The sequence below is a fragment of the Sorghum bicolor genome, chromosome 5 (genome assembly GCF_000003195.3).
Source record: "Sorghum bicolor cultivar BTx623 chromosome 5, Sorghum_bicolor_NCBIv3, whole genome shotgun sequence".
NCBI classification, from domain to species: Eukaryota; Viridiplantae; Streptophyta; class Magnoliopsida; order Poales; family Poaceae; genus Sorghum; species Sorghum bicolor.
Window position 1 is genome coordinate 5087181 of NC_012874.2, and position 72089 is coordinate 5159269.

The following is a 72089-nucleotide window of genomic DNA, read 5'->3' on the forward strand; positions in this document are numbered from 1 at the left end:
GCTAAGGATAGACCAATTCATGTAGCCAAATGCACACCATCCATGCATTTCCGACAACAGATCACTGGCCACTAATAAGAAACCGTACTCCGGAAAGCTGCCACCACTGCTCCACGCTGGTATTCATTAGCCACTCATGTGTCAGCAGGATGCATTATCGTGTTCTCCGTGGTTGCTCAGGTGCAGCATCGACCAGCCCACGGTGGCCGGCACAATGCTTGGCCTCCTTCACCTTGGCAGAGCTCCAATCTATCCTCGCCGATCTCGTTGGTTCTAGGAACAGATGCAAAGCTGAAGCACACATTATGTATATCTGTTGTATCCTGTGATACAAGTCTGGCTTCCATCATGCTATAAATATATACATGGAGCCTCTCCAAGCATTCCAGATGTGTCCATAGTCTGCACTTAGTTACAGCTGTTCAACACCGTGATCTACCGGTGTCAGTTCATTCATCGTGCTCGTGACTGATGAGCTGCCTTCAGAGAGCAAGATAAGATTGCCTTGAACAGTGAATGCATACAAAATGAAGCTGTTAGCATTAATACACCAGGCTATACTGGCTAGGAAATATTGTCACATACAGAACATTCATAACCGTGTATATTTGTTGGGAAGATGCTCTCCGCACTCCCCAGCAGTACGGTGAATAGTGAACCTTCTCACTCGGTGCCGTGAGAGGTCTGAGCTCCAACGGACAGCATGCTCATTAGTAGGTGAAAACAGTGAATGCTCTCTCCCCCTCTCTCTATTAATGGCGGTATCGCGCCCCTTATATAGGGCCTGGAAACCGACCTAATGACATTTACATAAATGCCCCATGACGGTGGGGGAATATTCCAGTATATTCTTTCATCGCAGTCTACTGACCCTAATACACCTGTGTAATTTCACATTGCAAGCCCTTCGTTCATCCTCTGACTGGGGCCTCAGCTGGTCGGAGGCTTGGATCCTCCGCCCAGTTGCGGATCCTCCGACGCTTTGGTGTCGGAGGTTCCTCAGCCCGGCTGGGCCGGAGGTTGCTCGACCCGGCCACCCCGGGAGCTCCTCCTTGGCCTGGTCCAGTCGGAGGTCCCTCGGCCTGGCTGCGTTCTCGCCATCCTCGGACCCGGGAAGGTTCCCCGGGGGTTCCTCCTTAGCCTAAGTGAGTCGGAGGTCTTCGGCCTGGCCGCGTTCTCGCCATCCTCGGACCCGGGAAGGTCGGAGGTTCCCCCCTTTCCTTGTTCGTGGGCCTCCGCCGGTGTCTCAGTCCCTGCACACACTTAGCACGACCAGACGAGTCGTCAACATTAGTATTTTCCAGTGAAGGATATCCTTCGACGCTTCAGGCGTCGGAGGTTCCTTGGGTGAAGGATAACCTTCGACGCTACCAGGGGGAAGGATGCAGCTGTTCCCCAACAGTTCCCCCCTTTTTGGGCTAATGGCACTCCTGCGGTCCATGTGCTCAAAAACATGCCGCGCTGCGGAGGCTACGAGCACGGTTGCTGCCTTCCCCCCTGGTGCGCAGGATGTGCTTGTTAGCATTGCTGGAAAAATGTTTCTTTTACTTAGTCATAACTTCCTTGGTTTGTTTGTTTTGCAAGGATACTATGGTCATTACTGTTCTGATACCTTGTTATCCTTCGCGATTTATATTTCGGAGGTTATTATAGTCGTTGGAGTTAGCCGTTGGTGATGGAGAATCGCAACGGTCGGGCCGAATCCTCCGCTTTTAGCCGTTGGGCGCGGGGAATCGCAACGGTCGCGTGGTCGCAGGCCCCCCCCCTGTAAAAGGGGATGCTGGGGAGCTTTGAGCTCTCACCCCTGCCTCGCTTTGACTGCACACTTTCCTTCGCCACATATTGCTCTCTGAGCTGCTTGCGCGCCTTTTGGTTGTGTTCAGTTCCCAAGTGTTGTCGGAGGTTTTAAGGTGGCTCAACTTCCTCCGCCGCGTCCTTCGAGGTCAGATTTTTCTGGTCCTTTGCGCAATTTTCTTAGTGTGAGGTCTGGAGGTTGGCTGCGGAGGTTTGAGGAGTGGATGCTTGAGGTGGCCGCAGCTCAAGATCTGGAGGAGACGTTATCTGACGTCGAAGCTTCTGTTGGTGACTTGGTCAGTGCGAAGGAGTTTGAGGAGATGGCGGCGATTACCTTTGAGTTTGGGCAGTCGACTGTGAGGACGGAGGATATTGCCGATATGGTTGAGGCTAGATTTTTCAAGGATGGTCGGGCGGAGGCTCCTCCTGCGGGTCAAACGGTGCCTGCGCCCGGGGAAGGTTATGCGGTGGTTTTTAGGGATTTCTTCACCTGCGGGCTTCGGATGCCTCCGTATCATTTCCTTCGCGAAGTGATGGAGAGTTTCAACGTGGAGCTACAGCATTTCAGCCCCAATGGGATACTAACCCTTAGCAAATTTGCCTGGGCGTGTGAATCCTACGGAGCCATGCCCCATATTGATACTTTCTGCTCGTATTTTGAACTTCAGCGTCAACCTAAGAAGGTGAAGGATGCTGAAGGTGTTGAGTGCATTGCGCAGTTTGGAAGCTGCGCGTTCATGCCGCGCCGCACAATGCCTGGGCCAAGGTGCGAGATCTCCTACTGCCAAAAGGGCAAGTGGGAGAAGGATTGGATGAGAGCCTGGTTCTACGTGAAGACCCCCGCTGCGTCGAAGACTTTAGATGACGGCAGCGTTGATAAAGTTTATCCTTACGCGTCGTTGATGAAGGAGCTGAAGCCTTTCTCGAAGGTTGATCCTTCGCAGGAAATGTCGGAGGAGCGTCTGGCCTGTGATAAGGCATTTGCGCTGGCATGCCGATATTCCGGAGGCCGGGATTTGGTTGAGGAGATGGTCGCTGCTGACTACTGGCCCCTTGGCCGCAGGACCGATGAGTTCACCATTGAGATGGTGCAAGTCCCTGTGTTTGGTCCTCCGGAGGGGTTACCGTTTCCCCGGTTTGGCTCGGGTATTCCGGAGGATGAGACCAAGGAGTCCTTCCTTGATCGAGTGGAGGTTTCCACTCGGAGGATCGTCGGGAAGATCTCGGAGAAGGAGTATCTCCAGCGGAGGTCTGCACTGGGCACGATGCCCCGCTTTAACCGAGTGTTTGAGGAATTGGGGATTGAATATGAGGATTACGTTGTTCCTCCGGATGTTTTGTTGGGGTTGGAGAAGAAGAAGGATTCCTCCAAGGCCGTTGCTGCGGCGGAGGCTAGGAAGAGGAAGGGTGGCGGCGCTGTGAAGCAACTTGCTAAGAAGCGCAAGGCGGAGGTTGTGTTGGAGACTCCTGTGGAGTCTTCCTCCGCTCGCTCTTCTGCTGCCGAGTCTAACTCGGTGGCTTCTGTTCCTGCGGAGGCTGCTCCTGCTGGTGGAGTTCCTGAGGTTGAGGCCTCACGCGCGGTCTCTTCTATACGCGCGCCTTTCGCGTCCCTTCTTGGGGAGGAGTCTTCCGATGCGGAGGCTCCTGAGGCGAGTCCTGCGCGGGAGGCGAATCCTGCGGTGGCCGAGAGTCCTGCGCGGGAGGCTTTGGCTGGAGGAGGATCTCCGCCGAAGGATGGGCAAGGGGAATCCAGTGATGAGGCAGAGTCAATCTCTGTTCGGAGGATTAAGAGGGCGGAGGCTCTCCCGCGTCCGGCTGGAGATGGTATAAACTCGTTGTACATGGGTAAATTTTTTGTTGATTCTTGTTTTTCTTTATGTAATTTTTTTATTGACTTGGTCTCATGTTGTTTATATTTCTTTCAGAGGATGTTTTTGCTGGGTTGGCTACTGCGGAGGAATTGGCCAAAGGCGCCAGCGTTGCGCAGGAAGGACTTGCTGTTCCTCCGCGGCGTGAGCCTGCGCCTTCTGCGTTGGCAAGTAGGCCTTCGCCTGCTGATGTTCTTGGTCCCGGTGAGTTTCTTCTTTTTTATTCAACAGATTGGTTTGTTTTTTGGCATTTTATTCTAAGGTTTGTTTTTGTTTTGCGCAGGTGCTTCTGATCCTTCGATCACAGGTTGGACTGATGCCTTGCGCGAGGTTCATTCCTTGGTCGGAGGTTCGTTTTCTGGCCTCCGCCAAAGGTTTTTTGTTTCTTACGATGTTTTTTCTTACTTGTTTTTGCTTTACAGATCGTTTTCGTCAGAAGCTCCGCGGCATGGTCTTTGACACGCTCCTTCGCGTGCAATATGAGCACCATAGCCTTGTACGTTTGCGATTTGTTATATCTTCCTTCGCGGTTTTTCACTCGGAGTTTTGTTGTAACTATTTATTTTGAGCAGGGTCATCACATGGCTGCCGCCTTGGAGGAGCGTTGCTCCCGGGAGGTTATCTGCCGTGATGAGGCGATTGGTGCTCTGAAGAAGGAGAACGAGACCTTGGAAGCTAAGAAGGCTCGTCTGTCGGAGGAGGTTAAGGAGTTTTCCTCCGTCAGGAGGGAGATTGATTCCCTGAGAAAGGAGAGGGATGACTATAAGGCTGGGTCGGAGGTTCTGAAGAAGGAGAAAGAGGATGCCGAAGCTTCGGCGGCGGTCCTCCGCACAAGTGTCGCTGAGGCGGGGAGAGTTAGGGACTTAGCCCTGCAGCGAGCCGAGAAGGCGGAGGACATTGCTGAACGCCTTCGCAAAGAGCTTGACGCTGAGCGGACGTCTGCGGCTGAGCTGCAGACTCGCATACAGAAGGCGGAAGCGGAGGCTGCAGCTATTGTTGGGCTCTATGCCGACTCGCTTGCGAAGTTTGGGGGAAGCACCTCTGCTCCTCCGCCCGGCGGCGATGTTGGGGCTGCCCTCGCATGGCTGAAGTCTCATATCCGCATGCTCCCCGACTTTGTCGGAGGTGCTGTTGATTTTGGGGCTTTGGCCGCGGTTAGCTCCTTCGCTAGGCTTTTACGCCGCGGAGGTTGCTCTCACGCGGAGGGAGTCGCCAAGGAGGAATTTGCTGCAGCGGAGGACGTTGGCGAAGGCACCCCTAGCCTGCGCAAATCTGTCCGGAACTTTATCAGTTCGTTCTGGATTAGGTTTGGGCGGGCTGAGGCGAAGAAGATGGCGGAGGCTCGTCGCGCTGAGGTATTGTTGATTTGTTTTTTTTTTCTTTTTGTATTTTGCTTTGCTGCTTTGCAATGTTACTTAAGATGGGTATTTTGTAGGAGATTGCGAAGAAGGAGGCTAAGGTTGACAAGGCCGGTCCTTCGCGTACACCGAGGGAGGCGCGTCCTCCGACCTAGACTGAAGCGGAGGCTCGTGATGCTGGTGCCAAGGCTCCGGAGGGATCTGGTGCCAAGGTTTCAGAGCTGCCCGAGACTTCTGCTCCTCCTCCGCCTCAGGTGTGAGGCTTGTTAGTTTTTAGGTTTTTCTTAGTCTATTTTTGCGTCCAAGCATGTGACGCTTTTTTGTAAATAAGGTCGGAGGTTTTGCTTATTTTGTACAGAATGTTGTGGATGTAATATATCAAGTTGTTTTCAGATAAGCCTTTGTTTTACACTTTGATCCTGCGCAGGTCTCTGGCGGAGGACCTGCGCAGGATCATTACATTACTCCCCTTTCAATTTTTTACAAAGGGATTTATGTTTCTGGCGAATTGTGGGAGTACTGGCGAATTGCCTTCCCTAACATGAGATTGGTGGATATGTTCGAGTTTGTTGGATATGATATTGATGGCGAAGGATCTGAATTTGTCCAGTCGCTTGCGCGCCGAGGTTCATGGCCTCCGGCTTAGGTGGTGGTTTTTGTTTTTTTTTTTACCTTGCCGTAGGCTATTTGTGTTTTTCTCCTCTCTTTTTTTATGACTTGGTTTGATGTGTTTATGCAGCCGCCATATCCTATCCTTCACATCTTTGGTGAGAAGGATAGGGTACGCTGGCTGTCGGAGGTTTCCGAGGATTTTGCTGAGCCTTTTCTCCATGGATATCCGGAGGTTCGAAAACTTCGTAATATGTTTTGGTTTTATCCTTCGTGATACGTTTTGGTTTTGAAGTTGTTATTTTGTGCGCAGGTTGTGAGGTCTGCTCCGTTGGAAGATCTTCCTTCGAATTTTGTCGAAGGAAGTTACGTTACCCCGGTGACGTTCAAGCGTGGAGATCTGTATGCGAGGGGTTATCTAGTTGACTGGTGGCGCCATAAGTATCCTACGCGTAGTATTGATGACTTAGTTGATTTCCTTGTTCTTGATTACTGCGATGATCTTAGGCTTTTTCCAGATTCGTATGTTAGAATTGTGCGAGGGTCTTAGAACCTTCGACGTTTTACGGTCGGAGGATGTTTCTCGTTTTTTGTTGTAAGCTTCTGTTATGTACATTGTATATGGTTAATAAAGATCAGACATTTTTACCACATGGTCTCAGCTACCTATAACCTTCGACTTTTTATGGGTCGAAGGATGATTTTATTCTTTCCTTGTAAACGTTCTTTTGTAATGATTTCTTCATCAATAATAAAGTTTTTAAGTTTGCTACAACCTTCGATCTCATTTTTATTACAACCTTCGCGCTACAGCATTTATATATTGCAACGTCACGGTGGTGTTGATCCTAAGGATCTTTGTGTTGCTGTGGCTTGCTTGTTCTTGATGCTTGATGTTGCGAAGGTGTTGTTGATTTTTTCTTGCGCGGAGGATCGCTGCTTCTTGGCCTTAGAACCTTCGACTTTTTTGGCGCGAAGGATCCTTCGCTGAATTGTGCTATTTTTTTTCCTTTGCTCGACTCCCGTGGAGTGTTGTCGAGGAGAACCTTCAGCTATCTGAGTCGGAGGTTCTGAAGGGATGTTACAAGACTTCGTGCGATACCCTTCAGAGACCTCTGAGTCTGACTTCCATTGTTTCTGTTGTGGCTGTACACGACTTTGTGGTCGATGTTCATCACAACGCCGCGGTTCTAGTATTACGAAGCTTCGTGCGATACAAACTTTTGTTGCTGTTGTGAGGCTAACTCCTGCTTCCATGGTGTTCTAGGATTTTTGCTTTTTGACTGCTTGGTTTGCACTCGATGCTCGGGTCTTTGTATACTGATCCTGATTGAGGGTGGGGGCAGGGTGAGCCTGGTTTTATAGGCTTTCATGCATTTATTTTATGTACTTAGTTAGGTTAAAATTTATTGTCGGGTTGTTGATGGTTGTTGTGGTAGTTGGTTTTGCTGTACCTGACTGAGGGTTATTGTAGTTTCGTTTTGATTTCACACTTTGTTTGTTTGGGGTCTGCTTAGAGTAGCAGGATACCTTCGACCTTATTTTGGTGAAGGTTATGTGAATTTTGTTGAGGTCTGTCTTGTGAATGTTAAACCTCCGCCGCCTTTTGGCGAAAATAATATAGTTCCTGATGCCTGATTCTCCTCAGGTCTTTGTCAGGTTTGAAGGTTTTGTTCCTTCTGGCCATGTTGTGATGCCTGAGGAGGACAGGACTTTTTCACTTTTTGGCCATGTTATCCTTGCTGCCCGGCTCTTGGCTAGGTCTTTTGCTAAGGATTTGGTGTTTTTTCACCTTTGAGGACATTCCGAGCTTTGTTAGCTTTTGGATGAAAGCTGCGGAGGGTCCTTGTGATCACGTGATGTTTTGTCGAATGCTACAGCCTCGTTGCTGGCTGTTTTTTGACTTTTGGGCTTTGGTTCTGGGGTGGATTCCTCTTTATATTTCAGAGGTTTTTACATAGGTTCTGCCTCGTTAAAAACCTCACCTCCTGGTAGGAGTACCCCTGTGAGGAAAAGAGTGCAGACCTTGGAGTGCGAATAAGTAGAGAGAAAAAGAAAACAAGCGTATTTAGGGACGTGAATGCCGCCGCTTATTTTGCGGGGGTCATCCTTACACTCAAATGTAAAATCTTCGTAGATTGTCGACATTCCACGTGTGGGTGGAGGTTCTACCTTCGAGGTCTTTCAGGTAGAAGGATCCCGACCTTCCCGCTTGTATTGCTGTGTAAGGTCCTTCCCACTTGGGTTGCAGTTTACCAGCGTTTGGGTGATCTCCTTTTTTCCTGAGCACCAGGTTCCCATTTTGTATGTCTTTTCGTACTACCTTGCTGTCTCTCCATTTCTTGGTCTCTTGTTGATATCTGGTAATGTTCTCCACTGCCTCAAGTCTTATTGATTCTAAGGTTTCTTTGCAGTACTCTTCATCTTCAGCCAACTGCTGCTTCATGGAACGCAAGCTTTGGTGTTTGATTTCTTCGGGCAACATTGCCTCTTCCCCATACAAGAGCTTGAATGGGGTGAACCCAGTTGTTCTTGAAACTGTTGTGTTATGTGACCATACAACTCTGGGTAATTCTTCAACCCATTTGCCCTTGCGTAGGTTGAGCAAGATCTTGGAGATTGCGGAGAATATTGTTCTGTTTGCTCTCTCGACGGCCCCGTTTGACTCTGGGTGATAAACAGACGCGAAAGCAATTTTGGTTCCTATGTGATGGCAGAATTCCTTGAAACTGTCTGAATCAAACTGCTTCCCGTTGTCAACTGTGAGCAAGCTTGGAACTCCGAATCTGCAGACTATGTTCTGCCAGAAAAATTTTCTGATTGTTTCAGAGGTTATGGTTGCCAGTGGCTTAGCTTCGATCCATCTTGTGAAGTATTCGATGGCCACAACGGCGAATTTGTTTCCCCCCTGAGCAGTTGGCATTGGTCCTACCAGGTCCATTCCCCATCTCTGCAACGGCCATGATGCTGGTATGAGCTGGGTTAGTGCTGAAGGTCCTGACTGAATTGGTGAGAAGGTCTGGCAGGCTTTGCATGTCTTCACTATTTCTTCAGCATCTTTAATGTGAGTTGGCCAGTAGAAGCCTTGTCTTAATGCTTTAGCAGACAACGCGCGAGGTCCAATGTGAGACCCGCACATCCCGGAGTGTATCTCTTGTAGGAGTTCTCTGCCCTCGCTTTGTGATATGCATCTCAGCAAAGGTTGGACTACGCCTTTCTTGTACAGGATCCCGTCAATGGAGGTGTAATTCCTTGCTCTTGCCTCCATCCTCTTGGCTGTTGCTTCGTCATCTACAGCTGTCTCGCCTTTGAGGCAATCAGCTATTGCCTGCCTCCAATCTTCGCTTTCTGTCAGCAGGACTGAGCGAAAGGCTTTTGGCAACGATTCGGTTGCGGGTGTTGCAACAATCTGGTGGAAGGTTCCTTCTGGCAAGGGGGTGTTGTTGGCTGCTGCTTTCGCTAGCTCGTCTGCCTCGTAGTTTTCGGCTATTGGAATGTACTGCAGGGTGAATCCCTTGAACCTTCTCTCCAGGCCTCTTACGACGGCCAGATACCTTGCCAGCTCCGGGTTGTGTGCTAGCTATTCCTTCTCCACTTGCCCTGCCACCACCTGGGAGTCTGTTTTGATGAGTAAGGTTTTTGCTCCCGAAGCCTTAGCTTTGTTCAGCCCGAGGATGAGACCTTCATACTCGGCTATGTTGTTTGTTGCTTTGAATTCGAGTCGTATAGCAAACTTTAGTTTGAGTCCAGATGGTGCGATTAGGACGGCTGCTGCTCCTGCTCCCGCTTGGCCCCAGGCGCCATCTGTATACAGCGTCCACGGCTGATCGATTACCTTCTCCTCGTTTTTGTTCGAAGGTGTCCAATCTGCCATGAAGTCAGCCAGGGCTTGAGATTTGATGGAGGTTCTGGGGACATAGGTGATATCAAACTGTGATAGTTCGGCCGCCCATTTTCCTATACGTCCGGAAGCCTCTTTGTTCCTAAGGATATCACCCAATGGCTGTGAAGTGGGCACTTTAATCTCATGGCTTTGGAAGTAATGCTTGAGCTTCCTCGATGCACACAGGACCGCGTACGCGATTTTTTCTATCTCCGTATAGTTCAGCTTTGCTCCTGACAGAGCTTCAGATACGTAGTAAACGGGTCTTTGCACCGTTCCCTTACTGTCGCTTGTCTCGTGCACCAGGACACCACTGACAGCGTGATCGGAGGCAGCCACATACAGTAGTAGTGGGGTGTCTGGCTCAGGCACTGTCACAACCAGGTTGGTTGCAATGTAATTTTTGAGATGCCTGAAGGCCTCTGATTGTTCCGGACCCCATTCTGTTTTACCTTCTCCTCTCAACACTTTGAAGAATGGGAGGCTCCGTTCTGCCGATCTTGAGATGAATCTGTTGAGGGCTGCTATTCGGCCAGTCAGCCTTTGCACTTCTTTCTTGTTTGAAGGTTCTGCCATTGACATGATTGCTTTTGTTTTGTCTGGGTTAGCTCTAATTCCTTCGGAGCTGATGATATATCCCAGCATTTTCCCCTTGCTGACCCCGAACACACACTTCTCCGGGTTAAGTTTCAGCCCGGCAGATCTAAGATTGACGAAGGTTTCCTGCAGGTCCTTGATATGATCTTCCTTGCGCTTGCTCATGACGACAACATCGTCGACGTAGGCTATGATGTTTCTCTGTAGCTGACTTCCTAGAACCTTCCCCATCATTCTGGAGAAGGTTGCTCCAGCGTTTTTGAGACCTTCTGGCATTCTGGTGTAGCAATACGTGCCGAATGGGGTCGTGAAGCTTGCCTTTCCTTCGTCTTCTTTTTTGAGCCAAATTTGGTGGTAACCAGAGAAACAGTCCAGCAGTGAGAATCTCTGACAACCAGCTGCTTTGTCCATAGAGGTATCTATCCTTGGCAAGGGGAAGGAGTCTTTGACACAAGCCTTGTTGAGATCCGTAAAATCTATGCACATTCTCATTTTGCCATTTTTCTTGGGGACCAAGACCACATTTGCCAACCATTCCGGGTATATGACTTCTCTGATGACCTTTGCGTCCAGGAGTCTTTGTACCTCTGCCTTCGCGGCTAAGGTTCTTTCTTCGGACATTTTTCTCTGTCTCTGCTTCTTCGGCCTCATTCTCGGATCAATGTCCAGCGAATGCTCTATTATGTCTCTGCTGACTCCTTGTAGGTCAGCGGCACTCCAAGCGAAGATATCTTGGTTCTTTTGCAACACGTCTAGCAATTCGAGTTCCTCCTCTCTACCAAGGGTGGCGGAGATGGTGACCTTCTTATCTGGAACAGCTTCCTGCAGAGGGACACACTTCGTTTCCTCCTGATCAGCCAGGTCTGTTTTCCCCCTTGGCATGTCTGGTGGCTGGGAAGCTTCATGCTGCGTAGAGTCTACGGAGTTTATGTTCCGGAAGGACTTGTAGATTGCTTTCTCTATGTTCCTTGCCTCCTTTTGACTTCCGTGAACCGTTATCACTCCGTGCAGAGCCGGGATTTTCATGCACAGGTATCCCATATGAGCGGCCGCATTGAACTTGTTCAAGAATCCTCGCCCGAATATGGCATTATATGGGTAGTGCAAGTCTACCACATCGAAGGTGACGTACTCTGTTCTTGCGTTCTCCGTTGTGCCGAAGGATACGGGCAAGGCGACCTTCCCCAGAGCATGTATCTGCTTTCCTCCGAACCCGATCAAAGGTGACTCCGAAGGTTGGAGCTGGCTTCTGCTGAGCTTCATTTGGTCGAAGGTCCCGGCAAATATTATGTCTGCGGAACTTCCTGAGTCCACTAAGATCCTGCTTACTCCCCAACCCGCGACATTCGTTGTTATGACCAGGGCATCTGTGTGAGGGTAGCTTTCCAACCTTAGATCTTCCTCAGTGAAGGTTATTGGGGTTCTGGACCAATCAGTGCATCTCACTGGTCCTTGAACTGCAACGTTGTTAACGAGCCGGAGGTGATCCTTCTTCTGTTTCTTTGTCTGGAACTCCATTGAGGACCCTCCAGCTATTGGTAAGATCATTCCAATCGTGGGCAGGGGTGTATGAGGGCCGATCTGATTATCAGGGTGGGGTTCGGTTTTTGGTGGTGGTGGGGCTTGGAGTAGCTGTAGCTGGTTTGGGGGAGGAGGTAGTGACTGCTGGTGGGGTTGCGGGGTTTCGATGTACGTAATGTGTGGAGGTCGTGGAGGAACATAGTTTGGTGGAAGGTTGTGGTCCGCGGTTTGCTGGGCTGGGCGCCAAGCTGGTAGGAAGCTGGGATAGTAAGCGGAGGCTAGCGCGCTGGGCTGAAGTGGAGCTGGGTGCTGCTGGCTCGAACCTCCGACGTATGAATGGTAGAAGGTTTGAGGGAATGTGTGATTTACTTCCCGAGGTTGAGCAACTGGTATCGGAGGTTGCGGAGCTGACCTGCTCTTGATCCTCTCCTGAGTTTCTTTTGCATCTGGGCAATCTCTGGTGGAGTGACCCTTCTCCTCTCCATGGAAGAAACAATACTGTTTCCGTGGTCGCTGACTTTGATTTTTTCGCCATCCCGCATTTCGACCCCCTCTTCCAGCTTGATTGGGTATGCGTTCCGAGCTTCGCGCTTCCGCTGGTGGATGGTTATTTTCCGGCCTGTCATTTTTCGGTTGCTCGATATTCATCATCTGTCCACCAGCCTCTCGCTGTGGCCGGCGTTCATCCTGGCTGAGGTTCTTCTTCTGAGAGTTTCTATCATTGCTCTGCCTCTTCTGAGAGTTTTGGTCTTCCAACCTTTTGCGGTAGTCGTTGTCTGACCTGCAATACTTCTCAAACTCGTGGTACAGCTCATGCATGGATGCTGGCTTTTCTCTGGCCAAATGAGCCGCGAAGGGCCCTATGCGAAGACCCTTGATGGCCGCTTCAATGGCAACCTCCTCCGGCACGCCGGGTGCTCTCGCCTTAGTCTGCACGAACCTTTGGAAGTACTCCCGCAGTGCCTCTCCCTGACTCTGGCGACACTGGAACAGGTCCGTGGAGGTTAGTGATTCAACTGCGAATCCCTGGAAATTCGCTAAAATCTTGTCTCGAAGGTTCTCCCATGAATAGATTGATCCGGGTCTCAGCATCGAGTACCATGCCAAGGCATCTCCCTCGGCTGCGATCACGAAGGATTTTGCCATCACGGTCTCGTTCCCTCCAGCTGAGGCCACGGCTGCCTCGAAACTCATCAGGAATTGGCGCGGATCGGCCTTTCCGCTGAATTTAGGGAGCGTGATAGGTTTGTAGGTCGTTGGCCAAGGCGAGGTCTGCAATCCTTCGGACAAAGGGGAACGAAGGTCCAACGTGCCCCGCAGCATGCCACCGTAGTTCGCCGGTTGCACATCTGATGTTGGGCCGGCGCCGGTCAGAGCAGCGGGCTGGATTGTCGGCTGAGGTGGAGGTTGCATGCTAAGGATTTCTGCCTGCAGGAGTGAAAGCTGCTGCCTGATCTCGGCCGCTTGCGTCGCGGCCACCGCTGCCTCTTGGCTGGCGGCGTAGGCAGCAGCGATCCGGTCTCGCTCTTGCTGAAGGTTCTGCAATTGCGTTTGCAGCTACTGGAGCTCATGCGCGGCCGTGGGTTGCGCCGGGCCTGCGGCGGGAGGAGGTTCCTGGCGTGTTTCCGGCTCCTCGTTCTCTGGCTGCTCGCCCTCAGAACCTTCTCCCTCCACGGTCGCGTACGTGCTCCGCACGGCCCTCCTCGGCCTTCCTGCCCGAGGTCCTGTGGTGCTTGCTCTCTTTCCAGCCATCGCAGGTTATACTTCGGCCCCACGGTGGGCGCCAATGTTGGGAAGATGCTCTCCGCACTCCCCAGCAGTACGGTGAATAGTGAACCTTCTCACTCGGTGCCGCGAGAGGTCTGAGCTCCAACGGACAGCAGGCTCATTAGTAGGTGAAAACAGTGAATGCTCTCTCCCCCTCTCTCTATTAATGGCGGTATCGCGCCCCTTATATAGGGCCTGGAAACCGACCTAATGACATTTACATAAATGCCCCGTGACGGTGGGGGAATATTCCAGTATATTCTTTCATCGCAGTCTACTGACCCTAATACACCTGTGTAATTTCACATTGCAAGCCCTTCGTTCATCCTCTGACTGGGGCCTCAGCTGGTCGGAGGCTTGGATCCTCCGCCCAGTTGCGGATCCTCCGACGCTTTGGTGTCGGAGGTTCCTCAGCCCGGCTGGGCCGGAGGTTGCTCGACCCGGCCACCCCGGGAGCTCCTCCTTGGCCTGGTCCAGTCGGAGGTCCCTCGGCCTGGCTGCGTTCTCGCCATCCTCGGACCCGGGAAGGTTCCCCGGGGGTTCCTCCTTAGCCTAAGTGAGTCGGAGGTCTTCGGCCTGGCCGCGTTCTCGCCATCCTCGGACCCGGGAAGGTCGGAGGTTCCCCCCTTTCCTTGTTCGTGGGCCTCCGCCGGTGTCTCAGTCCCTGCACACACTTAGCACGACCAGACGAGTCGTCAACATTAGTATTTTCCAGTGAAGGATATCCTTCGACGCTTCAGGCGTCGGAGGTTCCTTGGGTGAAGGATAACCTTCGACGCTACCAGGGGGAAGGATGCAGCTGTTCCCCAACAATATTTAGCTAGTGTTTCATGTTCTACAAATACTCAACACAGCAGAGGGTAGAGCAGTAGAGGGGAACCAGAAGATCAAAAGAGTTGTTGGCAAGAAGCCACTATTATGTATTAGGAACAGGAAGCAACACGGAAATGGCTTGCAAGTGTTCATGGAAATGCTCCAGATTGGATGAATGACGTTCAGAGGGAAGGGGTTTTGTTGCCATGGCGATGGTGCTGGCTACTGCTGAGCCATGGCAGATGACTTCCTTTGTGCCATGACCTTGCTGCATTCATGTTCCTGGCCTCAGCTAGCTGCAGATAATGGTACCAGGAGCTAGAGCATCATATGGTGAATAAGGACAAGTGCTAGCTACAGATAGGGTACTGCATCGCATTTCCATGGATGTCAGGACAAGTGCTGCTTCCATGGAGGTCAGGACAAATGCTGCTTCCATATGGAAGTCACGACAAGTGCTGCTTGGTACAGCGACCATATAATACTAAAAATGTAGCAAGTAACGTGGTATTTACAGGTAGAAAACAAGACCCTACGGGTGCATATAAGTGACGTATATTTATTTATTGAAATTACAGTGTAACAACCGTATCAAAACTGCTAAACTGTCGATCTGGAAATGGGGGTAAAAACAAATATCAAAATAAAACAAGGGTAAAAACGCATGGGCAAACTTGTTCTTTTGTATAAAAGTTGACACCATGAGTTGGACTTCACAGAGTTGCAATGCGACTGAAAGAGGAATTCAAGGTAGAGGGGAAGTATGAACGGTTTTAGTGGTTGTGTGCACGACTGCCTCTAAAATTCCACATTTACATAGTTGTCATCACCTTATAAGTCCACTGGCCCCATCTCTAAAGTAGGAGTCTGCTCTGGGACACCTGCTATATTAACTACACCCTATCCCTGGGCCCATATATATGTGATGATGGTTTCATTTTGCAGAACTCAAAAGTCTTGTAGTAGTACAGAGTATAGAACACAGGAGAAAACGTACAAAGATACAAGAATATGAAAAAGTCGCAAGGTACTTTTATTCAGAATGCAAGAGGAATTGGAGGCAGACGGAAAGTTGATTTTAGCAGAACAATGCAGAATGTTTCCAGTTATCTTGACCAGGCATTATGCTTCCATCTAAGCACAATGTCTGCAATCATGTGACTCACCATGTGGTCAAATGCCTGTGGAGTAGACTCGTGCAATCTGGCCAGATGCCAGAGTGTCTTTGAGTTCTTCTCGTCCTCCGCCTGGCCACCTTTTGAGTTTACTGTATTCCTCTCCTGTTTGCTCCCTCCTCTGGCATCTCCTTCAAGTCTGCACCATCTGACACTGTTGTCTCCAGAAAATCAGATGGTTATTTGTGACATGTTTATCTTCATGTAATGGATGAAAAAGGTGTGGAATGGATCGATGAATATTAACGTCTGTATTGTACACTACTAGCAAGTATTTAATTTGTCAGCTGCAAGAGGTGATGTGTTTATGTACACAATTTCTGCACACTATTGAACAGAAAATATGACTTATCTCAACATGAGCACATCATGTAACCAAAGAAAGCGATTCGTTTTATATTTACTTCACATCTATCTTCTGCAATATTTATATATTTTTGCAGTGCTGCAGCCTACTAGCTTCAACTAATCAGAAAATGCAGCACAAGAAATTGTAGCAGAACTGTGAACCTACCACCATTGACGGGCTATTAACCAATAAAAGATATGGACCCATGAGTGAATATGTTAAATAAATCTTGTTGTGTCCCTTTGTAATTTTCTGTATGGAGGCTCGATATTTCTGTCCCAGGAGCAGCACACACTATGTATTCTACTAGTTACCCATAGTCTGGACTTAATGACAGTGCTGATGAGCATATCTTCCGTGCAAGACAATGCTTTTATTAAAAAAAATTCAATGAGCAGCAACAACATAAGACACCTTAGCTACCCCAGCCAACTTTTTTCCTGACAGCTTATTCCGTCAGGGAAAGTGCTGAAATCCATCAGGAAAAAAATGTCACGGAAAGTCAAGTTTCCCTGAATGTTCCCTGACGGTTGCTACCGTCGGCAGAGATTTTCCCGTTGGTTTTCCTTTTCCGTTAGGGGAGAGTTTCCCTGTCAGTTACATACTGTCAGGGAAGATTCAAACTTCCCCTATCAGCAACAGCACCATCAGAAAAGGTCAAAAGTTTCCCTGTCAGCCAACAAGCGTTAGGGAAACCTTATTTATAATATCCATAAAACCTCATTGAACTATTCATATAATTGATTAGCATATGCTTTTTAACCACACACCAGCCAGCATTAAATGTGTGACACTCAATTGTTTGATACATAACTCAATTGCCTGATACACATAATCATCATTCATGTTGTGCATACATAGTTCAGTGGTCAACAGATCTTAAACTACATTCTAAAGGCCTTGCAAAATAAAGTAAGCAAACCCAAGTTACAATACTATTGTTCATGTAACTAACATATAGGAAATAGAAATTGAGTAACTGCTAATTCCTACAAGCTGCTACATATCCACTCATCTCCATATCCTGCAGTCAAAACAAGTTAAACATAACAATTCATGAAAAAATATCACTAAATATGCTGTAAAACAATAAGCCAATTGCTTGTCCAACGTCTTTGAATTAAAAGAGTGACCTTAGAGAGGACTACAATATATTGGCAAAGCACTATGATGTTCTTACAGATTATTGTTGGAGTTGGCAAGCTTCTGTGCTTCTTGTCCTCTGCTAACATCTTTGTATGTCCAATTGCCAATGCAGTACTTTGCCTTCAGCCAAGACAACATGTCAAAAAATATTTAAATGTTGAAAATATCACATTAGAAGGAGCCAGGCAGGGATGCATACTCAGGAAAGGAAAAAAAAACAGCAGCAAAATAAAAATTACACTGCATTTAAATGTTTAAAAATCTGAACAGAGACAGAATAAATGCACTAGGACAAATGATTAGTTCCATAAGAAATGCACACTGAAAGAAATAACTGGTTAGTGGTTCCCTAAGGCCTAATAGGAAATAAAAATTTAACATTACAGAACTGGTTGGCCAAATTAATAGATACCAGTAGCCGGATTATTAAGATTGTGTAAGTTATGTCCTACGCCAGACAAATGAGGTATTATGAGGGCAGTATGAAGCACTCCCACACCTGCTCAAAGGACTGTGCCTACAAGGAGCAGCTCTTCCGAATAGATCTAGCCATGTGCAGCCAATAGGAATCGAGGTAGCCAGCCAATAAGAACAAATTAAAATGTTGGGCCGATCACTCAAATCATCTGCTGCTCTCTTGATGTAATCTACCTGCAAGAAGAAGATACGGACTGAATTTTGATGGGAAAGGAAGGGGAAGCAAATAAGACTGAGCACCACTACCCTAAACACTCATGTAATGCAGATCTAGAAGCTTTGTTTTAGAGAGAGACGGGGTGATTTGGTAAGATGAGGAGAGACAATCTTGCCAGCTTACTGCTTGTGAGTACCAGCGACGGCGCCACGGTCCTGGTGCATCGAGAAGCGAGAGCGGCGATTTTGGCGGCAGCCGCCCAAGGAGTAGGGAATGGGGGACGATGGTGGCTGGGATTAACCCATCGATTGCGGAGGCCTCGGCGCCGGCACTCGGCGCGCGGTGAGGAACGAACGGCGACCGGCAATTTTGCGAGGACAGAGGTAGGTGGAGACGAACAGATTTGGGGGAGAACGAGAGAAGTCACGGCCTCTTAGGAGGAGGAGAGGATAAGGTTGCCAAAATTTTTTTACCTCACGTGCTTCGCACCTGAACTGTCAGCGACTTTTTTTTTTGGCCCTTCTCTCTTATACCTGGGCAATTGGAGCACGCGCTGAGTTCTCAGAAGCTTTGTTTTGGGCGCACCTTGGGTCGGTGATGGTGTCAAAAGCTTTTCGCATCGGTATGCTGGCAACGTAGGGAAAGGCGGGCGCTCTCACGATCGTGGGTTGCCAACTGACGGAAGTGCTCAACACTCATAAGCACCTATATACTGTGTTTCCTATCACTACACCAGAACCCTTAAACAGCGACTAACTTGGAGTTGCTAAAAGAGGTGTACAGCGATAGACACTCAGTTACTAAATGTTATAGCGACGCATATATACAGCGACTGACACATTAGTTGCCCATTTTGCCTTGTACTTACATGAGGAAGAAATATTGCATTTAATTAGGGTTGGCGTATTTTATTTTCAATTAAAACTAATAATTCAAAGGCCTACATTAAATAGTAGTGAATAGCAGATTCGCCTTGCTGAAACAATGATGGCCTGGCCAGTGTTGTACGCTCGAGTCAGAAAATGGTAGGTTTTCTGTTTTATGATGCAGCACGAGAAATTGTAGCAGAACTGTGCCTCACCATTGATGGGCTGTTAACCATGAAAGTATGGACCCATGAGTCAACATGTTAAATCTCATTGTGTACCTTTGTAATTTTCTCTATGGAAGCTCCATATTTCTGTCACCAGGGCGCACACTATGTATTCTACTGGTTACCCATAGTCTGCACTTAATAACAGTATTGATCAACAGATCTTCCAAGTAAGATATTGGTTTTATTAAAAAGTCAATGAGCAGCAGCAACATGATACACCCACGACTGGCACAACACACAACTGCCTATATATTGTGTTTCCTATTCGTCGAATACTCAAGAGAATGAGAGCCAGTAACCTAGCAGCATAGGGAAGCAGTATATTCAAATGAGCTGCCGAGAAGCTTCTTCTATAGTTTATTTATTAGGAATAGGAGGCCAATGGGAAACGTTCCAGGAAGCGGTATTGCCTGTACAGAAGTGATGGCGACATCGCTAGCATGCAGAGACACACATGAGAGGACTGATTCAACATGATTGCTCGTGGTGACCATGGTAACTATGGGCGCTGGATCCAAGGTTGTCGTGGTGCTGTGGAGAATGGCAGTGGCTTGTCATGGAGATTAGGCGAAGCAAAGGGTCTTGTGTCAGTTCACACTCAGATTGGCAATACTTGCAGAAAAGGCAACACTCTGAAAAATGATAAGCACCAGACTGTTTATCCAGTAGCAATCTCAAAAGGAACAAGTGCAATGCTGCGGTATATATCCATAAAAAATGTGATTCAAAACCTCAAGGGCAAAAAGGAATAAAGTACAACATCTAGCAAGTAAAGTCTTTAGGCCCTGGTTAGCAGTCTTGTACTTTTATTCACCAGTAATTTGCTTCCAGAGTAACATGTTGTGCACAAGAATACGACCATTTTTTTCCGTGAGGTATTTGTGCAAATGGAGTTAGCCGAAAAGATCGGTGACTCGATCAGAAACTGGAACTTGCCGGCCCGCCGCATGGCATCCACGGGCTTCAGTGCCACGCCGACGACCTTAATGATCACCTGGTACATGGACATGTTGGGCACAGCCGCATCCTCATCCAGCTTGAGCACACTGGCTTCCCCATATGCGTCGTACACCCAGGCCTTCATCACCCCTGGTAGGCTGGTACCTCCATCGCCACCGTGGTTCTGGCCGGGGACGAGGACGCAGATGCTGCCATGCACGGCGTCGACCGGCCAGCCTTCTGAAGCTGTTCTCCTAGCAGTTGTCGATGGCTAGGCACCACCTGTCAGCGCCGACGATGGGAGGACGAGCTTCACGGGAGCCTGAGGTGGCTGCGGCAGGAAGGACAATCCGATTGATCGATTTCCACATCCAGGCATGGCGGGGTCGGCGCCCAACAGTCTCGATCCCCCGCCACCATGGGAGGAGTGTCGTCGACGATGATCGAGGCGTGGTGTCACAGATGGTAGCTCGGATGGGCTGAGGGGGAGGCCAAGGCCACGATGCTAGCAGCACGGCAGTGCCTCTTGATGACGTAGAGACAAAGCGAGCCGGAGGAACATGGGCATGATAGTTGTCTTGTTTTTTTTCCAGACCTGATGAGAAGATTATTTTTATCCGATGGTTTTGTCTCAAACCAAGTGTAATATTATTAGGCTCTCCAACCATCCAAACAGCGAATTCTTGATTGGGTCAGAAAAATATTAGGAGCTGTAATTTACAAGTGTTTTAAATGGAATACTGGACCTCCAACATACCCTTAGGCCTTGTTTGGATGTTGTCGGATTTACTTCAATCCATGTGTGTTGGTGTGGATTGGGGTGGAATTTAGTTCAAGTTCTACTCCAATCCACCTCAACACATGTGGATTGATGTAAATCCGACTACATCCAAACAAGGCCCTTACATATGATGTATAAATGTATTAGGGTGATTAGCTACAAGGAGCAACATATTATACTTGTCTTTCTTCGCGAACTACAGATGATCCTGATCCTTGAAGAACTGCAGCTGGTTACGCACTTACTACTCATGTCTACTCATAATACAAAAGCACCATTCAATCTCCGAATACAAGTACAAAAGGTTTGGAACCACAGACCAGACATCCAAAATAGATATTAGAAATTCTATAAAACTCATCTACGTGTTAATACGAACACATATGCACAAGAATCAAAACTAATCAGAGCTAAAATGCAAAGGTTATGCTGAAAACCTTTCCTTGCAGTAGTGTTTGCTCTATTCCTGATTGGACGTGCTACAGGCAGCAGCACAAGTTTCCCAATTTTCCATGCAGCATGCAGTTAACCATTATAATTTCCTTGCTTCCCTTGGTCCTCAGTCTCACATACTCAGAGTGCCATGCAACATCAGGGAGCCTTGAGATTTATATTCGATTTCATTTTCAAATATGTTGGAAAGTTTTGATTGTTTTTTCACAATGGATTCAATAAATTGGGTTGGCCATCACTTTAAAATGGCTTCATCACGACAGTGAGCTCCACAAGGTTCCAGCATCCACCGAAGTGTAGACGAGAGAATGTCCATCTAATAATAGATGAGAAAAGCAGCTACGGTGTGGTTGTTGGGAATATGAGGCACGAGGGAAGTACACAGATCATACCACCTACAGAAGTTAAGGACAGACAGACACGGCAGCAACTGTTAAGTCGATATTTTTATGAAAAAAGTACTCACTTCACAGTATAGGATGGCCGTGGTCATACACAAATGAGAGCACTACAGCAGTAGTGGTAGACTAGTATTAATGCAATCTCACTATACACGAAACATCACCATTAAGAAATCATTGTGAAAGCGGATCTCATCCATGCCCACTAGCTTGCTACACCCCCCTACTGGCATCGGCACGCTGCTGCTTTGTGCACTTGATCCACCGTGGAAAGAGATGTTTCTGTAATATCTTTCCCTGGTGATCCTAGCTACGCAATTTTAAGTGTTTTGGAGTATGTGGGATGACAAACTCTTCAGCTGTTGACAATCAGAGATGACAGCGAGAAACCAAAGCAGATTAACTAGACATGAAACTGCTCCCTTGGGGAGACGGGGTTGATCATGACAAAAATCTTCAAGCATATTGAATAAAATATTATTGAAGAAGAAGGGAAATTTTAGATTCCAGGCATAGTAAAGAGATGTTAGAAATAAAACGCTGTGAAACCAAGGTATTGGCATTTTAAAGTAGAAGTAGTAAACAATAAATAAAACTAATAAGAACAAATTAAAAATGTAGATAATGAAAAAGGGAAATAGAAAAGGAAAATGAAAATGAAGCAAGCAAACTGCAAGCAGAATGGAAATCTAGATCTCATTGATCAGCGTTTCATATTGGGTTAGGGAAAGTAAATAATTAATGAAGGGTGACCAGCTCTTATCTTCAAGATGACACATTCACTTGTCGGTTCTTTTCAATGATCGGCCATACAATTAAACCAGAGTTTTGCAGTAAACTCGTGATGAGTTCAATATTTCAAGCTTATGTACATTATAATTTTGGATTTACATTGTTACTGATTTATTTTTACAGTACAAAACATAAAAATTTTCTGTTTATATTGGTATCTAGAAAAAACTTTACATGAGAGAAAATGAATTTTGTGTATTCAGCTTGATGATCAAGTTATAATTATATAAAAGATATAAATAAATAAAATGCACACACACAGCAGTCAATATATGTCGCTCTTATTGTTACCAATTAACTAATAAGTTTTTGTTTTTTCGGGCCGTTTCATTTTCAGTTCTGCGAGCAGATGCCAACATGCAGCGTGAACCACATGTCTCTATATACAGTACTACTATCCTCCCTCGGGCTACAAATATATATCTGGAGCGAGTTCCATGGATTCTAATTTGTGCCATTAGTCTACATTTAATCAATTGTCTGTCCATATTTTTGAATCAACTTCCCTGGCCTATTCTTCTGGTTCAGGGTGTAAATGAGCTGATCTCATCCGTGCGGTTGTCATGCAGAGTGAGTGCATAATGACGAAGTGAAATCGATGCACCTGTGTATATATAAGCTGATTAAGAAACAAGTTTCACTTCCACTGGCACAATATACATAACGAACTGCCTATACATATAGTGCCTGCTATTCCACAAATATATACTTAACTGAATACAAGCCAGCTAGCTGTCATGGCTGAGAGGAGCATGCCGGATGTTGAATAGAGTTCGGAAGAAGCTGTCATTTTTTATTGGGAATAGGAGGCAAAAGGGAAATATAAATGACAGAGATCTTGGAGGGTTGGGGACACTTCGCTAGATCTGGACATCACTTGCGGTTCAAAACCCCCCTTCACCGCTGGATATTGAACCGACAGTGGCAAACTAGCACTAATGTGGGCTTCATATCACTGCCGGATACCAGAACTGCCAGTGACGTACTGCAAGACTGTCGGTTCATAACTTAACCTGGCATTGTCAGTTGAGGCAACCCTGCCGGGTTGTGCCATGACCCGAGAGTGAAGCTTGAGCCAACACTGCCAGCTTGTAGTTCCAGCCGACAGTGATACTCTTGAGTGTCACTGCTGACTTGTGGCTCTAGCCGACATCATTGCCGGCTTGGCGCTCGAGCCGGCAGTGATGCCATCAAAACATCGCTGTCGGCTTGATTTCTAAACCGGCATTGACTGTTTCAGCAACACAGCTCCTTGTTCAAGCCGATAGTGTTGTTGAAGCCATCGCTGCCGCCTTGGATCTCATTTTCGTATTTATTGTTTTATATGAACTTTTTAATTTTTTGTGGAATCGGGTTTTGCTTTATATTCGCTACGTAGAAGACCATTCCATAAACATTAAACATTCCAAATGTTATGATTACTCAAAGCCATTCAAGTGAAATTTTAAATTCAATCCTTAAATATCTGTAATATATATTTGTGTTTGTAAAATCATAGGTTTAAACTTTGCCTAACTTAAATTTTCGAAATATTGTCAAAATATTCTGAAGACATTTTTGGAAAGAAAACATCTGTATGTTTACGAAAAGATTGGATTCATGTTTGTCGGATATATATGGGCTACGTGTACCCGCACCACGCTTATATTTGACCATGTCCAAACTATTGGGTTAGAAGCCATGACAAAAGTGAACCACAATGGCTGAAGTAAGCAAGTGACTTAAAGATCAAGCCACGGCGAGCCTATCTAGAGTCAGCATATTTGGACAATAGGATAGGATTAATCTGTCCCGCATGCCATGTAACAAACTAGAAAATCAATTTGTTAAGCTGATTGCTCTCAATGTAACCCTACCCATAGCCTAAATAAAGGATGGTAGGGACCCCGCGATTGGGATCCATCTCATTCCTTCTCATCTACCATATAGCTAGGAGCAATAGCCTTATTATAGCCCCTGTAACCGAGCATACAAATATAAGAAGAGCAGTAGCACCAACTGGATAGGGTATCAAGCTACACAACGACCTGAACCAGTATAAATCTTGTGTTTCGTGTGCTACCATCTGATTCCTCTTACGCGAATCAATTGCTAGGCATTGAGGGAACTAAATCATCAGACAAAGTTCTTTTGACGTAGACCAAAATAACTTGGATCAAAAATACTTTTAAATTAATTTTAGTAAAAAATAGTTATTTGCCTACAAACAAGATTTTTATCTACTATTACATTTTTTTCTTATATTTGTAACAAAAGTTTTGTTTGAGCTTCGTTGAGCAACAACCCTAGTAACTGAGCATAGCAATACAAGAAGAGCAGCAGCTCCAACTGGACTAGGGTATTGAGCTATGCAGCAGCCTCACTATAAATCTTGTGTTTTGTGTGCTACCATCTTATTACTGTTACGTGAATCAGTTGCTCGGCATTGCAGGAACTAAATCATCTGACGAAGATCTTTCGAAGTAGACCAAAACAACCTGGCTCAAAAAGAGTTATAAATTAATTTTAGTAAAAAATGGTATTTCCTTGAAAACAAGATTACTACTACTACATTTTTTCTTACATTCGTAACAAAAGTTTTATTTGAGCTTTGGTGAGTAACAGCCCCTGTAACCGAGCATAGAAGTATAAGAAGAGCAGCAGCACCAACTTTTTTTTTAGATAAAGAAGAGCAGCAGCACCAACCAGCACCATCTAGACTAGGGTATTAAGCTAAGCAACGGCCTAACATGCATAAATCTTGTGTTTTTTGTGCTACCATCTGATTCCTCTTAGGTAAATCAGTTGCTAGGCATTGCGGGTACTAAATCGTCTGACAAACATCTTTTGACGTGGACCAAAATAACTTGGCTCAAAAATTATTTTCAATTAATTTTAGGAAAGAATAGGTATTTGCTTGAAAACAAGATTTTTGCGTACTACTACATTTTTCTTACATTTGTAACAAAAGTTTTGTTCGAGCTTTAGTGTAGCAGATCAGCAGTGTTTGTTCTATTGCCGATGTGGACGTGCTGCACAAGTGACCCATCTTTTCTCGCTCTGCATGCAGTTAACCAGTATAATAACTTTTTTTACTTGGTCACTCCTCACTTTCTTACTGAGCCTTGACATTTACAGTTTATTTAATTTTCAAATATATTGAATAGTTTTAAATTATATTTCACAATCATAACTATGGTACATTGGATTTCAATAAATTGAGCACCACTTTAAAAAGGCCTCATCACAGCAATGACACATCCACAAAGTTCCAGCATTCAGCACAGACAAAAGGGAGAACAGAGAATGTCCATCCAAAAAGGCCACTTTGGTGTGGCTGGGAATATGAGGCAAATGGGAAATACACACATGAAACCACATACCTAATTGAAAGGCAGCCAAGTTATAGTGGAAAGTGAAGAACCAAAGGAAGTTGGTGCCAACTAAGACGATATTTGTATGAGTATAATCTGGTAGTAACATACTTCACACTTGGATTGCCGTATGGTCGTACACAAATGATAGCTCCACCCATAGCAGACTAGTAGTTTTGGATCCAATCTGATGATACACACAACCATCTTGAAATACGGTTGTGTCTCTGCCAAAGAAAACTGGGGCAACTAGAGGCATTTGTAGAGACAGAGCAGTACAAGTGATTGGAGCAACAGTATGCAGCCATCTTGAAATGACAGGCATTTGTATGAGCATTGGAGCAACAGACCATTAGTATTTGTTCTATGGCCGATGTGGATGTCACTACCGGAATCCGGCTCTTTGCTAAGTGTTAAACGGTCTGGCGAGTGTTTTTTTCGGCCACTCTTTGCCGAGTGCCAAAAAACACTCAGCAAAAAAAACTCGGCAAAGAGACCTCTTTGCTGAGTGTTTTTTTCTTTGCTGAGTATAAAAAACAGTCTGCAAAGAAAATTTAAAATCAAATTTCGAAGCCATGAATTCAAATCAAAAGTTTTAAACTACGAATTCAAATCGAATGTGAAATCTACAATCTTTATTTGGGTTTCATTTGACAACGTGAAAATAAATTTGTTCACGAATTTCACATCTCCCTCTAATAGTTTATTTAAACTACAAGACATATATAAGTTTCGTGAAAAATATTAGAATCACCATGTCGGATGAACAAATGACCGAACAACCAAAATAAACATTGTAGATATTGAAAAGTTATGAAATTTTGTAGTTCCCAACTTTTCATTTGAGTTCATCTTGTCATGCAAAACTACGTCTTTATTTGAAAATTTTAAAATTTGAATTTTTTTCAAACGACCTTAGATGGAAAAACTTCCTAAATAAACTTTGTAGATCTTTAAAAGTTATGAAATTTTGTATTTGACAACTTTTTGATTTGAAATAATCTTGTCATGCAAAATTTAAAATTTAGATTTTATAAATGACCTCTGATGGAGAAACTCCCTCAATGAAAATTTTTAGCTCTCAATGAAAATTTTAGCTCTCGAAAAGTTATGAAACTTTGTAGTTGACAAAGTTTTGATTTAAAATCGTTACGGCCTCAAACAATCAATTTATACTTGGTTTGGTATAATATTTGAGGAACCGAAATGCAACATTGACACAAGTTGTGGTGCAGTGGTCACTGGTTCGAATCCCACTGGCCGTGTAGCCGCGAATTTTACGACGAAAAATGCCGTGACTTTGCGACTTCGATGGAAACATGTGTACACTCGGCAAACACTTTGCCGAATGCCCGGAAAATAGCACTCAGCAAAGACTTTTTTGCCGACGAAAAATTTACCGTATATTATGTGCCGAGTGCAAAGAGGCCAAATAAGCTGTCTTCGGTAGTGAGCTAAGAGCACTAGGGTCTTTTTATTCTCTTAGTCTACCGTGCAAAACAGTTTTTTTTTTTTGCAACACGGGTCACCAAAGCAACTTCTAGTTTCTCTATCTATGAAACCTCCTCGTGAACCTGAAAATTATAAAAATAACAGCTTCACTAATAAAACTCACAAAACCAAAACATCTTTTAATTAGGATTCGGGAGAATAATTCAGATAATAAATATATCTTGACGTGAAATACAAAACGCGTACCTGTGGGATCTTTGTGGACGTACGTCGAAATAATGGTCATCTTTTAAAAAGATAGAATTCTAAAAGGAGGACGTGGAAAAAAGAAGCGATAATGTGGAACCTTGACTCCACTAGCAGTCATCAGTCCAAGTCATCATCCAGGTCCGCAGTCGCCATCCATGGCGACGCCGACGTCGCCGCGCGCGTCGAAGTCAACCGCTGCCCGCGGCCGGCCACCACAGTTGACTCCATCGACGACTTGGTTCTCCACCACTCCCTCTCCGTCTTCCACTTCCACCCAAAGCAGCGTCCACAAGATCTCCACGCACGCTGCCGCCGGCCACGCGACGATGGACACCCCGCTCGTCGCGCTGATCGTCGTCGCCGGGACCTCACTCGCCGTCGCGGTGCCCTGCCTCCTCCTCGCCTTCCTCTGCCGCCGCCGTGACAGCAGCAAGAGCCAGCTCAAGCCACGCTGCTGCTCGGCAGCGGGGGCGGCGGCAGCGTCAAGGCTCCCGGTCTCCGCGACGGCCGGGACGACGACGGCGGACTGCGCGTCGTGGTCCTTCTACGGCACGCCCGCGGACGCCACGCTGCTGAAGCTCTCGCTCGCCGACCTCGCCGCGGCCACGGGGGGATTCTCCCCGGACAACATCATCGGCGACGGCGGCTACGGGTTCGTGTACCGCGCCGTGCTCCCCAACGGCGTCGCGGTCGCCGTGAAGCGTCTATCCGGCGACGGCGACGCGGCCGCCGGCAACCGCGAGTTCCGCGCCGAGCTCGAGGTGCTCGGCAGCCTCAGCCACCCGAACCTCGCGCGCCTGCTGGGCTACTGCGCCGCCGGCCGCGACCGCATCCTCGTCTACGAGCTCCTGGAGCGCGGAAGCCTCGACGCCTGGCTCCACGGCACCGACGCCGAGGACGGCGGCGGCACCGATTCGCTCCCCTGGTCCGCGCGGCTCCGCGTCGCGCGCGGCGCTGCCGCCGCGCTCGAGTTCCTCCACCACGGCCGGCACCCGCCCGTGCTCCACCGCGACGTCAAGTCCAGCAACGTCCTCCTCGGCGAAGGCTTCGAGGCCAAGCTCGCCGACTTCGGCCTCGCCAGGATTGTCAGAGGAAGCCCTGCAAAATCGCACGTCAGCACGCAAGCCGCCGGAACCGCCGGGTAATACTAAATACACCTATATATATATATATATAAACAGTACATGAACAAATTTGTTTTATACAATGGAACAAATGCATGAGTAATGACAAATTTGCTTTCATAAAGATTGATTGGCCATGATGTTTGTGGGATACCAATCAGGTATGTGGCGCCGGAGATATGGGACGGCGTGGGCGCAACTGCGAAGGCCGATGTGTACAGCTTTGGCGTGCTGTTGATTGAGATAGTAACAGGGCACCGGCCAAGTTGGCCGATGAAGGCCAGCATGGGCGACAAGGAGGTGAATCTGGTGGACTGGGCAAGGGAGAAGATAGGTGCAGACGAGGCATCGGGGATCCTGGACCGCCGGATGGGCATTGAAGCACAAGGGAAGGAGATGGAGGAGGCCAAGGCACTCTTGGAGATTGCGCGGAGGTGTATCGACAACGCTGCCAAGAACAGGCCCACCATGGAGGAGGCTGTGGCCATGCTCAGCAAGATTTGAGGATGTGGAAATTGAAATCAAGATCTTGATTGGTGCTCGAATAACTGTATGGTCATTGCGTAGGATGTTCAGGCTTGAGAAGAAGCTGAACACAGAAAAAAAAGTGAACTGTTTGTGAGATGTCTTTGCTTGGTTTTTGCACAAAGGAAAGGGTACTGCTTGCAAAAGGCCAAGCTGTCCTGATGTGCTTAACAGAGGTTGCCACAAGGCATGGATATTTTTCTCCACAAATAAATCCACATAGTGCTGCAGAAGTTTGGAGATAGCTAGATTAATGTACCACTCTGTTGATACTAAAGTTCAGATCTCTGGGACTTTCTCTTTTTGGGAATGAACACTTCTGCGCCGGTTGTCGTTAGTATTGATAGGTATGTAATGATTACTCCATTCATTGCAAATGCGGACACGACACCTAAGACAAGCTTGTTCCTAAATCTGCACAATGACATAAGTAACAATTTGTTGCTATCTAACATTGCTGCTTTAGAAATACATTTCCTATAGCCTCTACAAGGCATGGGACATGGGTACATGCGCAAGATCGATCTTGCAGTGCACACTCGTTGAAGCCCAACATTCGGTTCGCCATTGTGCTTCATTAGAAAGGCCATATCTTATCTATCCTGGGGGCAATTCTGGTCAATGAGAACTTGGTGGAAAACATGTTTGTTAAGCTCTCAAACGGATCTAGTCCCACATTTTTTTGAAAAAAATCTAGTCCCACATGTTATTTACTTAGCTTGATTTCTTTTTTCCTGAAGCAGTAGTTGTTGACTTCACTGCTGATTTCTCTCTCTAGTCCTTACATATGAGAAAATAACATTACAGTTTTCATGTTACAAGCTAACTATACGTAGTTGTTGACTTCACTGTTGCTTTCTCTCTACCTTGTTTCGTAAACTATCAAGGGGGAGCACCATTGGAATAGTGTTTATGTATCATTAACAACCATGTTTTGGAAAACTAGACAACTCGTACAACAGCCCCAACATAAGTCGACCTTGTGGCATATCCACCAATAAGAAAAAAACAACAACAAATGATCACAAGAGTGTACAGTGGCACAAGCAACAAAAACGCTAGTAAGAAGAGATAACTACAAGACCACAATGATAGGGAGGTGAATGAAGTGGTAGCATAATCATCATCAGCCAAACAGGCGTTTAGCAAGGCTTAGCCTTGTGCGGAGGACGACCATAGTTTGCTACGAGGCATAAAGTGGTCCTTCATTGATGCAGCTTCAAGAAGGAAGACATGCACAAAGTTGTCCCTTGTCTAGGCCAAGCATAGAGCTAACCTGAACTTTTGCCTAGAACCCTCGCAAGTGCTCTTACAAAATGAGGCAAAAAATGGCATTGTCACCTTGTCCGGACTCAAGGGCTGACACCCCAATGCTGCCACCGCGCTTTCACCGCCACGACAAGCACAAACATGGTCGATACCATCTTACTATTGAGTCGGCGCTCTACCCTTCCTGATAGGAGGCATCAGAGGAGGTCCCACACACGTGGAGCCCCGCTGCTGGCTTGGCCATGGCCAAAGCACGTGCACCACACATGCTATAGCACCTCACAGCCAAAAACTACTTATACGGCGCAGTTTTGAACGTGGAATGGGCCTGTATACGAGTACCACCTCTCTTACACATCTGTCCTTGCTTCGTGTAAAAGGGTTAACTCGGAGATGCTATGTTTGGAACGACAATACTTATGATTAAGTTGGGTCTCCCCTCTTAGACTTCCAAGCTGGTACTAAACCCAACAACCATAACCATAAGTGTGCCACTTAGGCCATATGGCTAACATCACAACTACTGTAGTCTACTAATGGCTTGGGGTATTACAGTCACCCCTGGGTCCTTTCAGGGGGATGCCCTCGGCGACTCACCACATATATGTGGCTTATGTCCAGCACCGCACCTTGGTATACGCCTCTATGGGCACAAGAAAACAAGGGTTGATGCTCTGAATACCATCTGCAACAACCTACATCAAAAGAGCTCATATGGCCCAGCTTTGCACATCGAACAGGCCATGCATAGCACCCCATTTACACTTTCGCCCTCACTTCATATAAGAGGGTTAACCTAGAGGTGCTTTGTTAGTGTGCCACTTGGGCCATGTGGGCCAAATTCACGACTACTATAGGCTACTAATGGTCTTGTGTGTTACACACGCATATGAAGAAAAACACCATACTATTTCTAGAGCACCATATGTGTCATGATTTCAAGAAGATAGTAGTGGTTCAAGCTAAGGGGATACCTATGGTCACATAGCCCCACCACCAAGAAGCACCATCTGTGTCATGATTTCAAGAGGATAATAGTGGTTCAAGCTTAGGGGATGCCCACAATCACACAGCCCCGCCACCAACAAGGCGTGGCCAAACCTTGTGGCCAGCCCCCTGCATAAGCACATGAAGAAGAGACACTGCACCACAAAGCAGCACCACCAAAGCATGTGTCCGTGCCTTGTGTTGTGGAGCTCTATGATTGGGAGTCCTCTGGCTAGGGAGCTAGCCGCCCTTGGGGAGGTCTGCAATATTAGGAGTTGGAGAGAGATGATGAGCGAGGCCCATAGGCAGGTAGCTAGCGGGTCTTTGCATCAGTGCCCTGCTACATGGGGGCACACAAGTAAATGTTCATTCTAGGGTAGAGTGTGGGGGATGGGTGATGGAATGTGTGGAAACCAGGCATCGATGGGTCGATGCACACCATCCTGTCGCCCCAGCCGCTGTGGTCGGGAAATGAGTGTAGGGGCTTCACTATTGGAACCAGCGGCTTTGCCGAGTGTAATAACGCTCGTTAAAAACCACTTTCCCACTCGGCAAAGTCTTTGCCGAGTGTAACACTCGGCAAAATCTTACTCGGCGAAGAAGGTTTGCCGAGTGCATACCTCGACACTCGGCAAAGTTTGCCGTCACGTTGTCTGCCGTCAACGCAAATTTTGCTGAGTGCTTGGCTCCACACTCGGCAATTTTATTTTTATTTTTTTCCCGAATACTTTGCCAAGTGCTTCCTTTGCACTCGGCAAAGTTTTGGCAGAGAATTCCAAAAATTTATTTTGTATAAACTTTGCTGAGTGTCGTGGTTACAATACTCGGCAAAGTAATTTTGAATATTAAATCATGACAAAACTTTGCCGAGTGTCTTGGTCATGGCACTCAGCAAAGTCTCCGAAATTTGCTATTTTTTTACATTCCATTGCAACAGAATATATATACATATTTCATCAATCCATCAAAAATCCATTAAAGCTGAACATCACAAGTTCGATATTACAAGTCCCGCACAAATGCATCAAAGTTCAACATGGTTAGTGTGACCATCACAAATGCATCAAAGTTTAACATGACAAGTCTATTATTAAAAGGTCAACATAGCTACGGTGGCAAAGACTCAAAGGGTGGCCTCCTAGACGTCGGTGAAGGATTGACGGGATCAACCGCCGGTGATGTCTGATGAGTGTTTGAACCCACCAACGGAGGCTGCACAAAATAGAGAAGATGGCATGCGTTAGACTCAACCAAAATTGAAAATTTTGGCAGTACCTCCCCTGTACGGGGAGGGGAGGTTTCCAACCTGCAAGAAAATAACGGCTCGAAGGCCAACAATACCAACGGCACGATGGCCAAAAATCACAACGGCACGAAGGCCAGCTATCCCAATGGCACGAAGGCCAATATAATTCAACTTTCATACTCACAGGAGTGCAGCGTGCAGCCGCTGGCACAACTTGTCCTTGCCCGATGGTTTGAATGAGCTGGGTCACCAAAGCGGTCAGCTGCGCCACCAGAGTGGTCAGCTGCCGTGCTGAGCGGTCAACTGTGCGTGCGACTCCTTTGTTTCTAACAGCTCGGCCTGCAGTGTTTCAATCACATGTGTCATAGTGTACAAATTTTATTAATAGAGAAGAGTTACAGGCCCCTAGACACAGGTACATGTGTTATTAGCACAAGTATGACAATTTTAATAGAATCTGTACATGTACATGTACTTCAGATTTTTTCCCACTCCATTCAGTTCTGCACTATTTCAGTACAATCAGTAATAGATAATCAGCAATAGACAAATGTACGCTGCTGCCAAGACAAATGTACACTCTAATACAAGCAGCCATAGGCACAAGTACAATCAGCAATAGACATGTAGCAACACTGATACGTTGCTGCCAAGACAAATATAGCTGTCTGCTCCCCACCCACATTGGTATTTTTAATTAAGATGGCTTCCATGGAGTAGTACAAGCCATACTTCAGTATTCCTCTTCTCTACAAGGTGGATATGTTTGGTTCAGGCAAAAAGGATGTTGCAAAGGGTAGTAATTTTCTTTTATTGGTAGCATTCCTAAATTTCAGCTTATTTCATTAACCCACTGATTCACTCCTTGGTTTTTTCCTAGGCTTTCAATTGAATATATTTCTAAATCTAGGAGAAAGCTAGCTGCACATCAATAGATTGTTCAGTTTGAGTGTGATGAAGTTCCTTCCTGGACCTCTGAATTGTCTCTATGATCAATGTGTGTAAAGTTCAATGTACAACGAGTGTGACCGGAATTACCGTAAGTTCGTCGACCCGAGACAGTGTTGCAGTTGGCCGTGCACGTATGGGAAGGCTATTGCTGGTGCTCCGTGCCCTCACGTCAGAGAGAGACAGTGCAGAGGCGGAGGAGTAAGCGCTGTCTGCAATCCACAACCGCCCATGCTGCCTGGCTTACCCACGCCTCACGATCACCTCAGTCTCAAGGGGATGAGTGCGCAGATCAACGTCTGGGCCATGCAGCGCCCTCACCGACTCCGTGTACTCCATGACTTTAGCGTGGATGGTCGAATCGAAGTATGCCTGGGCAGGGCCATCCGGGTTGAAGGTGACACCGGATTTCACCGAGCCCATGTGGGACACGACCCATGCCCCAAACTACGACACCGGCACATCTGGCTGTGCGGCCTCCTGCGAGAAAGGCGGCAACATGATTAGAAATCGGGCAGAAATGAGCGTTAGAATAGATAAATGACATCACCTACAAGTGCTCGCTTGAAATTGGGGAGGTTGCGGCTGCCGCACTACAAGAATTCTGGGCTTCTGTGACAATTAGATTATAACGAATATAGCCTGTTTCCTGTCACTGCTTGCCTGCAGTGACGAAGTAACTGTCGTCACAGAAGGTGGGTCACTAACAACCTTTGGTCACTGATATTGTGACGATAGTTCTCATGTCATTGATGCAATGACGAGACTAAATCGTCATAACAAATTGAACAGAATAACACCACATATATGATGACATGACACATGTAACATGTCAGATGACATGGCTAATGACGTGGCAAAAAACATTTGGCCCATTAGGAATGGGCTTTTTTCATTAATTAGGGCCAACCTAGTTGGCCCACTTGTTGTGCAAAACTTCTTGGCCCAGTTATAAATTGACATTTTCCTTTAAGCCCAATTTTGTTACAATCCAAGCTGGGCTGGCCCATTTAGAAAATAGTCACAAACAATATAATAACAATTACTAATTACACAATAATGACCTTACATAATTGGTGCTCCAAACATAACATTTCATATATGTATCATAAATGGGCATACAAAATGGCTCCATAAACTAACATACAGTACTAGCTATATTTTTTCACTAAACAAGTTAATTTGTTCCAGCTATTTATGTGGCCACCCTGCAGCAAGGAAGGCAGCTTGCAGCCGCTGCACACGTTTCTGTGGCTACCCTGCACCACTGAAGACAACTTGCAGTCGCTGCATACCAACTGGTTACTCATGCCTGCAATTAGTAAACACCAATGTGATACAGGTGAGTGGTGATGCAGCTAGTAGACATGTAATACGAAGTGTAGAACTTATAATATGATACTGGTTATGCAGTCAAGTGCTAAAAGGCAATTCATAGCTTTCACTAAAACTGTTATCTAGATAGTATATGATTTCCCCCTACTAGCTGCCATGGTATAGGTGGATGACTTTTCAGTTTACGAAAAAAAGCATGCAGAATATTTTAAAGAAGCATGGAGACGCATATACTTGGTGCCCGGGATCAAGTAACATATATATGAAGATGTCATTTATCTTGGGGTAAAATCAAAGCACATTAGTTAGAAAAAATTTCAGAAAGCAGTAGGTACAATGCTGAAATAATGTGACATAGTACATCAGATTTGATCATTACTATCTGAACCCTGAATTGCAACAAATTCAGATGGTGAAACAATTAATAAATGTACATGTATATACAATAGGCATCGATATATGTTTTCCTCTACAGAATGACCATACAACAGAAAATCAAGTCATTCTTCTAGTCATGAAACAACCAAAAAAACTAAATGAAAATTGTTTTTACTAACCTATCTACAATTCAAGATGCAGCATATATCCTTCTCGTGTAAAAGCAGTAGCTTTAGTGTTGCAATTTTAACACATAAATTCAGTTTATAATAGTATTTAAATTTCTAAAACAGTAGCTTTCAAGGAAAAGCTTGCGGACAGTTCAATCCATGGTGTTAGCTTGTTTCTCACTTACAGGGCAGTAGTGTCTACTACGATAGCGATTATCCTTTGGCTATCTAAACACTATCACCAATTTTACTGTTTGCAACTGTATATACATGTTATCTTGTCGACATAACATTAAAAAGTATAACAAAGGGTCACTGCTAATCTGCGGCCACACCACTTTCCATGGTGTGCAAGTTCGAAAAATGCATACCTAGTCCAAATGGCTTGCAGAAATGAATGGGAGCCCTTCAGTTGCAGTTACTGATTGTGCTGGTGTTGCAGATGAAGTCGAAGACTAGACCACAGTGCCATGGCGAAGCGTGCAGATAATCTTCGCGTCCATTGGGGCAGCATCCGCACGCCGGCGACCGGCAGCATTGGGCCCTCAAAGCCATGAATGCGCCGCGGATCTCGCCGGAGCCATTGATGGTGATGCCCTTGAGGATGAACTTCCTAGCACAGATCAGGTATTCTCTCGCGTGGATCTGGGCTGTGCTCGCTGGTGCCACCTCATCACAGCTGGATCCGTCTTCCAGGACCTACAATACCATTAACGAAGGAGCCGTCAGCGCCACAAGCATCATTATGTCACCATCGATGGTGTGGACGAGGCTTGGATTGGTGAGCCCTCACGCCACCCTAGCCGAGCCACCGACCCTTCACGCCCTAAGCGAAATGGCCATGCTGCTGCTTCGTGGCCTTGGGCGGGTGGCTGCGTCAAGGAGGCCGGACGCTCTACTACTCCGATGCGCTGCCAACCATGGCCACCTCGCTCTCCTCCCTCACTGCTGGGAACAGGAGATAGGGTGCGGCTCAGAGTGGCAGATGGGGTGCGAGGGCTGCGGAAAGGGAATTGTGGCTAGGATTTCGATAGCCTAGTATATATTAGGCGTGGGCGTATTTCTATCCATCCGATCGTAAATCAATGGCCATAAAACCATGGGCCGAACAGGCCATTACTGAAGGGCAGTTGGGCTATTGGGCTCAACACCTAATTTTTATATTTTTTTCTTCCTTTTTAGCTGTAGGCGGAGGTGCACGCTGGGATTCCAAACTTTGGTGTGCGCGGGGTTCTAAATTTTGGTATGCGCGGGAACTAATTTGGGGTTGGCTGCATACAAAATTTTTATAGTATCATAAGTGACCTTAAATGAATGTAAATTAAAAAAAAATTAACTACAAAGTTTTGTAACTTTTCGAGATCTACAACTTTTATTTTTTTTGGTTTCTCCATCCGAGGTCATCTGGAAACTTCAAATTTCAAATTTTTGAAAATTAAAATATAATTTTCCTTGACAAGATGATCTCAAATGAAAAAGTTATCAACTATAAAAATCTATAACTTTTCCATATCTACAACTGTCATTTTGGTTGTTTCTTCATCTAAGGTCGTTTGAAAAAATTGAATTCCAAATTTAAGAAATTCAAACGTAGTTTTTCTTAACAATATGATGTCATATTAAAAAGTTTTCAACTTTGAAGTTTTATAACTTTTCTTGATCTACAACTTTTATTTTAGTCATTTGGTCATCTGACATAGTAGTAGTAATATTATTCACAAATTTTACATATCCCTCTTGTAGTTTCATAAACAATAAGAGATACAGATATAAATTTTGTGAGCAACGTTACTATCAATTTGTCTGATGAAGAAATGACCAAAATAAAAGTTGTAGATCTTGTTGAGTTCTACAACTTTTATGTTCATGATTTTTTTCAACTAAAATCATTTATTCGTTCAAAATGACGTTTGAAGTTATCAATTTTTGAAATTCAAAATTCAGATACATTGGTCGCAGTACACAATTGATCGATAAAATAGAATGATCCGATATAGCAACAATAATCAATTGTTGCAGTGGTTATTAGAGTTCTTTATTTAGAACCACTCGTGCCTAGCTCGAACTTCATACTCAGCAATTTCTCATTGTTTTAACACTGCAATTTTTCTTTTTTTTACATCAGTCACTTGTTCTAGTCTAGTGGGTTAGTGCTCCCTACGCCAGTACTGAATAGGATACAAGAAGTAAAAACCATCCAACAATCGCTTGTTCTAGTGGTTAGTGTTCCCTGTTTCATTTCCAAGGTGCCAAATTTGTGACGATGTTTATGACAGAGACACAACTTGGTCATAAACAGTTATCATCCAGTCGTCATAAACAACCTCTGTTTGTGACAAATAGGTGTTCTGTCATCTGGCATTCGTCACAGAAGCCCAGATTTCTTGTAGTGGCCTTGGTGGTGAGTTCGACCGGCCCTCAGTGCTCGCTTCCGCTTGCCGAGCTCTTGCTTTTCGATGTGCGCCGGGTCAAGGAACCTGTCCATGATCCTCGCCCATGCCGATCTATATACGACATGCACCAGCCAGGCGGCACCTACACATCATCAATTGTTTGACGTAGAAGAAAGATCAATTCTGGACCTGCAAACTCTCAAAACGAATCAATTTTATTCAAGTACCTGAAGGTACTGCTCTCGGGTCAGCTTTACCTTTCTTGGACCGGCCTTCTTGAGGGGCTCTTTCTCGATGGACCTGTAGTAGTCGACGTGGGCCTGGAGTTTTGCCTTGTGAATCATGTCACCGATGTACTTCTGACACGCTCTGTGTGCTGTCTGATCCGCAAGGTTCTCTCGACCTGGTTCGGCCTTGAAGTAACTCTATGCGCAAACACAATGTATTCGTGCATTATTTCAATAAAAGACTTAACCAATTGAGATGCATTAACCTTTATTGTGAGACACTTACCCAAAAGTCACTACAGGAATTCGCGGGTTTGCCGACAGCTGAAAGCTGTCGGCGAAGCCCCTTTTACAGTCGGCGAACAGTTTGCCGACAGGATTTCTCTATTCCTGTCGGCAAACCCCTATCGGAAAAAATCCTGTCGGCAAACAGGACTTTGCCGACAGGAATTAGGGCGCAGTCGGCGTCCTTTCGCCGACAGCCACGTGGTCTGTCGGCGAAGGAACAGCGCCGTCAACTCGGTTGCCGTTCGCTTCGCCGACAGCCAGGGATGTCGGCGAACCCTCATTTTGCCGACAACCAGGGCTGTTGGCAAAATGAGGGTTGCCGACAGCCAGGCCAACATAGCTGTCGGCAAACTCCAATTTTTTGCCGATAGCCAGGTAAACAAGGCTATCGGCAAAGTACCTACCAAGGCTGTCGGCAAAAAATACACAGCTTTGCCGACAGCTATGGTCAAAGCTGTCGGCAAAGCTGGGATTTTTTTTTGCTGTTTCATTGCATTCGAATCACATTTATAGCATATATATATACCACAGATCACGTTTATAATAACAATATAGCATATAAACCGCATTTCATCATCGGATTCGATCTCAACATGAATCCACACATGAACATCATCAAATCCATCGATACATGTCCGAAATACACATAACGTCGCGTAACAAGTGCATACATGTCCAACATACATGTCCAACAAGTCCTACAAGTCCAACATGAGGGCAAAAGGGTCTAACATGCGTCCTAGTCGAGAAGATGGAGGCAAAGGTACTTTGCTCGTCACCGAGTACCCCCCACAGGTCCTCCTACAAAAGGAGAGAAAAAGATTAGTATCCACTCAAAAATTCGGCAGCACCTCCCCTGCACGGGGAGGTTCCAAGACCTGCAAAAAACATGGCACGAAGGCCAACAACGACCACGGCACGAAGGCCGATAACCACAGCGACACGAAGGCCGACAACCATCGCGGCACGAAGGCCAACAAGTAGTTAAGGGAGGCAAACGTACCTAGCTCGTGGCGCCGTCCCCAGGGGTCCCATCGCCCCACGAACCCCACCCTGCCTGTGGTGGTGCCTGAGTCCACCCTGACGGCGCGGCGTCGTAGCGCCATAGTCCTGCGCTAGGCCCCTGCTGCGTCTGCGCCCCCGGGCACGAGGAGTAGCCCTGCGACTGTGGAGGAGGAAGCCCCCACGTGAACGGCTGCGTGGGGTAGGTCGGGTACCCTGGCCAGCCTTGCTGTGTAGGGCTGGCACCCAGTGGAGGGCTGGGAGTCGGGTTCGAACCCGCCGACGGAGCCTGCACAAAGGACAAGTGAGGTAATTAGTAATGTACCTGCAGGATGACCGCACAAGCTAAAGCAAGTGAGGCAATTAGTATTATACTCACCGGACGCTGAACTGGAGCAGGCACTGGGACTGGTGCTGGAGCAAAGAGCGAGGGAGGAAGATCCTGCTGGTGCTGGGTCCGGAGGAAGCTCGCCAGGTCCGCCATCTGACGCTGGTGGTGCTCCGTCAGTGCCGCCAGGTGCGCCTGGTGGGCCGCCTCCACCGCCGCCAGCTGCATCTTGTGGGCCAAGTCCTGGGCCGCCTGGTTGGCCTCCAGCTCTTCCATCCTAGCCTGCAATATTACACCCGCACATGGTTGATGGTATGTGAAGCGAAGGTGGATCGTGTGTGAACGACGAATGGAACCACACTTACCTCCATCTGCGTGTACATCTGGGTGGTGCTCGGCTGTCGTGGCGCTATGGGGATGCCGGAGGAGCTGCTGGAGTTGGCTTTTCGAATCTCTCTCAGTGTGGGAGTAGTGGTCGGGTCGATGGCGCTGTAGGCCATCCAGTAGGAGCCGTGCTGCTTCCCTCCTCCCAACCTCATCACGAGCTCTGGGTCCAGGGGCTCCGTGGTGGGGTCCTTGTCGTCCCCATGGCGCTGGGGAAACGCGGCGCTGTACTCGACGAGGAAGGTGCCTTATGACCATCTCGGGGATCTTTGACTGACGCTTGATGCCATCACTGCCTTCTACCTCCACATACCTAGAGATTTTGCACTTTGGACAGTGTGTTACGTCCTCATGGTCGTCCCTGAACAGGACACACCCATTCTTACAAGCATGAATCGGCTCGTACGGCATCTTGAGTGCTCGAAGCATCCTCTGTGACTCGTACGTGCTCTTCGGCAACTCGTGAAGCTTCGGAAGCAAGTTGCCAACCGTCGCCAACACGAGATCAAAACCTTCTCGACTGATGCCCAGTGACGACTTCAACGCAATTAGTTGAGAAATGGCATCCAGCTGCGAAACATGCGTCTTCTCGTGAAGGGGCTTCTGTGCCGCCTCCAGCATGGCGAAGAATGCCTTTGCGGTTTCCTCCGGATCCTCCTCCGCCTCTATTCCTTCAGGGAACCCCCCTTCCTGGTAGTCTTCCATCAGATCTGCCATCCCGGCATCTGCATCAAGGTTCTCGAGGAGCTGCCTCACCGGCACCTCCCTAATAGGATCTCGTTCACCATGGTGGACCCAGCGCGTATAGTCCGCCAAAACCCGCTCCTACTTGTTGTCCTTTTCGTCATCCTCGCCGAGTGCGTACCTGCCCCACGTCCAGGCCGGCTACCACCTCCCGTCTCCCAAATCCACAAGACCGGGGAAGTGTTTTCTGCACAGACATCCAGGATCACTAGTACAGATAGGGATGAAAACGGTACGGATATTTTCCGACCGAGACCGAATTCGTTTTGGGGGATTTAGATCTGTTCGTATTCGAGTCCGAATATTCAACATCCGATACCGTATCCGTATCCGAATATTTAAATCACATATTTATAATGTCGATATCTAATCCTATCTTATGCGACATGGTTGACATTATCCGTATTCGAATCCGAATCCGACTAGAAATATGAAAACAAATATGATATTGGTGATATCCGTTCGTATCCGATCCGTTTTCATCCCTAAGTACAGAGAAGCTCTACGCTGGCGGTGGAATTTAATTTTTACAGGCAGTTTCAATTAAAGAACGCCTGTAAAAATAAATTGGCGGGCCCAACTCAAAACCGCATGTAAAATTCAATTTTCATATGCGGTTTTCCTAACAAAACCACCTGTAGAAATCATGTATTTCTATAGGCGGTTCTCCTAAGAAACCGCCGATAAAAATAATATTTCTACCGGCAGTTTCTTCAGAAATACGCCTGTAGAAATAATTTGAAATTGAATCTTTTGAGTTTTTCAAATTACCTCGTTTGAAAAAACCATCAAAATGAAAGTTGTAGATCTCGAAAATGTATGAAACTTTGTAGTTGGTAATTTTTTCATTTGAAATCATCTTGTCCTCGAAAACTACATTTGAATTTCTCAAATTTGAAATTCAAATTTTGTAAATGACCTCGGATGGAGAAATTACCAATATAAATGTTGTAGATCTTGAAAAGTTATGAAACTTTCTAGTTGACAAGTTTTCAATTGGAATCCGTTTAGGGCCTCAAATGATCAATATATGCTCGGTTTAGGATATGTGGGAAACTAAACTCTAATATAGACACAACTGAGTGATAGGTGGAGTGGTAGAGGAGGCTACACGCAAGGGTGAGGTCTCAGGTTCGATGGTAGCAGGGGTGTGTGGGGGATCAAGAGCACCCTCCAGAACTAGCCAGCCCCTGCAAAATTGATTCATGAAAAATATTAGTTTGTCTTTGGATTTTCAACGTATCTTATGAAGTACTAGTGATAACATTTATATTTACTTACCTTCTTCCCGCTGGACATATCAGTGGGCGTCGTTCATGATGCGAAACGCTAGGAAGCCTTGTGGCACCTTGTAGGTAGGGAGTCGAGTGAGCAGAACGGTCCTCCGTTTGCTGAGTCCCCTTGTCCGTCTACCTAGCCCCGTTGTCCATGGACGGATTGTCTGTGGTCGTGCTCGTGGCCACCTCATGGTCCTCTGGGGTAGGAGCCGGGTCCTCCGGGTGGTCATGAGCTGGGGTAGGAGGCCGGTCCTCTGATTGGTCGTGAGCTTGGGGTAGGAGACCGGCCCCACCTGGCCCCCCTTGGGCCCTCCCCATCCCCATCAGTGTCATCAGCATCCTCGTCCTGGGGCAACCCGGGCCACGACTCATGACTGCTCTCGCCGCTAGGGCCGAAGCCATCCCTTCGACTCCATCAGCAGGGCATAGCCTCCGGTACACTGAGGCTACCTACCTCGGTGAACGGTTGGCCACCATCTTTGTTTCTGTCACCTGCAATTTACAAAGAATAAACAACAAGCGTTAGTATTACAAATAGTTGAAAATGAATGAACATAACAAATTTTAATAATTAACATAGTATTACATGATTTAGGAATAATCTTCCCTCGGGTCATAGGTCTCGTCATCGCTGTCAAAGTTGTCCACATGGGCAACACTATCCGAAGGTTCTGTGTTTTCTTCATTGTCTCTCACTAAATGGAATCACTTAAGCATTTCAATAGCTCCAAGTAATATACAGGTTTTTGGCACAATTATTCAACTTTAAAGTATATAATGGTTTTTGTGGCTAATTCACTCCAAGTAATCTCAATAGCTCACAAAGTTTTTGGCTATGAGTATATACTACAAGAAATTCTCTTATACATGACGGTTTACTTTCGTCATAAACAAGATAAAATGCGTCACGGTTAACTCATGATGACGGTCACGAAAAACGTCATGTATCCCGCGTCACACATTTGTTGGGGCGAAATGGTCCGTCACAGATTGGTTTTTTCGTTCGTCATGGATGAACTGGTCACAACAATAGCAAAGGGCAATAGTGATGAAATAAACCGTCATAGATTGACATTTGAGTTTGTCATGGATTAGTTGTCCATCTATTGTACCGAGCCCATATCCAAGCCCAGATCCAAATCATGGTGACGAAAAAGAACATCACATGCTAGTGCAAAATCATCACCGCATTAACATGTAGCACATCTCATAATACACCAATCATACAAATTAACATTGATTCTTTTATTTCTTGGCATTTCCACTATTGTCACATATAGTTTGGAGACAATCAATTCACAACCAAACTAACAAAGTACATAAAACTAAGAATTCAGCTCTAGGGAGTCTAAACTAAACAAACATACAAACTAAGATTTCATCTCTAATAATTCAGTTGGCTTCTTGTCCATAGGATGTGCTACCAAGCATCTCCAAGAGCTACCTGAAAATTAATGTGAATATGAAATAAGTTAGTTCTGAGCAAAGATTAATTCTAAATACAAATGCTATCTATTTATTAGGAAACAATCAAAGTGGAATTATAACTCATGTTACAACAAAACCATAGAGGAAATATTTGGCATCATCAACAATAGTCATAGTCTTAGTGTACAAAATGCAAGTTGGACAGTGCTACAAATCTTTGTATGCACAATCTTAATTCTAAACCTATGTAACAATTCAAGCTGGACAGCACCACAAATACAACTAAGGCAAATAAAAATGCTAGTTTGATGAAATAAAGATGTACACATTTAAGCAAGATCCAGTTTCCATTAACATGTATATACCTTTGTTTATTTATCAATCTTTAGTCTTTCAACAAGATGGTGTTCTCAACAAGCCTTCAGGTAGCACTTCGACCAAAGATCTTTGAAAGCATTCAGGTAGCTTCGACCAATGATCTTTGAAATTTCCACTTATACATCATGGTGGATGTAGGTCTTTATTGCTGAAAAAGATAGTGGTTTTGTACTACAGCCTGGCCTCCGGTCAAATAAAAAGATAGTGGTTTTATACAGCATGAGAGGAGTACCACTTGATCAAATAAAAATCTCTAGTAGCATGAAAGTGTAACTTAACAAATGAGATATCAATGCAGATCACTATTGTTGCTGCTTACCTGAAACTGAACACAAGCCCTGCTCCTTGTTGGGCTGAACTGATGAAGACAAAGCCAAAATTCTACTCATGTAATTATTCCTGCAACACAGATATAGATGCATAGAGAGCTACCAGAAAACCAAAACTTGTTTTTGTCAAACCACTGCGCACAAATAGCAGGAAAGTTCTGGGCTGCTGCTTTATGAATACATAAGTCCTTAAATCTCTATTCATTGATCGATTGTGACTTCACAGGACTCAAGTAATACTTTAGTACTCCATTATATATCCTCTAAGATAATAGTGATGCCATCTGAGTAACTTCTCTAGCTAACTAAACAAAATCTTCTCTCACTTTATAAAAGTGGTACTCTTACTGATTACTACTGAAGTAATATCAAAGGCAAGAGGAACCAAATAATATTCAATCCATTCCAGTACTCAAAAATATTGACATACCAATAACTAGATCTGCAAATTTTCCTTTCTGCTTAAGTCCCAAATCTCAACGGGATAAAAATTAAGAGTTTTCCCTTATATTGCTCATCTTAGAGACGAAGAAGAACGACGTGCACGCTGCCGTTGCCCCCATCCACTCCCTTCTTACTGCGTGAGGTAAGTAAAATTCTTGCTAGGAACTATGTCGAAGATCAAAACCTTGATATCCCGCAAGTTTCCCCTGAGGAAATTGATATCCTAATTAGTCCCTTCACTGAATCAGAGGTGAAGGAAGCTGTGTTCCAGATGGAGCACAATAAAGCTCCAGGCCCTGATGGATTCCCTGCAGAATTCTATCAAGTTTTTTGGGGCGTCATCAAGGATGATCTTCTAGCGCTCTTTCATGATCTACACAGAGAGGCTCTAGACTTATACAGTTTGAATTTTGGAATTATCTCATTAATTCCGGAATTACAAAATGCCACCAAAATACAACAATATCGACCAATCTGTGTCCTTAATGTTAGCTTTAAAGTATTCACTAAAGTGGGCACAAACAGGTTGAATAAAGTTGCCAAAACAGTGGTTAGCCCTACTCAGACCGCCTTCATGCCAGGCAGGAATATCATGGAAGGAGTCGTTATCTTACACGAAACCATTCATGAGCTGCATACCAAAAAAAGGAGATGGGATCATTTTCAAAATTGATTTTGAAAAGGCCTATGATAAGGTAAAGTGGTCTTTCATGCAGCAAACCTTACGAATGAAAGGCTTCTCTCAAAAATGGTGTAGGTGGGTAGAAAGTATGGTCACTGGGGGAAGTGTGGGAATTAAAGTCAATGATGATGTTGGGCCCTACTTCCAAACCAAATGTGGATTACGACAGGGAGATCCGATGTCGCCTATATTATTTAACATCGTTGCAGATATGCTAGCTGTTCTGATTAACAGAGCAAAACATGATGGTCAAATAAGAGGCGTCCTCCCCCATCTTATTGATGACGGTCTGTCAATTTTACAATATGCAGATGACACCATTATCTTTACTGATAACGACCCGGAACAAGCAAAGAATCTAAAACTTTTGCTATGCGTTTTCGAAGAATTATCTGGGCTTAAGATCAATTTCCACAAAAGTGAAATTTTTTGCTATGGTGCAGCTAAAGAGATGGAACCCTTTATACTACTCTCTTTGGTTGTAATGCAGGAGGATATCCCTTTCGATATTTAGGAATCCCAATGCACCATAGACAATTATTGAATTCAGAATGGAGAAAAGTTGAAGAACGCTTTCAACAAAAACTCTCTTGCTGGAAAGCAAAATACTTGTCGTATGGGGGAAGACTAGTGCTGCTTAATTCAGTTCTAAGCAGCCTGCCTATGTTTATGATGTCCTTCTTCGAGATTCCAAAAGGAGTCCTAAAAGCCCTCGATCATTACAGGTCTAGGTTCTTTTGGCAGGCATCTTCGGACAGCCATAAATATAGACTTGCCAACTGGAACATCTTATGTCATCCTAAGGACCAAGGGGGTCTAGGTATCCTAGATTTAAAATTACAGAACAAATGCTTATTGGCCAAATGGTTAGTTAATTTACTCAACATAGATGGCTTATGGCAATCGATGTTAAGGAATAAATACCTAGGATCAAAAACCCTTACTCAAGTGACGCCCAAACCAAATGATTCCCATTTTTGGAGAGGCCTCATGCATATTAAAGATGAAGTGTTAACTAAAGGTTCCTTCGATATCAGAGATGGGACCCATACGAGGTTTTGGGATGATACTTGGGTAGGTGACAAGCCTCTAAGAGTTAACTACCCTTCCCAGTGCGTGACCCCCATGCAACTGTGTCTAAAGTGATGGCCACAACCCCTCTTAAAATCTCCTTTAGGAGGGCGCTGGTGGATAATAAATTGAAAGAATGGCTCCATCTAGTTGCAAGGATCTCACATGTTTAATTGGTGGAAGGGACAGATTATTTTAGATGGAATTTAACCAAATCCGGGTTATTTTCTGTCCGCTCGATGTATCTCTATCTCATTGATACACGACCACCGTTTGTTCACAAGGAGATCTGGAAGATAAAAATTCCTCTAAAAATTAAGATTTTCCTTTGGTTCCTTCAAAGAGGTGTCATCCTAACCAAAGACAACCTCGCCAAAAGGAACTAGAAAGGCAGCTAGAAATGTATTTGTTGTAATACGAATGAGACTATTCAACACCTTTTTCTGGACTGCCCTGTTGCTAAAGTAATCTCAAGGATTATCTTCTTTGCTACTAATTTGAAACAACCAACATCTATCAACCATATGTTTGCTGCCTGGCTTATAAACCAGCACAAAAGGACCAAACGTTTGATTTGGGTTGGGGTGGCTGCCATATGCTGGGCTATCTGGCGTTGCCGAAATGATGTTATCTTCAACAAGATGAAAACTAACTTTATCATGTAGGTTATTTTCAGGGGAGCATACTGGCTATGTTTCTAGGCTCAGCTACAACATGACGAGCAAGCCAAGGACGCACTATCACTTGTTAGCAAGAAATTGGAGATGATTGCCTTTGAGTTTTCGAGTGCAGGGTGAAAGCATCCTTTTCGGTGTTATAGTGTCCTAGTCTATGTTTAAGACCTCTGGCTTCCTCTATTTTCCTTCTTTGATGATCGGCATCCTTGTAATAATTGGCTGCGTACATCCTTGGATGTAGAGGCCGGATATTGTTTTATCCTTTGTCTAAAAAAATGTCAATATATAGGGAGTAACGGTAGGGATCTGATTTCTAGATCTCACCTGTCGGCTGCCGCTGTCACCTACTATATAGCCAGAGTGAGGACACGGGGGCACCGAGGCGACCAGGGACTGCGGTGGTCGGTGGCCACCTGGCCGGTCACCGGGCAGCGGATGAGGACGCGTTGGCGGCGGCGGAAGCGGGCAGTCGCGCGGCCATGCGGTGCAGCTAGGGGCAGAGGCGCACAACCAAAGCCCACAGGGCTCGAGCCAACAATCACCGGTCGCCGAATCCAGAAGCCGACGGGAGGAGGGCGCGGTCGCGCAGAGGCGAAGCGGTCATGCGGAGGAGGATCAGTCGCTCGTAGCCACTAGTCTCGTGGGGGATGAAGGGGAGCGGTGGTGTTTTGCTCGGGAGCAGATAAGTGCCAGATGGGTCGGTCCTCCATCTTCGGGAGTGGCTAATAATAGGCCGAATGGGTCGGTCCTGGCTCATACACAAATAGTCACAGACTAGCAATTCTATGGCAGTTTTTTATAAGGTCATAACTAAACCGTCATGTACCACCGAATTTCTTGTAGGTCTATTAGCATATACAAAGGTGGGAAGTACACTCTGGCATGCAGAAAGCAGCAGACCAGGAACAGATCTGTATACTCTTTTGTTCTAAGACAATGCAACTTTGAGTGAAAAAGAAAGGCAAATGATGTTCACGTGTCATGATAACTAATGGCATTGCCAACAAATGTTTGACATTGTAGTGCCTTGCAAACTTAGTGCATAAAGAATATATACTCGAATAAATAGAAAGAATTACCTTTCCCTTAAAGAATTCCATTATAACATGGACGTGCAGTTCAAATTTGAAATACGCTGATAAAATAAAGGAAACAAAATAAATTAACGAAATATACCAAGAAAAGTCAAAATTTCACCAAAATTTAGATTAGAGCTTAAAATACGGTCAGAAGGCTAAAAAAAAAACTTGGGTCGAAAATCCAAAACAAATTTTTTGCCGAGTGCCTAGATCTAACACTAGGCAAAATTAACTTTGTCGATTGCCGGTCCATGAGGCACTCGGCAAAGTTTTGATGAAAAAATTTATAAAAAATTTTTTGCCGAGTGCCTAACTGGTAGCACTCGGCAAAATCAAACGGGAGGGAGATGCCGTCACGGTGTTAGCGATGTTTGCCGAGTGGTGTCTTTGCCGAGTGCCGTTGCCTTGGCAAAGACCAGTTTTACCAAGTGCTGAAGTTTGCTGAGCGCTTGGCACTCGGCAGAATATTCTTTACCGAGTGCTAAGTTTTGCCGAGTGTGGCACTCGACAAACTTAATCTTTGCCGAGTGCCCCAATAAACTGCACTCGGCAAAATAGGAGGCACTCGGCAACGTCCCAGATTCCAGTAGTGCTTGGCGATTCGCTTGTATAGGATGGAGATGGCAAATCCATGTGTCGGGAGGCCAAATGCGCCCACACAGGTGCCGGATGTGCCGACATCCGGCTCCATCATCTTTGCCTTGTTATGTATTTTTTTCATCTCGATCGGGTTTCTGGCAACTGCAAGTATGTGCTGCTATACATGGGTTACAAGTTATATGTGGTTTTTGATAGGACCCATTATATCAAGTGTCGGCTTGATGTTATGATGTACGGTAGCTGTGATTGCTACCGAGAACTCAGATCTCTTGATTTATAAACTATTTCTTGCCCACCAAGCTGCTTGCACAATAGTTGACTCCAGTTTCTTTTTTTGCCCTTTTATTATCTGGTGCAATATGTTTCTGCTCTAGCTACTAGGTGCTTCTTACATGCTTATATAGCTACAAGCTTGTTTGTACTAGTACTTATACTACACGCTCATCTGTTCTCAACTCTAAGTATGTTTTGTTTGCGTCCCCTCTTTTACATTCCATAATAATATGCTTGTTGGGGAGAGGCTCTCCGCACTCCCCAGCAGTACGGTGAATCGTGAACCTTCTCACTCGGTGCCGTGAGAGGATTGGGCTCCAACGGACAGTAGGCTCAACAGTAGGTGAAAACAGTGAATGCTCTCTCTCTTTATTAATGACGGCATCGCGCCCCTTATATAGGGCCTGGAAACCGACCTAATGACATTTACATAAATGCCCCGTGACGGTGGGGGAATATTCCAGTATATTCTTTCATCGCAGTCTACTTACCCTAATACACCTGCGTAATTTCACATTGCAAGCCCTTCGTTCATCCTCTGACTGGGGCCTCAGCTGGTCGGAGGCTTGGATCCTCCGCCCAGTTGCGGATCCTCCGACGCTTTAGTGTCGGAGGTTCCTCAGCCTGGCTGGGCCGGAGGTTGCTCGACCCGGCCGCCCCGGGAGTTCCTCCTTAGCCTGGTCCAGTCGGAGGTTCCTCGGCCTGGCCGCGTTCTCCCGCCATCCTTGGACCCGGGAGGGTCGGAGGTTCCCACCTTTCCTCGCTCGTGGACCTCCGCCGGTGTCTCAGTCCCTGCACACACTTAGCACGACCAGACGAGTCGTCAACATTAGCATTTCCCGGTGAAGGAGCGTCGGAGGTTCCTCGGGTGAAGGATAACCTCCGACGCTACCAGGGGGAAGGACGCAGCTGTCCCCCAACAGAGTTGTCAACATCAGTATTTTCCGGTGAAGGATATCCTCCGACGCTTCAGGCGTCGGAGGTTCCTCGGGTGAAGGATAACCTCCGACGCTACCAGGGGGAAGGATGCAACTGTTCCCCAACAGTTATACTGCTGGGGAGTGCGGAGAGCCTCTCCCCAACATTGGCGCCCTCCGTGGGGCCCGAAGTATAACCTGCGATGGCTGGAAAGAGAGCAAGCACCACAAGACCTCGGGCAGAGCCCTCCAGGAGAGGAAGGCCGAGGAGGGCCGTGCGGAGCACGTACGCGACCGTGGAGGGAGAAGGTTCTGAGGGCGAGCAGCCAGAGAACGAGCAGCCGGAAACACGCCAGGAACCTCCTCCCGCCGCAGGCCGGGCGCAACCCACCGCCACGCAAGAGCTCCAGCAGCTGCAAACGCAATTGCAGAACCTTCAGCAAGAGCGAGACCGGATCGCTGCCGCCTACGCCGCCAGCCAAGAGGCAGCGGTGGCCGCGACGCAAGCGGCCGAGATCAGGCAGCAGCTTTCACTCCTGCAGGCAGAAATCCTTAGCATGCAACCTCCACCTCAGCCGACAATCCAGCCCGCTGCTCTGACCGGCGCCGGCCCAACATCAGATGTGCAACCGGCGAACTACGGTGGCATGCTGCGGGGCACGTTGGACCTTCGTTCCCCTTTGTCCGAAGGATTGCAGACCTCGCCTTGGCCAACGACCTACAAACCTATCACGCTCCCTAAATTCAGCGGAAAGGCCGATCCGCGCCAATTCCTGATGAGTTTCGAGGCAGCCGTGGCCTCAGCTGGAGGGAACGAGACTGTGATGGCAAAATCCTTCGTGATCGCAGCCGAGGGAGATGCCTTGGCATGGTACTCGATGCTGAGACCCGGGTCAATCTATTCATGGGAGAACCTTCGAGACAAGATTTTAGCGAATTTCCAGGGATTCGCAGTTGAATCACTAACCTCCACGGACCTGTTCTAGTGTCGCCAGAGTCAGGGAGAGGCACTGCGGGAGTACTTCCAAAGGTTCGTGCAGACTAAGGCGAGAGCACCCGGCGTGCCGGAGGAGGTTGCCATTGAAGCGGCCATCAAGGGTCTTCGCATAGGGCCCTTCGCGGCTCATTTGGCCAGAGAAAAGCCAGCATCCATGCACGAGCTGTACCACGAGTTTGAGAAGTATTGCAGGTCAGACAACGACTACCGCAAAAGGTTGGAAGACCAAAACTCTCAGAAGAGGCAGAGCAATGATAGAAACTCACAGAAGAAGAACCTCAGCCAGGATGAACGCCGGCCACAGCGAGAGGCTGGTGGACAGATGATGAATATCGAGCAACCGAAAAATGACAGGCCGGAAAATAGCCATCCACCAGCGGAAGCGCGAAGCTCGGAACGCATACCCAATCAAGCCGGAAGAGGGGGTCGAAATGCGGGATGGCGAAAAAATCAAAGTCAGCGACCACGGAAACAGTATTGTTTCTTCCATGGAGAGGAGAAGGGTCACTCCACCAGAGATTGCCCAGATGCAAAAGAAACTCAGGAGAGGATCAAGAGCAGGTCAGCTCCGCAACCTCCGATACCAGTTACTCAACCTCGGGAAGTAAATCACACATTCCCTCAAACCTTCTACCATTCATACGTCGGAGGTTCAAGCCAGCAGCACCCAGCTCCACTTCAGCCCAGCGCGCTAGCCTCCGCTTACTATCCCAGCTTCCTACCAGCTTGGCGCCCAGCCCAGCAAACCGCGGACCACAACCTTCCACCAAACTATGCCCCTCCACGACCTCCACATATCACGTACATCGAAACCCCGCAACCCCACCAGCAATCACTGCCTCCTCCCCCAAACCAGCTACAGCTACTCCAAGCCCCACCACCACCAAAAACCGAACCCCACCCTGATAATCAGATCGGCCCTCATACACCCTTGCCCACGATTGGAATGATCTTACCAATAGCTGGGGGGTCCTCAATGGAGTTCCAGACAAAGAAGCAGAAGAAGGATCACCTCCGGCTCGTCAACAACGTTGTAGTTCAAGGGCCAGTGAGATGCACTGATTGGTCCAGAACCCCAATAACCTTCACTGAGGAAGATCTAAGGTTGGAAAGCTACCCTCACACAGATGCCTTGGTCATAACAACGAATGTCGCGGGTTGGGGAGTAAGCAGGATCTTAGTGGATTCAGGAAGTTCCGCAGACATAATATTTGCCGGAACCTTCGACCAAATGAAGCTCAGCAGAAGCCAGCTCCAACCTTCGGAATCACCTTTGATCGGGTTCGGAGGAAAGCAAATACATGCCCTGGGGAAGGTTGCCCTACCCGTATCCTTCGGCACATCCGAGAACGCAAGAACAGAGTACGTCACCTTCGACGTGGTAGACCTGCACTACCCATACAACGCCATATTCGGGCGAGGGTTCTTGAACAAGTTCAATGCGGACGCCCATATGGGATACCTGTGCATGAAAATCGCGGCTTTGCACAGAGTAATCACGATTCACGGAAGTCAAAAGGAGGCAAGGAACATAGAGAAAGCAATCTACAAGTCCTTCCGGAACATAAACTCCGTGGACTCTACACAACAAGAGGCTTCCCAGCCACCAGACATGCCAAGGGGGAAGACAGACCTGGCTGATCAGGACGAAACGAAACGTGTCCCTCTGCAGGGAGCTGTTCCAGATAAGAAGGTCACCATCTCAGCCACCCTCGGTAGAGAGGAGGAACTCGAATTGTTGGACGTGCTGCAAAAGAACCAAGATATCTTCGCTTGGAGTGCCACTGACCTGCAAGGAGTCAGCAGAGACATCATAGAGCATTCGCTAGACATTGATCCGAGAATGAGGCCGAAGAAGCAGAGACAGAGAAAAATGTCTGAAGAAAGAACCTTAGCCGCGAAGGCAGAGGTACAAAGACTCCTGGACGCAAAGGTCATCAGAGAAGTCATATAGCCGGAATGGTTGGCAAATGTGGTCTTGGTCCCCAAGAAAAATGGCAAAATGAGAATGTGCATAGATTTTACGGATCTCAACAAGGCTTGTGTCAAAGACTCCTTCCCCTTGCCAAGGATAGATACCTCTGTGGACAAAGCAGCTGGTTGTCAGAGATTCTCACTGCTGGATTGTTTCTCTGGTTACCACCAAATTTGGCTCAAAAAAGAAGACGAAGGAAAGGCAAGCTTCACAACCCCATTCGGCACGTATTGCTACACCAGAATGCCAGAAGGTCTCAAAAACGCTGGAGCAACCTTCTCCAGAATGATGGGGAAGGTTCTAGGAAGTCAGCTACAGAGAAACATCATAGCCTACGTCGACGATGTTGTCGTCATGAGCAAGCGCAAGGAAGATCATATCAAGGACCTGCAGGAAACCTTCGTCAATCTTAGATCTGCCGGGCTGAAACTTAACCCGGAGAAGTGTGTGTTCGGGGTCAGCAAGGGAAAAATGCTGGGATATATCATCAGCTCCGAAGGAATTAGAGCTAACCCAGACAAAACAAAAGCAATCATGTCAATGGCAGAACCTTCAAACAAGAAAGAAGTGCAAAGACTGACTGGCCGAATAGCAGCCCTCAACAGATTCATATCAAGATTGGCAGAACGGAGCCTCCCATTCTTCAAAGTGCTGAGAGGAGAAGGTAAAACAGAATGGGGTCCGGAACAATCAGAGGCCTTCAGGCATCTCAAGAATTACATTGCAACCAACCTGGTGGTAACAGTGCCTGAGCCAGACACCCCACTACTACTGTATGTGGCTGCCTCCGAGCACGCTGTCAGTGGTGTCCTGGTGCACGAGACAAGCGACAGTAAGAAAACGATGCAAAGACCCGTTTACTACGTATCTGAAGCTCTGTCAGGAGCAAAGCTGAATTACACGGAAATAGAAAAAATCGCGTACGCGGTCCTGTGTGCATCGAGGAAGCTCAAGCATTACTTCCAAAGCCATGAGATTAAAGTGCCCACTTCACAGCCATTGGGTGATATCCTTAGGAACAAAGAGGCTTCCGGACGTATAAGAAAATGGGCGGCCGAACTATCACAGTTTGATATCACCTATGTCCCCAGAACCTCCATCAAATCTCAAGCCCTGGCTGACTTCATGGCAGATTGGACACCTTCGAACAAAAACGAGGAGAAGGTAATCGATCAGCCGTGGACGCTGTATACAGATGGCGCCTGGGGTCAAGCGGGAGCAGGAGCAGCAGCCGTTCTAATCGCACCATCTGGACTCAAACTAAAGTTTGCTGTACGACTCGAATTCAAAACAACAAACAACATAGCTGAGTATGAAGGTCTCATCCTCGGGCTGAACAAAGCTAAGGCTTCGGGAGCAAAAACCCTACTCATCAAAACAGATTCCCAGGTGGTGGCAGGGCAAGTGGAGAAGGAATACCTAGCATACAACCCGGAGCTGGCAAGATATCTGGCCGTCGTAAGAGGCCTGGAGAGAAGGTTCAAGGGATTCACTCTGCAGTACATTCCAAGAGCCGAAAACTACGAGGCAGACGAGCTAGCGAAAGCAGCAGCCAACAACACCCCCTTGCCAGAAGGAACCTTCCACCAGATTGTTGCAACACCCGCAACCGAATCGTTGCCAAAAGCCTTTCACTCAGTCCTGCTGACAGAAAGCGAAGATTGGAGGCAGGCAATAGCTGATTGCCTCAAAGGCGAGACAGCTGTAGATGACGAAGCAACAGCCAAGAGGATGGAGGCCAGAGCAAGGAATTACACCTCCATTGACGGGATCCTGTACAAGAAAGGCGTAGTCCAACCTTTGCTGAGATGCATATCACAAAGCGAGGGCAGAGAACTCCTGCAAGAGATACACTCTGGGATGTGCGGGTCTCACATTGGACCTCGCGCGTTGTCTGCTAAAGCATTAAGACAAGTCTTCTAGTGGCCAACTCACATTAAAGATGCTGAAAAAATAGTGAAGACATGCAAAGCCTGCCAAACCTTCTCACCAATTCATTCAGGAACTTCAGCACTAACTCAGCTCATACCAGCATCATGGCCGTTGCAGAGATGGGGAATGGACCTGGTAGGACCAATGCCAACTGCCCAGGGGGGAAACAAATTCGCCGTCGTGGCCATCGAATACTTCACAAGATGGATCGAAGCTAAGCCACTGGCAACCATAACCTCTGAAACAATCAGGAAATTTTTCTGGCAGAACATAGTCTGCAGATTCGGAGTTCCACGCTTGCTCACAGTTGACAACGGGAAGCAGTTTGATTCAGACAGTTTCAAGGAATTCTGCCATCACATAGGAACCAAAATTGCTTTCGCATCTGTTTATCACCCAGAGTCAAACAGGGCCGTGGAGAGAGCAAACAGAACAATATTCTCCGCAATCTCCAAGACCTTACTCAACCTACGCAAGGGGAAATGGGTTGAAGAACTACCAAGAGTTGTATGGTCACATAACACAACAGTTTCAAGAACAACTGGGTTCACTCCATTCAAGCTCTTGTATGGGGAAGAGGCAATGTTGCCCGAAGAAATCAAACACCAAAGCCTGCGTTGCATGAAGCAGCAGCTGGCTGAAGATGAAGAGTACTGCAAGGAAACCTTAGAATCAATAAGACTTGAGGCAGTGGAGAACATTACCAGGTATCAACAAGAAACCAAGAATTGGAGAGACCGCAAGGTAGTACGAAAAGACATACAAAATGGGGACCTGGTGCTCAGGAAAAAAGGAGATCACCCAAACGCTGGTAAATTGCAACCCAAGTGGGAAGGACCTTATACAGCAATACAAGCGGGAAGGTCGGGATCCTTCTACCTGAAAGACCTCGAAGGTAGAACCTCCACCCACACGTGGAACGTCGACAATCTACGTAGATTTTACATTTGAGTGTAAGGATGACCCCTGCAAAATAAGCGGCGGCATCCACATCCCCAAATACGCTTGTTTTCTTTTTCTCTACTTTTTCGCATTCCAAGGTCTGCACTCTTTTCCTCACAGGGGTACTCCTACCAGGAGGTGAGGTTTTTAACGAGGCAGAACCTATGTAAAAACCTCTGAAATATAAAGAGGAATCCACCCCAGAACCAAAGCCCAAAAGTCGAAAAACAGCCAGCAACGAGGCTGTAGCATTCGACAAAACATCACGTGATCACAAGGACCCTCCACAGCTTTCATCCAAAAGCTAAGAAAGCTTGGAACGTCCTCAAAGGTGAAAAAACACCAAATCCTTAGCAGAAGACCTAGCCAAGAGCCGGGCAGCAAGGACAGCATGGCCAAAAAGTGAAAAAGTCCTGTCCTCTTCAGGCATCACAGCATGGCCAGAAGGAACAAAACCTTCAAACCTGACGAAGACCTGAGGACAATCAGACATCAGGAACCATACTATTTTTGCCAAAAGGCAGCGGAGGCTTAACATTTACAAGATGGACCACAACGAAATTCACATAACCTTCACCAAAATAAGGTCGAAGGTATCCTGCTATTCTAAGCAGACCCCCAACAAGCAAAGCGTGCAAATAAGACAAAACTTCAATAACCCACAGTCAGGTACAACAAAACCAACTACCACAACAACTCAATAATAAATTTCAACCTAACAGAGTACATAAAATAAATACATGAAAGCCTATAAAACCAGGATCACCTTTCCACCACCCTCAATCAGGATCAGTATACAAAGACCCAAGCATCGAGTGCAGACCAAGCAATCACAAAGCAAAAATCCCAGGCCACCATGGAAGCAGGAGTTAGCCTCACAACATCAACAAAAGTTTGTATTGCACGAAGCTTCGTAAAACTAGAACTGCGGCGTTGTGATGAACATCGACCACAAAGTCGTGTACAGCCACAACAGAAACAATGGAAGTCAGACTCAGAGGTCTCTGAAGGGTATCGCACGAAGTCTCGTAACGTCCCTTCAGAACCTCCGACTCAGATACCCGAAGGTTCTCCTCGACAACACTCCACGGGAGTCGAGCAAAGGGAAAAAGTAGCACAATTCAGCGGAGGCTCCTTCGCACCTATAACGTCGAAGGTTCCAAGGCCAATAAGCGACTATCCTCCGCAAAAGAAAAAATCAACAACACCTTCGCAACAGCGAGCATCAAGCACGAGCAGGCCACAGCAACACAAAGATCCTTAGGATCAACACCACCGTGACATTGCAATGTATAAACATTATAGCGCGAAGGTTGTAATAAAAATAAAGTTAAAAGGTGCGGAGACCATGTGGTAAAAATGTCTGATCTTTATTAACCATATACAATGTACATAACAAAAGCTTACAACAAAAAACGAGAAACATCCTCCGACCATCAAACGTCGAAGGTTCTAAGACCCTCGCACAATTCTAACATTCGAATCTGGAAAAAGCCTAAGATCATCACAGTAATCACAAACAAGGAAATCAACTAAGTCATCAATACTACGCGTAGGATACTTATGGCGCCACCAGTCAATTAGATAACCCCTCGCATACAGATCTCCACGCTTGAACGTCACCGGGGTAACGTAACTTCCTTCGACAAAGTTCGAAGGAAGATCTTCAAAAGGAGCAGACCTCACAACCTGCGCAGAAAATAACAACTTCAAAACCAAAACGTATTACGAAGGATAAAACCAAAACGTATTACGAAGCTTTCGAACCTCCGGATAACCATGGAGAAAAGGCTCAGCCAAATCCTCGGAAACCTCCGACACCCAGCGTACCCTATCCTTCTCACCAAAGATGCGAAGGATAGGATATGGCGGCTGCGTAAAAACAACAAACCTTGTCAAAGAAATATACACATAACCTACGATAAACGAAAAATAAAGCAAAAACAACCACCTAAGCCGGAGGCCATGAACCTCGGCGCGCAAGCGACCGGACGAATTCAGATCGTTCATCATCTAGGTCATATCCAACAAACTCAAACATATCCACCACCCTCATGTTAGGGAAGGCAATTCGCCAGTACTCCCACAATTCACCAGAAACATATATCCCTTTGTAAAAAATTGAAAGGGGAGTAATGTAATGATCCTGCGCAGGTCCTCCGCCAGAGACCTGCGCAGGATCAAAGTGTAAAACAAATGCTTATCTGAAAACAACTCAATATATTACATTTTCAACAGTCTTTACAAATTAAGCAAAACCTCCGGCCTTAGTTACAAAAAAGCGTCACATGCTTGGACGCAAAAAAGACTAAGAAAAACCTAAAAACTAAAAAGCCTCACACCTGAGGCGGAGGAGGAGCAGAAGTCTCGGGCAGCTCTGGAACCTTGGCAGCAGATCCCTCCGGAGCTTTGGCACCAGCAACACGAGCCTCCGCTTCAGCCTGGGTCGGAGGATGCGCCTCGCTTGGTGGACGCGAAGGACCGGCCTTGTCAACCTTAGCCTTCTTCTTCGCAATCTCCTACAAAATACCCATCTTAAGTAACATTGCAAAGCAGCAAAACAAAATACAAAAAGAAAAACCAAATCAAAAATACCTCAGCGCGACGAGCCTCCGCCATCTTCTTCGCCTCAGCCCGCCCAAACCTAATCCAGAACGAACTGATGAAGTTCCGGACAGATTTGCGCAGGCTAGAGGTGCCCTCGCCAACATCCTCCGCCGTGGCAAACTCCACCTTAGCAACCCCCTCGGCGTGGGAACAACCTCCGCGCCGCAAAAGTCGAGCGAAGGAGCTAACCGCAGCCAAAGCCCCAAAATCAACAGCTCCTCCGACAAAGTCAGGGAGCATGCGGATATGGGACTTCAACCACGCTAGGCCAGCCCCAACGTCGCCGCTGGGCGGAGGAGCAGAGGTACTTCCCCCGAACTTCGCAAGCGAGTCAGCATAGAGCTCAACAATAGCTGCAGCCTCCGCTTCCGCCTTCTGCATGCGCGTCTGCAACTCAGCCGCAGACAACCGCTCAGCATCAAGCTCCTTGCGAAGGCGTTCAGCAATGTCCTCCGCCTTCTCGACTCGCTGCATGGCCAAATCCCTAGCCACCTCCGCCTCGGCGACACTCGTGCGAAGGACAGCCGCTGAAGCCTCAGCATCTTCTTTTTCCTTCTTTAGAACCTCCGACCCAGCCTTGTAATCATCCCTCTCCTTCTTCAGGGAATCAATCTCTCGCCGGACGGAGGAAAACCCCCTAACCTCCTCCGACAGGCGAGCCTTCTCAGCTTCCAAGGTCTCGTTCTCCTTCTTTAGAGCACCAATCGCCTCATCACGGCAGATAACCTCCCGGGAGCAACGCTCCTCCAAGGCGGCAGCCATATGATGACCCTGCTCAAAAATAAATAGTTACAACAAACCTCCGAGCGAAAAACTGCGAAGGAAGATATAACACATCGTAAACGTACAAGGCTATGGTGCTCATATTGCACGCGAAGGAGCATGTCAAAGTCCATGCCGCGGAGCTTCTGACGAAAACGATCTGTAAAGCAAAAACAAGTAAGAAAAAACATCGTAAGAAACAAAAAACCTTTGGCGGAGGCCAGACAACGAACCTCCGACCAAGGAATGAACCTCGCGCAAGGCATCAGTCCAACCTGTGATCGAAGGATCAGAAGCACCTGTGCAAAACAAAAACAAACCTTAGAATAAAATGCCAAAAAACAAACCAATTAGTTGAACAAAAAAGAAGAAACTCACCGGGACCAATAACATCAGCAGGCGAAGGCCTACTTGCCAACGCAGAAGGCGTGGGCTCACGCCGCGGAGGAACAGCAAGTCCTTCCTGCGCAACGCTGGCGCCTTTAGCTAACTCCTCTGCGGTAGCCAGCCCAGCAAAAACATCCTCTGAAAAATAATAAAAAAAATGAGACCAAGTCAAGCAAAAAACGCAGAAAAACAAGAATCAATAAAAATAAAATCTTTACCCATGTACAACGAGTTTATACCATCTCCAGCCGCACGCGGTGGATCCTCCGCCCTCTTTATCCTCCGAACAGAGACAGACTCTGCCTCATCACTGGATTCCTCTTGCCCACCCTTCGGCGGAGATCCTCCTCCAGCCAAAGCCTCCCGCGCAGGACTCTCAGCCACCGCAGGATTTGCCTCCCGCGCAGGACTCGCCTCGGGGGCCTCCGCGTCGGAAGACTCCTCCCCAAGAAGGGACGCGAAAGGCGCGCGTACAGAAGAGACCGCGCGTGAGGCTTCAACCTCAGGAACTCCACCAGCAGGAGCAGCCTCCGCAGGAACAGAAGCCACCGAGTTAGACTCGGCAGCAGAAGAGCGAGCAGAGGAAGACTCCAAAGGAGTCTCCAGCACAACCTCCGCCTTGCGCCTCTTCGCAAGTTGCTTAACAGCACCACAACCCTTTCTTTTCTTAGCCTCCGCCGCGGCAACGGCCTTGGATGAATCCTTCTTCTTCTCCAGGCCAAGCAGAACCTCCGGAGGAACGGCATAATCCTCATACTCGACCCCCAACTCTTCAAAAACGCGATTGAAACGCGGCATAGTCCCAAGTGCGGACTTCCGCTGGAGGTATTCCTTCTCTGAGATCTTTCCAACTATCCTCCGAGCAGAAACCTCCACGCGGTCAAGGAAAGATTCCTTCGTCTCATCCTCAGGCAAACCCGCGCCAAAACGAGGAAACGGCAACCCCTCCGGAGGACCAAAGACTGGTACTTGCACCATTTCAATGTTGAACTCGTCAGTCCTGCGGCCAAGGGGCCAGTAGTCGGCTGCAACCATCTCCTCGACCAGGTCCCGACCTCCGGAGTATCGGCAAGCCTGCGCAAAGGCCTTGTCGCAGGTCAATCGCGCCTCAAGCTGTTCCTCGGACACCGGCTTCGAAGGATCAACCTTCGAGACAGGCTTCAACTCCTTCATCAACGATGCGTAAGGGTAAACCTTATCAACGCTACCATCATCCAAAGTCCTCGACGCAGCGGGGGTCTTCACGTAGAACCAGGCTCTCATCCAATCCTTCTCCCACTTGCCCTTTTGGCAGTAGGAGATCTCGCACCTTGGCCCAGGCATTGTGCGGCGCGGCATGAACGCGCAGCTTCCAAACTGCGCAATGCACTCAACACCTTCGGCATCCTTCACCTTCTTAGGCTGGCGCTGAAGTTCGAAATATGAGCAAAAAGTGTCAATGTGGGGCATGGCTCCGTAGGATTCACATGCCCATGAAAACTTGCTAAGGGTCAGTATCCCATTGGGGCTGAAATGCTGTAGCTCAACGTTGAAGCTCTCCATCACCTCGCGAAGGAAATGGTACGGAGGCATCCGAAGTCCGCAGGTAAAAAAGTCCCTGAATACAACAGCATAACCCTCTTCAGGCGCAGGCACCGTCTGACCCGCAGGAGGAGCCTTCGTGCGGCCATCCTTGAAAAACCGCGCTTCAACCATGTCAGCGATATCCTCCGTCCTCACTGTCGACTCCCCAAACTCAAAGGTAATTGCAGCCATCTCCTCAAACTCCTTCGCGCTGATCAGATCACCAACAGAAGCTTCGACGTCGGACAACGTCTCCTCCAGGTCTTGAGATGCTGCCACCTCAGGCATCCACTCCTCAAACCTCCGCAACCAACCACCAGACCTCACACTAAGAAAATTACGCAAAGGACCAGAAAAATCTAACCTTGAAGGACGAGGCGAAGGAAAATGAGCCACTTTATATCCTCCGCAAACACTTGAGAGCTATACGCAACTAGAGCGAATGCGAGTGGGCGAAGGAAGAAGCGCAACAGGCAGCAAGGGTGAGACCCAAGAGCCTCCCCAATGCCCTTTTATAGGGGGGGCCTGCGGCAACGTGACCGTTGCGATTCCCCGCGCCCAACGGCTATAAGCGGAGGAATCGGCCTGACCGTTGCACTTCGTCAACTCCAACGGCTATAATATCCTCCGCAATCCTCCGCAATCTAACGCGCGTAGGATATCAGACTAACAGAGCAACAATGATCGGAGGACCCCGGCAAAATAAAGAAACCAAGAAAATTTATGACTAAGTAAAAGAAACAATTTTCCAACATTTGCTAACAAACACATCCTGCGCACCAGGGGGGAAGGCAGCAACCATGCTCATAGTCTCCGCAGCGTGGCATGTTTTTGAGCACATGGACCGCAGGAGTGCCATTAGCCCAAAAAGGGGGGAACTGTTGGGGAACAGCTGCATCCTTCCCCCTGGTAGCGTCGGAGGTTATCCTTCACCCGAGGAACCTCCGACGCCTGAAGCGTCGGAGGATATCCTTCACCGGAAAATACTGATGTTGACAACTCTGTTGGGGGACAGCTGCGTCCTTCCCCCTGGTAGCGTCGGAGGTTATCCTTCACCCGAGGAACCTCCGACGCTCCTTCACCGGGAAATGCTAATGTTGACGACTCGTCTGGTCGTGCTAAGTGTGTGCAGGGACTGAGACACCGGCGGAGGTCCACGAGCGAGGAAAGGTGGGAACCTCCGACCCTCCCGGGTCCGAGGATAGCGGGAGAACGCGGCCAGGCCGAGGAACCTCCGACTGGACCAGGCTAAGGAGGAACTCCCGGGGCGGCCGGGTCGAGCAACCTCCGGCCCAGCCAGGCTGAGGAACCTCCGACACTAAAGCGTCGGAGGATCCGCAACTGGGCGGAGGATCCAAGCCTCCGACCAGCTGAGGCCCTAGTCAGAGGATGAACGAAGGGCTTGCAATGTGAAATTACGCAGGTGTATTAGGGTCAGTAGACTGCGATGAAAGAATATACTGGAATATTCCCCCACCGTCACGGGGCATTTATGTAAATGTCATTAGGTCGGTTTCCAGGCCCTATATAAGGGGCGCGATGCCGTCATTAATAAAGAGAGAGAGCATTCACTGTTTTCACCTACTGTTGAGCCTACTGTCCGTTGGAGCCCAATCCTCTCACGGCACCGAGTGAGAAGGTTCACGATTCACCGTACTGCTGGGGAGTGCGGAGAGCCTCTCCCCAACAATGCTGAGGCAATGACATATGCAACGATGAATTCAAATTAACCACACTCTCTTATGCTGAGGCAGCGGCTGTACAATGATCAAATGCTCCCATATATAGTTATGTGCTGCTAAACTAGGGTGACTTGTACCGTATAAAAAGCAACCAGTTTGCAAGCGCGTTGTGATGATAATGGGCCAAATCTAAGCTAGTGTAGTATATATAATTTTTTTGTATTCAACAATTTTAGACTTCACTTCTTCCTTTATAATCAACAAACACATGTACTATTCTTCTACCTTTGTATCTCAGAAACTAATGGAATTGACAAACATTTATATGTAACTGGAGATGAATATATGGATTTAATAATTGAGTTTACTTGTCAAATAGTCATAATATGAGATGTATACAGTTTTTAATTTCCGTGATTTCGTATTGTGAAAAACGTAGACCTCTCTAACTCCCTTGATGACAGCTTGCAATGGAAAGCAAACTGACCAGTCAAGGTTGGAAAGAAGAACAGCCAGGGGATGATCCAGCCTAGCCCTGGTCTTAAGGACCACAACTCAGAAAATCATTGAATACCAGAGCAAGGAGCCTATACAGATGCCGCAAAAGATACCTCATGGAGTGGAAGGGGATGATCTAGACTACGATCTGATGGTAGTTGCCGAACTACAAGGACCTCGCGTAGAGCCACAAGAGGAGCAAATCCTAGATACAAATGAAAATGTGCATGGAACAACAACGCCTTGAGGTACAGTAGTGCACGTTAAGACAGCATTTTAGTGCATCTTGCTAATATGTAATGTGAGTTCTTGTCCTTGATTGGTACCGCTAGTGGATCTTGATTTGGAATTCGATAAGGATGAAAGGGAATAAGACGTTATCTGTGCTAGAGCCCATCACCAATTCAGGTGGATGCTCAATAACGTTATTTCAAGAATGGGAAGCAACCTTTTGGTGAATACAAGTTCACCTCGGGTTTAGGAAACATTTGCCCAAGAATAAACGAGCAAAGAAGCAATGTCCAAGGGCGAGATGTTCTTTGCGCTGGTGAACAAGAACATGTACCACCACCACCTGGACACTACAAGGTATGCTACTAAGAAGGAAGATATAGTGGCACGAGAAGAAATGGCGGCAGCTGAGGCTGGACTGCCAATGGAGTATGAGGGCCTTAATGAGTGGACAAGGGACTACCTCAAAGCCCCCAAGCTGAAATGGCAACAGGAGGGGTAGATGAAATTTAATGGGATGTAGACCGAGGAGGCAGAGGTGAGGATCCTAGCAGATCCTGCATTAGAGCAGCGCGAGTTGTTCAACCATCGCAAACAGAGGGACCAGCTCTATGAGGCACTAGATAACCACGTGCACTGTGACCGTGTCCAAGCCATGTCCCAGAATGAGCTGGAGGGACGTGAACGCCTGGTCATAGGCGACCGGAGGAGTCCAGATCTTGCTGATCAATGATATCTTCGAAGATATGCTGTGTAGTTAGAAGTTGAAAGCAATGCCACCAAGGGAATGGCAATGTTGGGCCGCGTGTTCCACAAAAATACAATGCTGGCCGACTGTGCCAGGGTGTTGGTGCAAGAAGTTCACCCAGATCATCTCATGGATGAGCTCGACCTGCCTACTCTAGATCGGACTAGCTTGGAGATGGCAACCTCATGCTCTAGAATCAAGGTGTCATCATGTTGGATCGGACACCACAATGCTCGCCGTTTCCCATGGATCACAATGACAATGAGCCAGGTATTTCTCCATGAACAAGCAACCCACAAGAGGAAACAGCAGCACCATGTAATCCTCCACCGGCAAATGATCCACTCAAGTAGATTGCACCATGCCCTTCCCCGCCGACATAGGATCCACAAGAGCAGACCACACCATCCACTCCATCAACGACGAGAGATCCACTGGAGGCAACTAGTACAATGCAGGTATACTAAATTTTGACAAAAGCACCAAACAATATTCTTTCCCAAAAAATGCAAAAGCATAGTCGAGGGTATTAGATCCATTTATACACCCCCCCCCACAACAACACTGTTATAAAATAAAAATTATTGGATGTAACAAAAAAATCGACTCAGAAACTTCAGATGAGCACTCCTCATAGCAGAATCATTGTTTGGGAATTACTTCTTGGGATGTTGAAACTGAATAGAACACACAGGTCCTTCAGTGCTGCCATTGTGTTCTCTCCCTACAGCAACCACAAGAAACAAACCATGAACAAGAGTTAGCCATAAAATTAAAGCCGGTAATCATAACCAGAGGATTCCTACAAAGGTATCAATGAAAGATATCATATTTCTAGCAATGTTATTTCATCCAATATAAATTTCTGAAGCAAATAAGTCAGCACAAAAGCCTTTCATATTTCTACAGAAGGCGGTATGTGTGTCAAAAGTAGTAGATAAATTGCAAATTTAGTCTAATATGATGACATAATTCATACTCACACCACACAAAATAGTATAATGCATGCTCATACCACACAAATATTCATCGTATGGACTTGTAATATAACAAAGTAATAAGACATGTCGAATCTGGAGATGTGCAGAATGCTTATCGGTTGTTTCACACTGCAGGCTATAATATCATATTGTAGGTAACCATTATAACATAAGAGTAATTGATTAATTAGGATCATAGAGACACAACATTGTCATAGTTAATGCTTGCAAAACATGTATTTTTACTCATTAGACTAACGTAGATAATTTGTGCACTAATAAGACAACCTGTAAAAGAACGATATATTTATATTGCTGAATTTTTTTTGGAATTATGCAGCCATGTGACTAGAACAGAAAACCATTTGTACTACAAGTAACACAAATTCATCGAACAATAGTAATAGGACATTTACAAACGAATATAAATATTACCTTGAGGTTGGCTTCTCACTTTTATTTTTTCACATTGTTCCGTTTGATTGTTGCTTCTACCACCATATTCCTGCCCTTGGACATCAAAAGCTCCTTTATCTCATCCTCGGTGATTGTCTCCACAGTTAGTGTCATTTTGCTAGGTTCCACCATTGTTCCTGGAGACCTAACAATTGCTCCAGAGTGAACATTCTCTGTAGTGGTTGCATGTTGGTTTCGAGGTCTTGATACTTCAATGGCCTTGAATGTTTCACTGCATTGAAGGCATGGAATGTTGCAACCAAGGCACTCTATCGAATGTTTGTTCTTTTTCTTGCAACTTGGACATGCTGTCCAGAACGTTCTACGTTTGCGCTTTGCACTAAATGGACCAGGAACTGGATTGTCAGGAGCAGCAAGGGCGCAAACAATGATTTCTCTGCCTCCTGTGTGATCAACCGGGTGTGGAATATCATTGATGGAAAAAGCATTGATGGTATGGGATGGTACTGCAGGGGCAAATGCAGTAGGGATGGCAGTATTAAGAGAATCAGCTTGTTGTTCCATTGATATGATGCGTCTTGAATAAGAATCCTTCCCTTAGTTCACAATGGGATGGTACTACAGGGGCAATAAACAAAACTGGATGGATTCAACACTGCAAAGTGGAAAGAAATTAGATAGATTGTAAACACATAACATACTTTATAAATGCAGAGCACTTGGAACTTAACGATTCTATAAATATATCATATAGAAGTGGAATTTTAAATTTTATGGCTACCAGAAGCTGACCCAACATTCATTTTCTTCAGCCTCATTGTCTTCTATATACATATAATGAGTTTGAAAAAAATCTTAACTTCAGCTGTTGGACCATGTTATCTTCTACATTTTCTTTTTCATTTTCTTATGAGACTCAAGATGCACTGTCATCTATGTTTCATTCAGTCTCTTTCATTTCAGTCTTGTTGTCTCAAATTAGTTTGAATAAAATTTCTCATTGTCTGTAATTTCATTTTTCAAATGAGAAGTAGATGCATTGTCATCCATGTTTAATTTATTCTCTCCAAATCCTACCAGATGGTGCGTAAAGTATTGTGTAAACACAAAAACAATCTAATCAGAAGGCATGGTCGACCCGCCACAATATGCCGCCCCAGGTGCTGTTTTATTAAATCTGACTGTAGGAACACTACTCCTTCTGGCCCCATACTTGGACCCCAGCAGCCATCAGTTGACTGCTAGCAGTGTTACCACCTTGCTGAAGAAACCACACTTGCATCCCCTACTTAAGGGGATGACGACATGCCATCCCCAACCATCTTTCTAAAACATAAGCTCAAGATAGGGCCATCCAAAGTGCCCTAGTGACGATGTTATATACTTTTAACATTCAAAGAATGAATCTAGGTCTCCTCAGATCAATAAAAACAGACATAAACACTACTACAGGAATCTTTTACCGAGGCTAGCAAAGCTGATTTTCCGAGGCGGGCCTCACAACTGCCTCGGTAAAACAAATTTAAAAACAAAAAATAACTAAGCTGCAACCCAACATGGCCTGGATCTGGGCCTCACCGCCACTGCCACTGCACGCTCCTTCTACACCGCCGCCCAATCTACAACTGGGGAAGTTGGATCTAGCCTCCACACGCTCCCCACCGCCTGATCCGCTGCCAGGGAAGCCAACTATAGCCTCCAAACACTCACTACCTCCCGATCCTCTACCGGGGAAGCTGAATCCATGGGGCTGCTCGGCTCACTAGAGGGAGAAGATGGTCACGCGACCGGATTTGCAAGGGAGAAAGCGTGAGGGACGGATCCTCCCTAGGTCTGAGAGAGAGAGAGAGAGAGGATGAGGACATACCTCTTCCACTGGATTTGCGACAGATCCACGCAGCCAGCTAGGGAGGGAGAGGAGGCGCGCTGGCCCTCTGCTTGGTGGAGGAACTAAGTGCGCCGTGGGGAGAGAGAGTAAGGGCTGCTGCAGTTGTGGGGAGTGAGAGGGAGAGAGTGGAGGGAGGGAGAGAGAGAGAGATAGTGGATGGAGGGGTGGTGGAATGGGGAGATCTGGAGAGGAGTCAGGCTGAGGGAAGGAGTGACAGTTAAGTTGGGGAAACCCTAGCTCCCTTCTCTATATATATAAACCCATCTGATATGTGCTTTTTCTGAGCCTCAAGAATATTAACTATGGTGGGTCTTCTGTAAATCAATTTGGCAAGGTAGTTGATTGTGACCACCTCGGTTAATCCTAGGCATTAACCAAAACTCTTGCCCTTAAGAATGGTTGGTGGTGGAGATAAACTATTGTGAAGATTGATTGTAGCGAAAAAAACACTATAAAAACTACTTCGAGAAAACTTATCTAGTTGTTTCCCTGAACTAGATAGCAGATAGCACAAATGAGCAATTCAGAGATGAATCTGATGCATCACGCATGTATGAGTTCTCACCTGTGGTCTTTCCCTGTAGATAGAAATCACAGCTTCATGATTGTAGATCTCCTTGTTTCAACAGAAAAGATTTGAGGAGTAGATGAAGAAAATGGGGAATGGGGAAAATGTGTTCATACTCTATGGATGGGGCAGTATTTATAGCAGGTGGGGCAGAAAAACCCTAGAAGTTTGTGGGCTCTTGTTGGGCTTGTATTAGTGGTGGATTATATTAGCCTTGGCCCATGGTCATTATGTTCGTCAAAAGCCCAGGACCGTTGAAATGTGGCATGTAATAAATATGGCCTTATATATCAATAATCCATTAATGTTTGCAGTTTTCTTGCAATTCAAATTATCTCATTAATTAGCAAGGAACAAAATAATTAAATTATTAGCCTCAGATTACATACTATTAGAGAAATATGTGCACCGATAATACACAAGTTATCTGGCTTCTCTTGTGCCTTTTAGAGAATAAACTAAATCTGTCAATTGATAAATAATAGGTTGCATGATGCCTACATCCATGGCCCACGCTGATATCTTAAACTGTTTTTATACTTGGTATGCAAAGAAAGCATCTCATTGTATAACTACTCCTGATGGCTCCTTTTTGCTATGTATAGTTGGGTTTTTTCTTTGATACTAAGTCGTTACCATACACATAAGTGAGCACGTTGCTTTTTATGTAGTGTACTGTTCTATCCTAATGATATATGTTCCAACAACATTGGGCATACAAATAGAACATCATTACATGTTCTCTTTTGTGGTTAATTACCAATGAAGTTGTGGTATCAATATGTAATGACCTCATTCAGTTTCATTCAAGTGAAACACTTTCATGATGGGCACGGATACATTTAAAGGCAAATTGGTTTGAACACAGCTATGAAACAGTGTGCGTTGCAAAGAAGAGTAACAAAAATGAACCTACCATTTAAGTTAGGTTGTGTATTTTGGCCGCGGTACGGTGCCCATTTCTTTAGCAATTGAGCCACACTACTACACTATTTTTAACCGTGGTGGGCAAAATAGGTTAACCGTGGCGGGCAAGTCAACCGCCTTGGAGAAAAGGTCACGATTAATCGTAGCCTTAACCGAGGCGGGCGCTATAAAGGAACCGCCTTGGTAAATACAATTAACGGAGGCGGTTGCCTTAAGGTGACTGCCTTGGTTAATTTATTAACAGAGGCAATTTTTCTAAGTTGTCGTCTTGTTTAATGAATTAACAGAGATGAATTTTGTAATTTTTCCCGTCTCCTTTAAGTGTATCCAGATTTTTTAAAAAAAATCCTTTTTCAATTTATTTTCAAATTTGAATCCAAAATTTGTTAGATTGAAACATATAAAAAGCAAAAGACATACGTATAAAGAGTAACCACATATATTACATCCATATGTCATCTTTATCATTGCACGGTCCATGCATGTCACACAACATTCATATTACATGAATGTACACAATGTTCATAAAAAGCATATCTAAATAATGTTCACTCAAAAATATCCGACAACTTATAGTCGTTCATATCTAAACTGCTAGTTCTCCAGTTGCGTAGCTTCTCGAACTTCTCTCGCGCTAGCTCGCTCCCAGTATAAAAGAACTGTCCGTCAACATGACAACATTGATCTGTGACAAACTTACAAATGTCAGCTATTGTTTGCATGATGGCCCTTTGTTCAATCATTTCCTTTTCCCCACCAACTTTGGGATTTCTATAGCTACCGTTAGCTATTGTTGAATTTCTCGCAAGCCCTGAGGTATTCACAAGTATAGTACTCACACAAGACTGAGCCTTCAGGTTGCTTAGCGCTACATGCATGATGAAAGTAACACATGAGAATTACGGCTGGTAGTAGTATCCCTACAAGACAACCATCAGTAGTACTAGAACTAGAGGCAGGAGGAGTAAGTACCGGGAATTCTCGCCTCACCGCTAGTTTGTGGCCATACTTTGCTTGTCTTTCTTGGACCTCCGATCATAGCAGCTGGGGTCTTCCACATACTTTTGGTAAACGTTGTACGAAAACTACTATTGTCAACAAAATATTTGATATGTACTGAGTGCATGAAAGAAGGTGTGTCGTCACTAACTATCGCAGGGCGCTTTTGAAATGCTTGAACCCTTCTTTGTTTGAATCTCGCAAGGAGTCGAATAGGACAACCTTTCTATCCTGAGGATAGATCATAAATACAATCCAGTGGCCCGTGACACTCAAGTTTTACCATTGAAACAATATTAATATCAAGTCTTCAAATATGAAAAGTGGCAAACCTAGTAGCTATTGCAAGTATGGTTTTGACATATCTGTTCAAGGTCGACATGAATCTCTCATACGTCCAAATCTGCTGCAAGTAGACAGGCCTAAGTTCCTGTATCTAATCAACCATGTGCATCAGGTGTGGCATAATATCGAAGAAAGACGGCGGGAAGCACATCTCGAGTTAGCAAATAGTATCTACGATGAAATGTTTTAGTGTTGGCAGCTCAACTTCATTGATAACCTTTTGTGTGATAAAGTTCAAGAAGTAACCTAGATGTGTGATTATTGTCTTCATGTACTCTGGATCGATAGCCTTGATCACAATTGGGAGGAAAATTATGAGCATGACATGACAGTCATGTGCAGTGAAGCTGGTGAGTGTGACGTCCTTCATTGAGACTAGGCTCTTGATGTTGGAACAGAAACAAGTTGGCACCTTCACACCTCTAAGCCACAGGGACATGTCCCACTTCTCATCTGTCATGAGGTTGTAGCTCACACCAAGAAGGTCCACCTTCCCGCTCTGTGCGGCCGGTGTCGAATGAATTCAGTCCTAATGTTCTGGTTCACAAGATCTAGACGTGACTTTAGACCATCCTTCGTCTTAGTCTTGATGTCTCATAGGACCCGAATCGTGCTCTCAAGCAAATTCTTCTCTAGGTGCATGCAATCGATGACATGAGGCGTATCTAGCTCCTTCCAACATGACAGGTACTTGAAGAAACACAACTGCTTCTTGAAAGGAACGGCAGGGGTAGGCTTTCCTTCTTCTTCCATCGTACCCCGCTTCCTCTTCTTCCTTGTTATGGTCTCACCTTGCTCATCTTCCTTCTTCTTCTCGAACTCAAAGGGTACGCCCTTGACCATGTCAAACACCTTTTGCCCATAACTCGTCTTCTCGGGCTCATCGGTTTGAGGTTCCGCCTAGTTATCGAAGAACTGATTCATTGAAGGGTGTTGGTACCTAAGTTTTTTTTGTCAAGGAATCACATGTGCCTCATGTAGACCAACTTTTCAGATGCACTAAGATAAGTGTAGCATGTACCGTCAATGCAGACTACACAACCTGACTTACCTTTGATCTGCCCGATAGTGAAAAAAGGCTAGGGTAATCGATGATGGTGACAATGATGATAGCTTTAAGAGTGAAGTACTCCTTTCATGACACATCCATCATATTGACACCTTTTTTCCATAGTATCTTCATGTCCTCCATGAGCAGCTCTAGGAACACATCTATATCATTGTCTGGCTGCCTTGGTCTAGAAATAATCATGGTTAGTAAAAGATACTTGCGCTTCTAACATAGATAGGGAGGTAGGTTGTAGGTTGTGAGGATGACCGACCAAGTGCTGTGGGAGCTTCTGAGGTCACCGAATGGATTCATCCCATCGGTACTTAGTGCGAACCTAACATTCCTCGCCTCATTACCAAACTCCTTCAGAAACTTGGCGTCGAACCGCTTCCACTGCTTGCCATTGGAGGGGTGTTGTAGCTTGCCTTCATCCTTCATTTGTTCTGCTGATGCATGCCAGGACACTAGCTGGGCATCCTCTTGGTTCCCAAATAGCGCACATAGGCGATCGATCACTGGTAGGTACCACAATGACAGTGCAGGGCTTTTCCTCTGCATGTAACCCTCTTCTTCCTCGTCCCCAGGAGATGGGATATGCTTCTTGGCTGTCTAGATCTTTGCCTTCTTCTTCCCTATGTTTGTTGGTCTCTCATCATCCATGTCTGCACAACAACCATAATTGCTTTTGTATCGGCTCGCATCGTATTGTGGACAGCTCTGCAAGTTCTCATTCTTACCCCGATATAGAATACAGTGGTTAGGGCATGCATGAAACTTTTCAAGCGTCATCGCCACTGGCTAGATCATCTTGTTTGCTCAGTAGGTATTGGTAGGCACCTTGTTACACTCTGGTATGAGTCTGCAAGACTCTCTAACAGGTCATTGAAGCACATGTCGGATCACCCATGGTGAGCCTTCAGTATGAGCAACTGGAGTTTAAAATGCAACACCATCAAATGCTTCGGACAACCCTCATACAAGGGGTCAATTGCTGCCTGTTTCATCTCTTTTAAATTCTCCAACCACTTCTAATTTCCAAATAGAACATCATCTTGAT

The 72089-nt window shown here is 46.4% G+C and overlaps 1 protein-coding gene and 4 long non-coding RNA genes across 8 annotated transcripts; 1 reads left to right on the forward strand and 4 right to left on the reverse strand.

The window, feature by feature from the left end:
• Positions 14216-17998, reverse strand: LOC110435352. Of its 2 annotated transcripts, none has more exons than XR_002453000.1 (5): positions 17698-17998; positions 17380-17531; positions 16915-17000; positions 15377-16403; positions 14216-14506 (listed from the first exon to the last, which is right to left on the reverse strand). It is a non-coding gene; the product is annotated as an uncharacterized LOC110435352 (long non-coding RNA). The 2 variants fall into 2 exon arrangements; XR_002452999.1 differs by having other exon boundaries at positions 15377-15539; positions 17698-17993.
• LOC8073628 (probable receptor-like protein kinase At2g42960) lies at positions 26623-28999 on the forward strand. The gene is made up of 2 exons (XM_021460964.1): positions 26623-28171; positions 28316-28999. The coding sequence occupies exons 1-2, from the start codon at positions 27186-27188 to the stop codon at positions 28656-28658; spliced, it is 1329 nt and encodes a 442-aa protein (XP_021316639.1). The 5' UTR covers positions 26623-27185; the 3' UTR covers positions 28659-28999.
• On the reverse strand, positions 42880-47242 carry LOC110435559. 2 transcript variants are annotated; one of them, XR_002453295.1, is made up of 4 exons: positions 46989-47242; positions 43781-43860; positions 43449-43639; positions 42880-43099 (listed from the first exon to the last, which is right to left on the reverse strand). It is a non-coding gene; the product is annotated as an uncharacterized LOC110435559 (long non-coding RNA). The 2 variants fall into 2 exon arrangements; XR_002453294.1 differs by having other exon boundaries at positions 43781-44865.
• LOC110435451 lies at positions 58834-59173 on the reverse strand. The gene is made up of 3 exons (XR_002453147.1): positions 59127-59173; positions 58982-59047; positions 58834-58908 (listed from the first exon to the last, which is right to left on the reverse strand). It is a non-coding gene; the product is annotated as an uncharacterized LOC110435451 (long non-coding RNA).
• On the reverse strand, positions 64351-67817 carry LOC8070687. Of its 2 annotated transcripts, none has more exons than XR_002452880.1 (3): positions 67708-67817; positions 65273-65909; positions 64351-64581 (listed from the first exon to the last, which is right to left on the reverse strand). It is a non-coding gene; the product is annotated as an uncharacterized LOC8070687 (long non-coding RNA). The 2 variants fall into 2 exon arrangements; XR_002452879.1 differs by lacking the exon at positions 67708-67817 and adding an exon at positions 67122-67245.

What these genes read in the sequence shown, in the direction of transcription:
- LOC8073628 (XM_021460964.1), top strand. Translation starts at nt 27,186, where the DNA reads ATGGCGACGCCGACGTCGCCGCGCGCGTCGAAGTCAACCGCTGCCCGC. An exon ending in CAAGCCGCCGGAACCGCCGG is followed by an intron (nt 28,172 to 28,315) that starts GTAATACTAAAT and finishes GATACCAATCAG; the next exon opens with GTATGTGGCGCCGGAGATAT.